The sequence below is a fragment of the Megalops cyprinoides genome, chromosome 1, assembly GCF_013368585.1.
Source record: "Megalops cyprinoides isolate fMegCyp1 chromosome 1, fMegCyp1.pri, whole genome shotgun sequence".
In the NCBI taxonomy this organism is placed as follows: Eukaryota; Metazoa; Chordata; class Actinopteri; order Elopiformes; family Megalopidae; genus Megalops; species Megalops cyprinoides.
Window position 1 is genome coordinate 73,231,027 of NC_050583.1, and position 72,089 is coordinate 73,303,115.

General features: G+C 41.9%; 2 protein-coding genes across 2 annotated transcripts in view; both read right to left on the reverse strand.

Annotated features, from left to right (window-relative positions):
* Window positions 1-509: 509 nt before the first annotated feature.
* On the reverse strand, window positions 510-24,134 carry LOC118776232 (vacuolar protein sorting-associated protein 26A-like). Its single transcript, XM_036526374.1, has 9 exons — window positions 23,884-24,134; window positions 22,453-22,602; window positions 16,920-16,995; window positions 16,000-16,156; window positions 15,603-15,767; window positions 2,460-2,566; window positions 1,847-1,915; window positions 1,545-1,687; window positions 510-1,175 (listed from the first exon to the last, which is right to left on the reverse strand). Exons 1-9 carry the CDS (start codon window positions 23,962-23,964, stop codon window positions 1,059-1,061), a joined length of 1,065 nt encoding a protein of 354 aa, XP_036382267.1. The 5' UTR covers window positions 23,965-24,134; the 3' UTR covers window positions 510-1,058.
* A 44,586-nt stretch (window positions 24,135-68,720) lies between these two features.
* LOC118773866 (mitochondrial pyruvate carrier 1) overlaps window positions 68,721-72,089 on the reverse strand; it is an 11,536-nt gene continuing 8,167 nt past the window's right edge. Inside the window, exon 5 of the mRNA XM_036522932.1 lies at window positions 68,721-69,319. Within this exon, the coding sequence (XP_036378825.1) occupies window positions 69,298-69,319 (22 nt within the window). The 3' untranslated portion in view covers window positions 68,721-69,297. The remainder of the gene's footprint in view (window positions 69,320-72,089) is intronic.

The window sequence follows — 72,089 nt, forward strand, 5'->3', positions numbered from 1 at the left end:
CATTTGGTATATTTTATTTATTCAATTCCATACAGGCACTTACATACAAAAGGAATGGAGATTTTCCCATATATGGTCATAATCGATTAAAAGACTACACTTAACTAAGGAGTGATTGCAGTGCCACAAGCATGCAGTGTAGTAGTGCTCATCTTGATTTGACAGACAAAAATGAACAAAACAAAGAAGTGACAGCTGAGGTTACCATACTGTATGCCCCAGCAACAGACAGTTTGCTGGCTTCATTATTTATTACTGTCAATAAAATCCATCTGATTTTTTGAAGTTGACAGAAATATTCATTTCATAAAGCTCTTAATGGATATTTTCTATTTCATAGTGTTTCACTGATTTCTTCCAATACCTTATGTAACAGCAAAAGATCAAATACAGATTACTTTCTATTATAAGAACAATTTAAAAACTAATACAATGTATAACATGGTATCAAATTTAAGGAAAACACCCACAAACATTTCATAAGTTAGGAGATGATATAAATCTTTTCAAGCAGTAAATTATGAATATGGCACCCAGGGAAAACAAACAATATGCCACTTGTCATGTAGTGTTTCTATGAGCAGGTCCAAAGGCCTATATCATAACTCTCAAGTCATAAATTACCCCACCAACATGCATTGGAACATACTTTGAAATGTGTATAAACCAATTTCCTTTACCTGTTTTTGATCTTCTTGCATAACCAAGTGCAATTATTTTTAATAGGAAAAGAGGCGCAAGAGAGGGGTAAATGTGCAGTATAAAAGAAATGGCAGCTCCTGAATGTTCCAGTGTTTGTATAGCTTCTTTGTGTTTTGTTTTTTTTTGTTTGTTTATTTATTTATATTTTTTTTTACAAGAACAGTCCACAGATGCTAGAAGAATGTTTGGTGTAGTGGATGCAGCAGAATCAGATGGAAGTAAGACGGTGAGACTTTGCAGGACATGGTCATTTTTTGGCCTCTATCTGTTTTAATATATTTGGTTGGTTTCCCCTGTCCACTCTTCCAATTTGCTGCTCTGCAGAGACTCCACCCCACCTCCCTCATCCTGGTTCTTCACATTTCTGGCTGCTCAGCAGAAAGCATCGCCCGAGGCTCAGGAGACTCATAGCGCTGGTGGTGAAAATTGCGTTTCCTCAGTTTCTCTGGGGCCTTTCTCCACAAAACAACCTCCTTCAGGCAGCAAGGAAAAGAAATTTGAACAGACCAATCAGAAATGCATGTCTTCCTTGCATACATTCTTTTAATCAATTTCTTGTCTCACAAATTTCAAATGCAACTCATAAACAATATCATCCATCCTTCCAAGCTGCCACATTGTATTCATGAGTGAATTTCAATGCTCTGGGCCTTGCAGGTCAGCAATACAGAGAGTTAGTTACCTTCAAGTTAGTGCAGTTAGTGAGTTTTTTCAATTTGTAAATATTTCTCACAGTACCGCATGTCTGTGGACTGACTATTGTGTGCTTTTGATGTCCTCTGAGTGGTGCTTTATTCAACCAAGGGTAGAATAGCTGAGGAGTTGTGCTTTTGTGTAGCTACCTGTTGCTTGAAATATCTCCTATCTTCCTCATCCACTAACACCAAGTTGAGGAAGTACCGCACAGAGAATTTCTTGTTGACATCTCTCATGGTAGCAGTGAGGTCATAGCCAGCCAGGAACAGTCGAATAGGAATGGATTCCCCTAAATGAGCAACGAAGAGAATAAGAGTGAGCTAAAGGAGGGTAAAGGTACCAAAGTTCATTCACAGGATATAGTAGGGTTGGACAAGAGCATGTTATTCAGATTTGGCTAAAGGTAGCATTACCACCAATTTATCAACAATCACCCTCTTCTACCCACCTTTAACTGGAGCTCCATCCATGATTTCATACTTTGCAATGGTCTCAGTTTCTGTAGTTGTACTAGGTCCTGAATGAAAAATAAACATTCCCTATTTCTGTTTTCTCCAGCACAACTTATATTTAAACCTCTAATTTCAAAGCGAAACCTATGACAATGCTAAATGAGTTTACAATTAGTATATTCAAATAGGTGCAATTTACAACAAAAGAAGTTCTTACAATTAGTATTTGTAGTAGAACTTTCTCAGATTAGCCAATTGAAAATACACTAGTAACAGGGCAGCAGAGGATACATTTAAATAGATATTAACATGAAACAGCTAGACAACAAAGCATCTTTGTAGAAAGTTCAAACAGACCATATCATTGTCTGTCAGACATCTGAACATTACCTTTCACCACAAATGACAAGCAGTAGCAGAAACCAAGGTTTGTTGCACAAGGTGTTGCACTAGGTTTCTATGGAAAGCAAACTTTCGCAAGGCAAAGTCAACCAAACAGTCTTAATACTTGACGGGTTTCCAAAAAGCATAATGCTCTGTGTACCAAAAAGCCATGAATCCCATGGTGAACTGTCATCTGTAAGTTGGTCTCAATGTCAGATGTCTCACCTATTCCAGTCACCTCTTTCTTGATCAACTGTAGCTCCATATGTTGGATTTTAATTCTTACCAAGAGGAAGTAGATTTTGCCCACAATTACATCTTTCAAGTGGTATCTGAGAAGACAAATAATTGCTTTACTTAACAAACCTGTTCTTTGGGTATTGATGATCATACTTTACATAAATTATTCAAGATCTTTTCCACATGTTGCTCTTTTAAAATTGCTTTATCAAGCATAAAAATAACATTTATGAAACTAACATTTACTTCTATGGATTGACAATTAACCTGATTAACAGGAACTGTAGTCTAAATATTATCAATCTGAACAGAGCATACGCTGTCCAGTCTAAATAGATCATACTGCACTATAGTGCATCAGATGTGTTGGCCACAAGATATAAATGGTCTGTCCTTTTACCAGATAATTGCTTAAGTCATAATGGTCCACCTAGGCTAAGCCTATGGAACCACAGTCAAAGGTGATTTAACAGAATTCGCCTTAACCTGTCCCCCACAAAACTGTTTTACTTAGCTGTGTAAATGTATATAAGGATCCTTGTCTTTCCGATTGCTATTTTTTCAATAAATTAGCTCATTTCAAACCAAGCGTATTCAAGCTAGTTGACTCTAATTCTGGAAACTGCCATTTTCAGAAATTTTACATCTAGCCCACCGGTCTTCGTAGCTGATTACTGATGCTGTGTTTACTTTGAATGCTGAGTTGTGACTAATTACCTGTAACATTGTACATATTGCTCTCAGGGGGTCTCAGGCCTGGGAACAATGTAAAGCTGCTTTGTGACAACTTGTGTTGTAAAAAGCGCTATACAAATAAAACTGAATTGAATTGAACTAAACTGAATATTAGGTAGCAACCTCATTTTAGCAATATTTCTCAGGACCGTTAACTACTGTACCATAAATTACATTAGCAAGCCAAATCATTTTATCTAGCTAGCAATGCACTGGCTAACATTAACTAGCTATTCTTTGTACAAGGTTCTTCTAGGAGTTACACAACTGGAATAACATCTACCATTCAACTTCTATTAAAAGTCAGGTGTAACAAGCACCACTCCCTTCAATGGCTGGGGATAAAACTCATTTTAGTGAATGAACACCAGTCTCTAGCAGTAGCCAGGTATCCCCTTTTACGCTAATGTTGATATTAACTGAAACTTTTGACAGCTGTTCCATTAGATATTAACATTACTGAATCTTACATCTGCATTTGCATTAAATTAGATTAGATTTCCTTTATTGTCATTTTATCATGCACTTACGTACAATCAAGAATGAAATACCGTTTCTTCTATGCCAACAGTACATAAGTTAAGAAACAGAATTACAAGAGAATTAAAACAACATATCTATATATAAAACACGCAGTACACATACACAATGTAGCTCAATGCACATGGTGTACCAAGAAAAGCAGAAAATTAGCATTATATCTGACAATAAAGGAGTGTACTGTAAATTGTCTTTATAAACATTTGGAGGGGCATGTACTCTCAATAAATTATCTTTTAAGTCTATACAAAGAAGTGCCAGGTGCAGCATGAAAAAGATTGCACTAGTGGAGAGAAGTGTCTGTTTCTGTGTCTATGAAGCTGTTTAGAAGCCTTGTGGTCCTGGTGTGGATACTTCTGTAACTCTTCCCCGATGGCAGGAGGGAAAACAGGCTGTGGGAGGGGTGGTCGTTGTCCATGATGATGCTGGAGGCTCTGCGGGTGCAGCGCTGGTTGAAGATCTCCAGCAGGGATGGGAGAGGGGCACCAATGATCTTTCCCGCTGTTCTCACTATCCTGTTCAGCTGTTTCTGTTCGGATGTTGTGCAGTTTCCGAACACTTTCAGCGGTGCCCCTGTAGAAGGTGGCGAGGGTTGGAATGGGCAGGCTGGCCTGCTTGAGCCTCTGGAGGGGATGGAGCTGCTGTTGGGCCTTCTTGACGATGGCCATGGTGTTAGTGGTCGAGGACAGATTGTCCGCCAGGTGCACTCCTAGGAACTTGATGCTACTGACTATCTCCACAACTGCGCCATTTATGGTCAGCAGGGGGTGGTGCACTGTGCGGGTCTTCCTGAAGTTGATGACCATTTCCTTGGTCTTTTCAACATTCAGGGAGAGATTGTGTCTGTTGCACCATGCTGTCAGCTGCTCCACCTCCATCCTGTATGCTGACTCATCACCTTTGCTGATGAGACTCACAATTGTAGTATCATCAGCGAACTTGATGATGTGGTTGTTGCTGAATCGGGCAGTACAGACGTGGGTCAGCAGGGTGAACAGCAGGGGGCTCAGGACGCAGCCCTGGGGTGAGTCTGTGCTCACTGAGATGGTGCTTGATGTGTGGCTGCCAACTCTGACTGCCTTTGTGTCAGGAAGTCCAAGATCCAATTACAGGTCTCAGTACCCACCACCAGCAACCTCAGCTTTTCCACCATTTGCTGTTGTATGATGGTGTTGAAGGCTGAGCTGAAGTCGATGAGTCTCGCGTAGGCATCCCAGTTTTCCACATGGGACAGGGTCAGGTGGAGGGTGGTGGATATTGCATCATCTGTGGACCAGTTGGTTCTATAAGCAAACTGTAGGGGGTCCAGATTTGTGGGGAGGCGGGCCTTAATGTGTTGAAAGACCAGTCGCTCAAAACACTTCATCGCTATCGGAGTGAGAGCCACAGGACAGAAGCGGTTCATGCAGACTGGGTTGGGTTTCTTGGGCACAGGTATGACAGTTGCGCTCTTGAGGCAGGTAGGCACTAGGGGTGTGCGATACTGCAAATTTTTTACCGATACGATACCAAGTAAATACAGGGCCAGTATTGCAGATACCGATACTTTGTACTTAAACACGCAGTTTATGTGCTTTCATGTAGGGGCAAGCAGTGTGTCATCACATGTTAAATCTGAATACATTTATTGACCACTAAATGTGTTTGTGATTTTTGCTTTCCACTGTTAACTAATTATGTGCAAACCCAGAACAGATTTTAAGCAAAGTTAGACAAATAAAAAATATATTTTTATTAACATAAAATCTGCACAAAATAAAAATCAATATTGAAAATATTGGTTTTTGTTCAGAAATAACTATATAATAAAACAATTTTTCCCTTTATTTACACTTCTCTGACTTTTTTCAGAACAAAGTGTGCAAAACTATTACTAGGGAACAAATGTTTAAAAAAGTCAAATTCTTCCTTCCCAGTTAGAGGTTTTGTTTAAAAACAAAAATATAATAACATTGCACTTCTTCTCTGGCTTTTTTCAAAAAATAAACAAAGTTATTAAAGTTACAAAGTTACAAAATTATTACTGGAGAACATGTTGTAAAACTTAAATTCCTCTTTTTCAATTAGCCCTTGTATTCAAAATAAAAATTTCTTCTCTAGTTTTTATAAACAAAGTGCACACAAATGTTTGAGAAAAATAAAGTAAATAAGGTGCAAATATATCTATATGTAAATATATCTCTATATATAAATATATCTAAATGTAGTCTAAATACATCCCAGTGCCCCTTTGACAGTTAACACTAAAGGATTATTATATTCTGCCATTTTCATATTTCAGGTTTAAAATATTTTTTACTTCCAATGAAATAATTCATTTAGATAACACATTGTAATGAGCTGTGTTGTTTGAATGTCTTAACCCTCCTGTTATGTTTGGGGTCAATTTGACCCCATTCAATGTTTAACGTCTCTTACAGTGTTTTCTTATCGGAATTTGCCAATTTTCTATCTGACCTGGTTGTCAATATAGAAAAAGCTGTAATAGTAGGCGACTTTAATGTCCATATGGATAATGAACATGACCCGTTCAGAACAGCATTTTTGTCCATCATCGAATCCATTGGACTCTATCAAGCTGTGGACAAACCCAGACATTACCGCAACCATACTCTTGATTTGGTCCTCACATATGGAGCAGACATTAACCAGGTGGAAATTATGCCACACAATCCTGTGTTATCCGACCACTATCTCATCTCTTTCAATTTACCACTAACGTGCCTCACATACTCGGAGCCTAGATTTTCTTCCAGGCGCACGTTTTGCTCTCTTACAGCAAATGCCTTTATCGACGAGCTCCCTACATCATACTACCTGCACAACGAAATCTCCTCTAGCTTATGTTCAAACCCTAGCTCAACTGAAATTAATCTACTCGCGGACAGAATCGACTCTACTTTGCGTAAAACTCTAGATGCTGTTGCTCCCCTCAAAAGGAAGAAAATCACAGACAAGAAGCTAGCACCTTGGTATAACGACCATACTCGTGCTCTCAAACAAGCCACACGAAAACTCGAAAGAAAATGGCGCTCCACCAAATTACAGGTTTTTCTCCTGGCGCGGAAGGAAAGTCTCCTAAATTACAAGCATGCCCTCACAGCTACCAGATCCAAATATTTCTCTACTCTTATTGAGAGAAACAAGGACAATCCTAGGTACCTGTTTAGCACTATCGCCAGATTAACCAAGAGTCCTGCATCAGTTAACCCTACCATACCAGCAATTTATAGTAGCAATGACTTCATGAACTTCTTTGATAGTAAAATCTTAAAGATAAGAGACACAATACAAAAATTCTCATCAACTTCTGGTTCCTGCCTGGCCAGTCCCGTTCCAGATTATGTAGGCATGTCTATTAGGCCCGCCTCGCGCTTTGACTCTTTTATACCCATTGAATTTGGCGACTTTTCTTCTCTTCTCAATTCATCTAATAACTCTACCAGCCAACTTGACCCCATACCAACTGGCTTCCTAAAACAGCTATTGCCTGCAATTGGCACACCACTATTAAATCTTATCAATGCCTCTCTTATGTCTGGACACATACCTCAGCCCTTCAAAGTAGCAGTTATCAAGCCTATTCTGAAAAAGCCTAATCTTGATCCCAATGACCTGTCAAACTATAGGCCCATCTCGAACCTTCCATTCCTCTCAGAAATTCTGGAAAAAGCAGTATCAAAGCAACTCTGTGCCTTTTTACACTCTAACAACATTTTGGAAGTTTTCCAGTCCGGATTTAGACCTCACCACAGTACGGAAACCGCTCTCCTGAAAGTGCTCAACGACCTTCTACTCTCCTGTGACAATGGCTGTATCTCTCTTCTTGTGCTACTAGACCTAAGTGCAGCCTTTGATACCATCGATCATTGTACCCTCCTTGACCGCCTCGAAAACCTGGTTGGCATAAGTGGACAGGCCCTATCTTGGTTTAGGTCTTATCTATCAGAACGACCTCTGCTTGGACCTCTGCTCTTCTCGTTATACATGTTGCCTCTTGGCGATATCATCCGTAAACATGACATTAATTTCCACTGTTACGCGGATGACACTCAGTTATACATATTAGTCAAACCCGATGTCCCTCTGAATATTTCAAACATGGAGGCCTGCCTAACAGATGTAAAGAATTGGATGGCCCGAAACTTTCTCCTCCTTAACCCAGACAAAACCGAAATATTGGTCATAGCCCAAAATTCAATCAGGAGCAAACTCACTCATTTTAGACTGGACCTTGATGGTGTCTCCCTTGCCCCGAGTGCAGCCATCAAAGACCTTGGTGTTGTTATTGATCCCGAGCTCTCCTTTGAAACTCACATAACTAACACCTCTAGGACTGCCTTCTTCCATCTGAGAAATATTGCTAAAATCAGGAAAATTGTATCAATTAACGACACTGAAAAACTAATCCATGCCTTTGTAACATCCAGATTAGACTACTGTAATGGCCTCTTGTCAGGATGTGCAAACGTCTCATTAAAACCCCTTCAGCTGGTGCAAAATGCAGCTGCTCGAATCTTAACTAAAACTAAATGCTTTGAGCACATCACCCCAGTTCTGGCCTCTCTCCATTGGCTACCTATTAAATACCGGATCATTTTTAAAATACTCTTACTCACATTTAAGGCTTTAAATGGGCTTGCTCCCCCCTATCTTAAGGACCTTCTTCATCCATATCTTCTGCAGAGAGCCCTTCGCTCCCAAAATGCCGGGCTTCTCACCATTCCAAGAGTGGGCAAAACTACTGTAGGCGGTAGAGCCTTTTCCTATCAAGCCCCTCTCCTGTGGAACAGTTTACCCTCTGAGATTCGGGGAACAGACTCTCTCTCCACCTTTAAGTCTAGGCTCAAAACATATCTATATAGTAAATCCTTCAGCTGAGGGACATGGCCTGGTGCTGGCGTGGATCATAGAGTCTCTGGTGGACTAAGTGGTCATTGCTTTCATGGACCCTGTGCCGTGATCTGGTGTTGACTGTCTTAGGGTCGCCCTCATGACTATGCCGGTCCCTTGCCTCCCGTCCCCTAGGTATGCTGCCATAATGTTAGCCTGCCGGGGTCTTTCCTTGTTGCACACCTTTTTCTCTGCCCCTCCTCTCCTGCCTCTCTGTTCTACATCTCTGCCATTCTTATCATCCACTAACCACTGTTTTCTGTTTGCTTCCTATTCCCTGCTCCGGGCTCCTGTCCGGAGCTGTAGCCCAAGCGTCTCATCCCGTGTTACAGTCCTGCTACCTTGCTGCCCTGCCCATCAAAGCCAACTGCATTCCAAGACCCGGACATCCTAGGAGACATTCTTATAATTACTCTACTGTTAACTACTATTGTCTATCAATCGTAAATGTCTTAAAGTACATTGTATAACTTGTCTTTAACTCTATCTGCCCAGTGCTGGCCAGAAGCAGATGGGCCCCCCCATGAGCCCGGTTCTGCTCAAGGTTTCTTCCTGATAGGGAGTTTTTCCTTGCCACTGTTGCCTTAGGCTTGCTCTCAGGGGGTCTCAGGCCTGGGAACAATGTAAAGCTGCTTTGTGACAACTTGTGTTGTAAAAAGCGCTATACAAATAAAAATGAATTGAATTGAATTAAATAAATGCTCAACATCATTTTTTTTGCTTCATATTTAATGACTTTTCCTAATTTAATAGGGACAACTGGGTAAACACAAAATTAACATGATGATATGTTTTTAATGCCCTGTACTCATGTTGTACGCATTGGTGTTGTTTGGGGTCAATTTGACCCCAGGCTGTTTTAGCTGTATACAACATATAAGAAATATCAACATTTTACACACATTTGTTTTGCTTGTTTTGGATGATATTGAGGACACTGCAACATGCAATTTTATAATATAATTTTATAACGTAATATAAGACTTCCCTCTGTTTTAGGGCCATAACCTATCATAATAATGCCTGTAGCAGTGCGAGAACCACGGACAGTTCACATGACATGGGGGAGGGGAAAACATCATTTCCATGAGAACTTTGATATTTCCCGTGCTGTGAGGGAGAGGAACTATTGTTCCCACACCTGTGTCTGCGCATGACAGTAGGGGAGGAGCAAACATATAAAAGCTTGCACAGCATCCTTCAAAACCATTCCTCTTGGTGCTCTGTGTGCTCTCTCTTTATGCTCTCTCTCTCTATTGAAAATGAACTCTAAGCAAAAGTTTTCTGCCAATGAGGTTTTGTCACAGCTGTTTGCCAGTGAGAGTGACATAGAAGAGACTGTATATGACACAGAGGATAACGTTGAGGAGGACGCTGATTGTGAGGCATCCTCCTCTGATGAGAATGAGACTCTAAGTGTTGACCCTCCTGTTTCTCAACCACCAGAAGGCATGTTACCTTCAAAAAACGGAAAGTTATTATGGTCCCTTTCCCCACTTGAATGTCAGGGTAGACTTAGTGCTGCTAATGTTATCAGGATGGTTTCAGGCCCCACCAGATACGCTGTCAGCCATGCCCAAGACATAAAATCAGCTTTTGAGCTCTTGATAATCAATTGAAAAGAATATACTGGAGATGAGGAAACTTGGAGGGGAGGCGTGTGTATGGGGGCAGTTGGAAACACTTGGATGTGACCCGCTTGCAAGCCTATATTGGGTTGCTCATTTTGGCAGGAGTTTACAAGTCAAAAGGCGAAGCAACAGCAAGCCTTTGGAATGCTGACACTGGAAGGGCAATATCTCCAGCAACTATGTCTCTACAGAAATTTCATCTTTTCTCCTGTGTCATACGCTTTGATGATAGAGAAACAAGGCAGGGCCGAAGAGAGCGTGACAAACTCGCAGCAATACGGGATGTATGGGACAAGTGGGTTCAGCGATTACCTTTTCTTTACATTCCAGGCCCCCACATGACTGTGGATGAATGTCTGAGTGCATTTCGTAATAACAAAAAAACTGTACTGTAATATAAAGGCCTTAACATACCAAAAAGATCTTTCTCTTTGATTTTAGGTTAATCAGTGAGATTTTATGGTGATTGTAATGTTTTTCCATAGTCGCATAATAGGTATTCTATATGTATAGGGGTGGGGAGTGGGGGGTTATTTAAAGCCTATTTACATAGTCAACAAAGAAACATAAAGTACCTGACACATAAATTTGGGTAGCAGTTTTAATTTCCACCATTTTCTGGAGGTTTAAATTGCTGGGGTCAAATTGACCCCAAACATAACGGATGTTAGTAAATTTGAACATAACAGGAGGGTTAATATTGTCTATATTTAATCAGTCTGCTAAAGTAACAACTATGATGACTAGCATGACTTTGAAAATTAACATTAACTAAAACTGAAGATCCAATATGACTAAAATAGTAGTTTCACTGCTGTGTAGGAGCTACCTGGATATTCTTTGACTCGCAGAAAAGATTCTGTCAGCGACTTTTGTCTCTGTGCTGGCAGCAGTCTGCCTGGGGGTTTTCTCTCCTCCTCTCGTCTTTTTTGTTGCAACTCGGCGTTCTCTTTTTCGTGATTTTTTATATGTTTGTATAAATTGGTGGTGTTGCCACAGTAACGAACAGCTCTCTTACACACATCGCATTTTGCAATATTTTCATTTTCGCTTGTAAAATAACTCCAAACAGCGCTCGTCTTTCTCCCTGCCATGCTCTCGCTCAGTGCAACTAACTGTTTGGTAGGCGCTGCTGAGTCAAGTAACAGCAAAACAGTAGAGCAGGGAGGGGAAGTGGAGCAGAGTTAGCAAGCGAGACGTGGGAGCTGTGCTTTACACACACGTGTCTACCTTTTGATGAAATGGGAGTAACGTACTGAACGTAGAAGAGAAACTGGAACAAAAGAATCGATCTCATCATGCTAGTGATAGCGTAGTATCTACGCTAGTAGATAGTGATACCAACGTTGGTATTGATATTATCGATATTTGGATCGATCCGCCCACCCCTAGTAGGCACTGCTGTTTGGCTGAGAGAGATGTTAAGATGTCTGTGAAGACATCCTTCAGCTGTTCTGCATAGTCCTTGAGAACGCATCCAGGTATGTTATCTGGACCAGCAGCCTTTCAGGGATTAACATTAGAGAAGGCTCTCTTCACCCTGGCTGAAGACAGTTGTAATACCTGTTCCCTGGGTGCTGGTGTCAATTTCTGTGCTGTGGTGTTATTAGAGGCCTCGAAACATGTGTAAAAATGATTGAGTCTGTCTGGAAGGGAGGGGTCACCATAACATGTCTGAGGGGCGGGCTTGTAGTCTGTTATGGTCTGGAAGCCTTGCCACAAGCAGCATGTGTCCTTATTGTCTGTAAAGTGACTGCTGAGATTCTGTCCATATTTCCTCTTTGCCTCTCTAGTACCCCGGGAGAGATTATTTTTGGCCAGTCTGCATTCTGCAGTGTCTCCGGATCTGAAAGCAACATTTTGGATCTTCAACAGCGAGTGGACTTCCCCCAGTCAACCAGGGTTTCTGGCGCGCATCTTGATGGTTTTCACAGCAGTCACATCCTTGATACACTTGTTATTGTAACCATTGACAGACTCTGTGTATTCCTTCAAGTCAATGCTGTAGTCGTACGAGGCAGCCTCTTTGAACACGTCCTGCTGCGTAGTTTCAAAACAGTCCCTTAGGAGGGGGGGGTGGCACTCTGTGGCTACACTCTGACCTCCCTAAGAACCGGTTTTGCCAGTTTCACCCGTGGTTTGTATGCAGCCGTTAACATAACAGTTAGGTGGCCAGAACTGCGTATGTGGGGGAGGGATGTTGCTTTGTAGGAGCTCTTTATATTAGTGTAAATTAAATCCAGTGCGTTATTTTCCCTTGTTGCAAAATTCACGTGCTGGTAGAACATTGGTAAGACAGACCTGAGACTTGCCTGGCTAAAATCTCCAACAATGATGAAGAATGCGTCGGAGTGGGCCGTCTGTTGCTCACTGATTGCATTGTAGAGTTCGCACATAGCCTCCTTCATATCGGCGCTCAGGGGTATGTAGCCTGCCGTTATAACAATCGCTGTCAATTCCCGTGGCAAGTAGTAGGGTAGGCATTTCACAGTCATGAACTCAACATGTGGGGAACAGAGCTGGGAAGCTACTGTATCTGAGTGTCCTGGCACCACGATTTGTTTACATACACAGCAAGACCGCCTCCCCATAGCTTACCAGCGAGACTACTCTCTCCGCTCTGGGTAGTGTTAGCCCGTCCAGCTGGTTCGCGGTATCCATGTTTCCGTTCAGCCACATCTCGGTATACACATAAACACACCAATCTCTCACATTACACAGTGAAGCTCTCGAAAGTCTGATGTGGTCCATTTTATTGTCCAATGAGCGAACATTGGCTAGCATTACTGTTGGAACTGCCATCTTGTTCAGGTTAGCTGCTAGCCTAGCCTGCACTCCTCCGCGCTTGCCCCACTTCTCTGTCCTGTCACACCGATTTTGATGTTTCCTTACCGGCGGAGTTCCTTGCAAGACCGTGGTGTCCTTGGGGCCTGTCGGGCGTAGCAGACTAAGTTCGCTGAGTACACTCTGCTCTCCCAGCCATCGTTTCTCATAGCAATGGTTCTTGTTCCCGATGTCCAGTATGAATTGACGGTCATATACATATTTCCCATGCATATGGGGATTAATTCCACATGAAAACAAAGACAAAGACGTTGGCGTAGATGTAGACACAGCCGAGTAAAACAAAGGCACTGCTGTTTCAGTTTAGAAGAGGCCGCCGCAAGCGTCGGTCGCGCCGCCATTTCGCCACACCTTTAGGTGAGGGGGCAAGGGATATATGGCTTTCTCAAAATTACAACATGGTATCAGACTCAAGACTATCAAAAGAAGAGGAAAATAAACCCACTTAGTGCCAGAGCTGACTTCTGTCACCCAAAACATGAATATTCTAGAGTGCCAAGAGCAACAAAAGTCAACAAACGTGTGTATGGTGAAACCTTCATTTCTGTGCCATAAAAATTTTGAAAAAAATGTGTCAACACTGTATGGGTGTGACTTGCATAATTTGCATACATGCAAACAATGTATAATATTACAAGGTTGCTAGTGTCTTTTGACAACAGAGAAAATGGCAAGCACCGAGAGTGACAGAGGCATTTTTTTTTTCGCAAGTGGGATAGCAGCAAAAAGGAGGAATTTTATAGATTTGATGATCAAGAGTTGGAGGGGGTTGTAGAGATAATTGTGAGTGAGGATAAAGAGGAAGCAAGAGAGAGAGAAGAAAAGGTGTGAGGAATGAGGAGAGGAGGAGACCAGTAGACAGGGAAACGGGCTAGCTGGAGGACATGGGAGAAGATTGCGAGTCTTTGCTAATAGCCCTCAGCCTGCACATCAGCGTGTTTGGTGTTGTTAAGATCCTACTGATTACTATTTATCCATGTTGCACCACACATCATTAACCTGATGGTCAGTAAAGGTAATTGCAACATGTAGACTATAAGACCACTGCTGCAGCTAGCACCACTTGCCCATCTTAGCCTGTAGAAACCAAACAACTTTCTGGTTATTCAGAGCACCCTGAGGCTCATGAAGAAGCCAAAACTCTGTCTGTTGTACCTCTGACAACCACTGGTTATATTCATTATTCATTTTGACAAATTTATAGAAACAAGCAGTAGTTATATTTATTGTACAAATGAATGTAACATTATACTGCCAACTCTGACAAAGCGTCTTAAACTCACTTGATTTGTAGGCTGAATGTCATTTAATCAAATCTTCACAACCTCAAGTTACCATCAGAGTTTGCCATCATATGAGAATGATATCTTGTAAAAGTGTTAGTTGTTAGCTTTGGAAATGTATACATCTGGTGAAGGCCTAGGTGGTATAGAATTCATATCATGGTATAATGTGAATTTGGGATGGAAAGTGTAACATTAGATACACTATATGGACAAAAGTATTTGGCCACACCTGTTTTTCAGGGTTTGGGCTAGGCTTCCAACTTTGTGGCAACAGTTTGGGGAACATTCCAACATGACTGTGCCCCAGTGCACAAAGCAAGGACTATAAAGACATGGTTTGATGAGTTCGGTGTGGAAGAACTTGACTGGCCCACACAGAGCCCTGACCTCAACCCCATCGAGCACCTTTGGGATGAACTGGAATGGAGATGGAGAGCCAGGCCTTCTCGTCCAACATCAGTGCCTGACCTCATAAATGCTCTACAGAATGAATGGGCACAAATTGCCACAGAAACACTCCAAAATCTTGTGGAAAGCCTTCCAAAAAGAGTGGAAGCTGTTATAGCCACAAAAGGGGGACCAACTCCATATTAAAGTATATGTATTTGAATACAATGTCCCTGTTGGTTTAATGATCAGGCGTCCGAACACTTTTGTCTATATAGTGTATCATGGTATGGTGGGTTTGCTTCTTCAACTAAACAAATAATTTAATTATATAACAAATGCAAACACTTTTACAAATAGCAGTACCACTTGCAGAGGGTCATATTGTGTCTGGGGCTTGCATTCTAATTTCGTCATAATTCCACACATACTTTCTTTTGGGGTGAAAAGAGGTTGCCTTTTCAGCAATTTTAGTTTCTTTGAGTACAGGATCTGTCAAACTGTTAACTTTTGGGCACATTGTAATAGGAGTTCCATGCTGAAAATGTGCCCTTACCCATTTACAACAAAATTGTTTACTAACTTTGACTGTAGACCTTCTGTAAACTACAGTAATCTAACAGCTTTTGCTCCTAATCTTTTATAATTCTTTTATAGTGAACCATTATTCAAGTAGAAGAGCAGTTCAGACCCCTTTTGTATGTCACAAATCACAATAATGCTGGAAAAAATTATTGCTGCAGACAATTACACCTCAGTTATAGTCAATGGCCATAATTTTTAATCTGCAGGAAAGGTAGCATTCTACTTACTTGGACTTGTTGTATTCAAATTCTATGTGCAAGCAGTCCTCGATGCCCACTTCCATTTTGATAGAGTTGTTAACATCGGGGTATGTCGCCAGTTGATGGACTATGAGGTCATACTCTTTCACCAGGTCCGACAGTCTTCTCACTATCGTTACTTTCAGGAAATATCTGTTGAGAAGGAAAGAGGCTCATAGTTTCAAGGAGAGGTGAGTTAGTTTAGGAGACAAGTTGCATGCTCATTTCTAACAGAAAGCTTATTTTTCTATTTCTCAACATATACTGTATATGCATATGCACACAATCACATTTTTCAATTTCTGGCTCTCACATCCAACTTATTCTTTTAATGAACACTCTTAGAACATTCTAATTTTAGGGGTGTGCGGTGTCATGAGCACACCTCAGTCGAACGTTGGCTCCAATGTAGGACTCATAGGGCTTCTCCACCTGCATGAACTCGAAGTCATAGCTGCGGTTCTGTGTCAACTCCCCCGGTAGGGCCAGCTCCTTCACAAGGTTCACAAACTCATGCGTGTTGCTCTTGTCACTGAACAACTCTGCATGGAGACAGGGACACAAGAGGGGAAAACGTCACAAATCACAACACATGCTGTTGATCAAAGTAATTCAGTGCCAGATAAAGACGTTACTTAAGATTGCTTCAAAATACGTTTAAATAGCCACCTAAAACATGGAGTAAGGGGGGCAACTGAAGGTAGGGAAAAACTGTATTTTGCCCCCTTACATTTTCTAAAGTGACTCAGATATTTTTATTCTAATACATTAATCTGAAAAATTACATGTAATCTGTAAACAAAACATTCAGATCCATCTCTTTTATATATAGCAATCAATGGTATGATCCATGGGTGTGTAGTGGAAAGAATGGAATTCACTAGCTACTGAACTGTTGTCAGTGGCAACATTGTTCATAAGGAGTCACGGCACGTACAAAGAAGGAAAGAGGTAAAAAAAAAAAAAGAAAGAAGAAGAGGTAATGAACTTGATGACTAGTTAATCAAATCCACTTTGACTTTCAACCTGATCAATAATGAGCAGAGAAGAATACCAAATTTAAAAAATATTAAGACAAAAAACATACTACGACGCCATAGGTTACATCCTCACCGTGAGTATATTTGTCATATTCAACTATGGTCAGGTTTTTTGCCAGACACAAAAGACCTCCAAAATACATCAACCAAAAGTTACTCATAAGGCTCATCTAAGTTTTACAGAGCATGTCATTCATAGAATTATGAATGTCAAACCATGCAGTGCAGATAAAGTATATCCTTGATCAGTTAAATAGAGACTCACCAATTTGACCCACAAATTCAATCCGGATCCCCTGGTGTTCTAGTCTTTTCCCTGTCTGCTTCACTGCGAGGTTTACCTATAGTACAAAAGCATTACAAACAATAAAAAAGTTTACAATTAGTAAGGGTCAATTTAAATTCTAGGCCCTTTCAGGTCTCTATTACAAATGCTAAAACATTCATGAATGGATATTCATTGTTCAGCCTTTACTCTGGGGACTACTGTAGGTCTCAGACATAAATTTTAGGCTACATGGAAACTGCAATTGTTTCCATTTTTCACATTTCAAATCCAAAAAGCCAAATGATTGTTCTCAAATGAGACTGCATGGCATTTGTATATCAACAAAGCTGAAAAGGGTCACAATGATCATGTGTGAAAAATATCCCATCAATAATGAGATGCGCAAGTGTGTGTACTATACTTGGTTGTTTGTAGGTTCATACCATTGTCAGTCTGCCATGTTCCCATAATGGTTTCAGTAACTGCATTCTGAAACATGACATTTTCATAAAATCACACAATGCTACCTACAGTGTAGATTAATATGATTATATGCATATTTAAGTCTTCAAATGGTCTTTCCGATATTATGGTAATTATCTGAATACCAACAATGTACATAGTAATATAGACTACTAAATATATAATAATTCTAAGTAACACTACCCCTGCTAAAACCACTACTACTACTTTGATTTTTGCTTTTCTTCCAATGATAATAATTCTGATATAAATTGTACATACTAAAATACTGGATACCATGTACTGCAAAATACAGAATGTCCATTTTATGTTTTCCCAACTACTCTCAAAATGCTTCAAATAATTTTTTGCTATTTCCTTGGTTTCTTGATAATTCCCACTTGGGGTCAGGACTTTTCTTTCCTTCGACTCATCACAACAACCACTGTGGAGCAGTACAATGCAGCTTAATAAGTTCTGACTGAACACCACTAAACAAGTCATTTGTGACACAAAATTAGGACAGCTGAAACATGAAAAATGTGTGATGCCCATTTTGCCCCACAAAATAAAATAAAATGATTTTATTCAAAAAATGGTCGTAAAAGCAAGCAATTTAGCAGTTCTCCTCTTCCTCTTCAGTTATGTTGTTTTCAATCTCTCTAATACTTTCAATCAGATAAAATGTATCTGTAATACATTTTAATCCAAAAAAGACAGCATGCAGCACTTTTGTGTATTTCCTACTTATATGTTGTAATGTTAAGCAGAGAACATATGCATTGTCAATGATAATGTGTTTTGTATTTCATCTTCCAACAGAGTAAGACGATCAAAAATATCACTCATCACGTTTGGTTGTCAAATGTACATCTATAGCCAAGATCATCGTTTCATGAATTTATGTGTAAATGCACACAATTAGTAATCATTTAATGAGCAATTGAGATGATTTAGTACTGCAATGGGAAAATGCTTGACAGGCGTCTTCCTGCAGAAACTACATTGTAAGGTGGGAATGGGAGACGCCTGACAACATACGGACTGTGGTACACTAAAATAAGGGACTGTTGCTCAAGTAAGCATTCTTGGGCCATAAAAGACAAGGAATGTGTCCCCGCTCCTCCACACCAAGGATCTGTACGACAGGATGGGTCACCAGGGGGTAGGGAGAGTCAGAGGGCACGGGATCTTGATGATCCCAAATCCCTCAGGGACACTTCCTCCTGACCAGTGGTGAAATCCCAACCTGTAACTATCAACTATTATTTCTGTATATTCTGTTTGGTTCAAGGTACACATGTCTTGTTTGGTCTCATTTTGATCCATACAATGCGAGTAGCATTGGGGTAAGGGGTGATAGTTCTATAACAGTAGAGGGTCTCCTAACCCTTAGTCTAAAAATCCGCTCAGCAAGATGAAAGAATGAACACCAATGCACAGGCCCCAAATAACGGGACAAGAATAAACACCGGCACCAATCAATAGCCAGATAAGGACAAAACCTATTGGGGCTCGGTCCATGACCCCACCTCATGTGCTGACCAACTCCTTATGGTTTGGGTATATAAAGGGAAAGATTTCTGCACTCAGGGAGCCCGTCAGAACGGCCTCCTGCGCATTAAGCGTATAGCCATGTGACTCCGTATAAGGAGCCCGTCAGAACGGCCTCCTGCGCATTAAGCGTATAGCCATGTGACTCCGTATAAGGAGCCCGTCAGAACGGCCTCCTGCACATTAAGTGTATAGCCATGTGACTCCGTATAGGGAGCACCGTTAGCACAGACTCCTGCGCATCAAGCGTATAGCCACGTGACTCCGCATTGGTAAGCTATGTATATTTGCCATCATTTGCACTCTGCCATACTGTTTACTGTAATGCGGGAACTTCTACCTGATTGGAATACTTTTAATAAGGACAATTTGGATTAATAAAAATATTAGCCTTAACCTTTGTTTGTGATTTCTCATTTGGCCATTTCTAACAACGCACATAACAGGATTCGAGGTTTTTCCGTATGTTCTTGCCGTACCGCTCGAAACCCACTGATACTTATGCTCATAGTCAGTCTTAAGTATTGCACTATTCTGATGAGTCTGCAGTCCCTAGGTGGGCCGCCTAACATATATTCTATGACTCAGAGTATAATACGGCAGGGAGTTATATTAAATGTGCGATGTCTGGTACGATATCCTACATCGTGGACTATGTAGCCTGATCACCTACAAGCCAAAGCGAACTAAGAATTCCTGGGATGCTAAGTAGAATTGGGAATTAGGGAACTAAAATGCGGGTTGGCATAAAATGGAATCAGATTTGAGATATTTGATAGGCAGATTTTAACATCACTACTTCCAAAGACGCAAACGCACGCATCTGCCTTCAACAGCCACCACTTCCCTCATTGGTTGTGACTGGCTGTCCTACAACATCACTGACTTGCTTAATGGAGAGATAAATTACTGGAACCTAAAACCCTGTCACCAAAAGGCAGGGTCATACTTATGGCACCTAGATTCTTGCTGGAAGTTCACACTTTTTTTACAATCACATACCTCCCAAAACCCAGATGTTTTTATAATACCTGGACCTTTCTAAGATATTCATACATTTTTACATTTGCTTACCAACAACTCACTTCTCATAACTTCACATCAATTAGTGTTTCACTTAATTTGACTAAGCTTTGCTTAGTTTTGATGAGGTCCACTGCAGTTTTAAAGCAACTGCAGCTACTGGGCATGTTAGTTTAAATGCTTTCCCCTTTCAAGTGGGAGACAAGCAAGACAATGCACTTGTGTCATACACTGTCACACATACCAAATACTTTTGCCTATGAAGTAAAGTGGTTGCTCACTGTAGAATAGGCACTGCTCCACTGACCCCAAGGAACTCACAAGTGCCTGATGAATCAATGAATCACAGCCAGTCCTGGTCTGCAAAAGTCGAGACAATTGCTAATATCAGATGTTTTTTGGTGGGCAACCCAACCCCCCCCCCACTCACTCTCTCTCTCACACACACACACACACACACACACACACACACACACACACACACACACACACACACACACACATACACACACACACAAAACCCCTGATGGATCAGCCCCCTAAAATGAACGGACTGCATCTAGAAGGTAAATCTTTATGCACAACTGAAGAACAGCAAATGTAGAAAAGAAATCTTTAATCAAATGACTGCAGTGATTTTTGCTGCATTCTTATTCTGAGGTGCTAGCCTTGTTCTAAGATCTGTTTGCATTTCACTGTTGAAAGGAAGGAAGTTCTGATAATGGGGGCAGGAAAGTAACGCCTTTAGTTATGCAGGAAATGGAAACAATCATGAACACACATTTAACCATACTGCACATACAACATTCTGCTCACTCTTCAACTGTTCAAGACATCAAGTTCTCTATACTAACCTAATGATTGATCACTTCACTAGACCGTTTCAAGGTATACCATGTTCTCTGCTATTTGATCTGAACAGTATAACCTTCACAAATCATAACTGACATACATTAGCATGAACTGTAAGTAATCACACAATGGAGTAGGGTTTGATTTGAAATTGAATGTGCTCATAATATTATTAAATTAACCCACACAAATGATTTTTTTAAATATCCCTAGTAACAGCTTGGTACAGGATAAGCATGTATAGCTTTCCAAATCGGTCATTAAGACTGGCTTTGATTTGATTGGCTTTGGATGTCACCTTGAATGTCCACACATACATTATAACAACAAAATTCATACTACAAATGATTTTTAATATGTAATTTTAAGTAGTCATTTTGCACCTACCCAGCCATCCTTTATGATCCTTTAAAATGTAATAATCTAATGATACAGTTATAATCCTGGTGTGTCCTGACACATCAACAGCATTAAGTGTGTTGAGAATTACAGCACATTAAATTTTGAGTTTTGAAGAGTATTAAAAAGACCCAAAGAGCACCTCAACACAAGATGCAGTATTTCTCACATAGCTACCTTGGCAAATTGATGATAAACATCTGCTGGAAAAGAAAATATTTCAAAGAAGACACTCACTTCTAAACACAATTCTATTGCTTATATTTCCCAGGTCATTGGTCATACCAAAATACTGGGGTTGCTCTGGAAGTCAAATACATTTTTCAAATTGCAGTGATAACAAGCTTCAAATGCATAACTGACAATCAACTGGGGAGCAAGTTGACCTCAACTACCCTTATTCTGTCAAGATTATACCAACATTCCTTTCTTCCTCTATTATTTTTGAAACCTTTATTATTGTTCATTGTTTGATATTACAGTTACAAATTACAACACATAAGCCAGTATCAGTAGCCTGTAATGCCGCAGATAGATGTGGAAGCTGGTGGCTGGATAGCAACTCACCAGCCAGCCATAATGTGTGCAACTTAGCCTAACGGATTTTTTTCTCTGAGTAAATCTGAGATCACTTAAGTTAATTACATTAGTCAACAAGGTTAGTTGTTGAATTAATAATTTTTTACGACATTTTCCAGCTAGCTGGAAAAAGTTTTATGACTTTTGTCTGTATGTACGGATTTCTTAGTATTGGAGAGTTTTCTTCCCCAAAAGACAAAAAAACTTTTAAATTCCAATTCACAAGAGATTAATGTCTCCTAATTAGGGGGACTGATGCTGGGGTTCTGAATATGGACTGTATGTAGCATCATTGTGTTAATGTCCTATAATCCTGAACAGTTTTGTTATTTTTTATTTACGCCTTTATCTACGAAAGAGAATGTTCAGATTTTGTCATTAATAAATACAGATAATTAGATAAATGATGTGCCAAAATATTACAGTTACAGCTTTAAAAGCAAGACAGTATACAAAAAAGGGGAATGGAATTTTTTGTCTGACTGTCTTGGGCAACTTCTGATTTCCTGAAAAGCAATCCAAATACAGATACAAATACAGATACATTTGTAGATACAGTAGATATATTTACAGACAGTGACTTCTCTGCACATCTCTAGAAAGGACCATAGTTTTATGTTGAGATGCAGAGATTCTGAACAGACCACAAAAAATGACCCACCTTGCCTGAAACTGTCTCACCGTCATAGAACAGGAAGTGCTTTTCCACTTTCCCATCTTCTGTCTTGAACTCTGCCGTCTTCCTGGTATCCGCATCATTCAGGAGGACATCAATGTCACACACAGGACCAAATAATCCCCCAAGAAAGCTCTGAAAAACAGCAGCAACTTGCAGCAACTAACATCAGTAAAAAGGCAAGGCAAAATCCTCTGGCCTCAGACATATCCCTAGAAAGTCTTCTAATAGACATTGTAGATCTCGTTTCCACAGTGAGCATTCATTACAGGCACAATAGGGTGTCATCAGAATTATTAATGTCTTTAATGTGTAGCATTTTTTTTCTTCTTTTTCTTTTTATATGATTACCTTTGGGTAAAGTAAAATATTTGATGTTGCCCAAACAAGTAGTGACACTAATGTAGCTAAGTTTGCTTAGTGACAAACTATGTATGATTAAATATGGTAGTCTGGATAGACATCTGTGTTGCTATAGTCCATGAACACGATGTAGTATCTGGACAGCTATATGCATCAGACGAACAATTAGCGGAAGGGCTGCCCTTCTATTCCACCATTTAGAATATCCCACCTGCATCACACGTTGATCATAATCATTGATAAAATACAATGCATGTGTTTTATTAAAGGAACAACGATACATCTTTTCAGCAACTGATAATCAAGACAATTATCCACTGAAACTAACAACCAGAACAGATTGTGCATGTAAGCAGTGAAGAGCGTACAGGGAAAGCTGTGCTGCACTTTAAATTTACGTGAATACGTCAGTGTAATTATTGGTGTCTACTATTAACCCTTCCAGCCAAATGAAAGAACGGAGCTGAACTGATGCTCGTAAGCAACGGCTGAAGCAGCTGGTTTAATCTCTGAATTTCTGCAGACACTCGCTAGCTCACAACAGAGGCTGTATTAGCTTGCTAGCCAACTAGCCCACCTGCTTGCCCCCAATCTCATAACGTTTAAAGTAGTGCTATAAGTTGCTAATAAAGAGTTACCCTTTGATTCACATCCTGTTGAGAGCTGTCATTTAGCTATCGCTGGTGGTGATGTCAATTAAATTATACAGAGAAATGCTAGGCATGTCATCTGCATAAGTGTGTCTTAAGTAGCTTCGCATAAACCAAAACACCGATCTTGTGGTAGTGCTGTCTGCGCTGTAAAAAGGTACGTGGGCCTCAAAAGTCCGTCCCTCCCACTATAAATAATCACGCTCAGGCCCCAGGACTTCTCAGGGCCTCCTGAAATCTCCACTTAATGAACATGCTGAAAATCACAACAAGACTCGAAGTGGTGGAAAATACTGAAAAAACAAAACCCGTGATAACATTTCACGAATAGCATTCCTATGGCTATACCGTTAGCACTATGATGCACAAGGCTGCCCTTTTCTGTTTTCGGATAAACACTTACCATTTCGGCGGGTTCACACAGGCTATATCGATGTAACTCAAATCCTTCTGACAAATCCTCCCGAAACTCTTCTTTGGTCATGTGACAGCGGAGCAGGAACTCCGAGTCCTAAGTCATATGACTCCGCTCGGCTAATTTGAAAGGACAGTGCTGGGTGTTGTGGCAGTGGTTGGAACAGGTCGGTAAGTACGCATCACAGAAAATGTCGTTACACAACTCAGGATCTGTATTTTGCTTTCCATGTTCATGGGGTTCTGTTGTACAGGTTTCCAGGGGTGGGCTTATCGAGAAGTATCGCGGGACCTTAATTTACCTTATAGGCGCCAAACCAAATCCAAAACTGTATAAGCAGATTTTCTGGGTTCAGCCTCTGTTGAATCAGAAGTACTGTGCGTTTGTCTTGCCACTATATCTTGATTCAAGTTCGACATTTTTTCCCCTTACAAATGGGAAAGTAGGCTCCTCTGTTATTTGTATAATTGAAAAATATTTTGTAAAACAGCATGTTGATCATGAAGAAAATAGACTGCCTAATACAACTTATCTATTTATTTTCTTTTTTATATGTAATGTTACTTTAGATAACAAGATTTTTTATTACGCTATCTGTCTATTTGCATTTCCTAAATAATATTAACGTAATATTAAACGTGGTTAACTCATTTTTTTGTTGGTTTTTAGTGCGAGTTATAGACAGAAGGGAAGCCATCAAGCTTTATCTTTTGCTCCAAATGCTCCAGAGGAGAGACCGGTGAAGAATGTGGGTTCACCCAATAGACCAGAGAAGGAGGCAACTTGGAGCCACTGCGTCTTGATAAGGACAAACACCTGAAGTACACTATATGGACGCCTGACCATTACTTTGTTATGGCATTGTATTCAAATACATATACTTTAATATGGAGTTGGTCCCCCTTTTGCGGCTATAACAGCTTCCACTCTTCTTGGAAGGCTTTCCACAAGATTTTGGAGTGTTTCTGTGGCAATTTGTGCCCATTCATTCTGTAGAGCATTTATGAGGTCAGGCACTGATGTTGGACGAGAAGGCCTGGCTCTCCATCTCCGTTCCAGTTCATCCCAAAGGTGCTCGATGGGGTTGAGGTCAGGGCTCTGTGTGGGCCAGTCAAGTTCTTCCACACCGAACTCATCAAACCATGTCTTTATAGTCCTTGCTTTGTGCACTGGGGCACAGTCATGTTGGAATAGAAAAGGGCCTTCCCCAAACTGTTGCCACAAAGTTGGAAGCATAGCATTGTCCAAAATGTCTTGGTATGCTGAAGCATTAAGACTGTCCTTCACTGGAGATAGGGGGCCTAGCCCAAACCCTGAAAAACAGGTGTGGCCAAATACTTTTGTCCATATAGTGTATGTACATATACTGACCCCTCTGATGCAGGGTAACTTGGATAACTTTGAGCATCTGTGGCCACTCGGTCGGTCCAATTATAGGGTCTTGGAAGGTCAACTCACTGGGCATGTCTTCTCTCCAGGCCTATCGTTCACTTCATGGAGTACCTGCAGGTGTTTGCCATTACAGGTACCGCAGGGCCTTTTCAGGGTGCACTGTGCAGCCTGATGAGCAAGAGCACACTACTAGCACCTCTGGTTCCCCTTGATCCAGGCCACCTTCTCGTCCCTGGAGAACCGTTGGAAGGCGGCACACTGGCTGAGGAAGTGCTCGGCGTTGTCACAGTAGGGGTAGTATGCACTTCTCCTCCCCTGTGGTTTCCCAGCAGGTGGCACTGTGGGCTGTGACTTCTGGGCTGCATTGCTGGTGGCCTGGTTGGCTCCGTGCAGGACGCTGGCTCTCTGCCTGGTGGTCTTTGGTGCAGGCCGCTGCTCCTTCTGTCCAGAAGGGAGGCGCTCTCTCCTTGGCTGGCAGCGGGCCTCTAGCTGGAGCCAGGTTGCAATGTCCAGCAGGGTGTACATCATGGGCTCGGGCCTGAGTCTGCTGATGTACCCTTTGAACCTGCTGAACTGATCTGACAGGAGCTTCTCCAAGAGGCACTCAATGTGTGAACCGCAGGCTAGCTCAGCTTGGCCCTGTCCCCCCAGAGTCTGTAGGAGTCGCACCAGGGCGTGGATGCGGAGGGCGAAGTCGTCGAAGGCCTGCCCATCCCCTGGCTGTATCGGAGGTAAGGCCATGATAGCCTTAAGCTTCCTGGATGCCAGCTGGTGTGGTTGCCCATACCGGTCATCCAGCACCTTCAATGCCTGGATGAAGGGGTCCGGGGCCTTAGAGAAGGTGACTTGGTTGATGTTCAGGTGGTCCAGGAGGATGTGATACTTGTACTGCTCAGTCTCTCCAGGATCGAGCAGGTTGTCAAGGGCCTAGCAGGTTGGACCTTCCACCCTCCTGTAAGACCGTCTTCGTACAGCAGGGGAAGGGTAGCAGGGAAGGGTGGCAACCGGCTGTGGGTAGGGCATCAGGTGCAAAGGCACGCCCATCACTGGTCCCTGTGGCAGATACTGAGTGGGCTGCAGGAGGACTAGGTTCTGGTCAGGGATTGTGGCAGACTGCATGGCAGGGGGAAAACTTGGCTGAGGCTGAGGCTGTGGCAGGCTGTAGGGCACCTGAGGAATCTAGCCCTGTGGGTGCTCCCCCTGGTGGGTTCGGGGCACCTGCAGTGGCGGCAGGGAGTGCTGCCGCGGAGGGGCTCGTTGCCGTGGCAACACATGGCTGGGGTGCCCTCCTGTCCCGGTGGCAGGGGGTACAGGGCAGTGGAGATGGACTCAGAGGAGCGGCTGACTGGTGGCAGCATCAGGGGCAATGGTGGCAGCTGCACACAATGCAGGTGCTCTGTCAGCTCCTAGACAAAGGCCAAGTTTGTTCAGGCAGGGTGCAGGCCATCTGCGGTGTTGGCCACCTTGAACTGCAGCATGAGGACCTGACGCTGAAGGGAGCGGGGTGGCAGAGCGCTGCAGCATGCACTCCATGAGCTCGCTCTATCGCCTCACGGTGTCCAGGAGCTGTTGCACAAGTTTAGCTTGACTGTGGGGGGCCGCTGGTGACTGACTCTGCTGAACTGGGGAACTCCTCTCTGGCGTCCTGAGGGGGGTCATCTCGGCCTGTCCCTCCTGCTGACTGGCATGGACGTCCACGGGTCTGTGGGTGGTTCTCCCACATACTGTACTTCGTAGCTCCTGTGGCGGACCGGACAACGGGTCTCACGGGGAGAGCGGCTTGGGAATGAGGGAGCTGAGCCCAGTTCGCCTGACATTTCCACTGCAACAGCACTGATCCAGCTTGAAGGACCAATCAAACTGAACTAGGTTCAGGCTAAGGTTGCTGCAGTAGCGGATTTAGGTATGGGTGACATGGGCAGCCACCCAAGGCTGCATCTTGCCAGGGGCGGCACAGGACGCAATTAGTAAAATCAGTCACACTACGAAATTCTACCAAATAAACCACAATTCATTCATAATACTGTGAATATATAGTTTCACAGACATATTGTTGCATTTTTTTTGTTTGTGCGAAATCGTTAATAATAATATAAAGCCAGTCTGCACACCACCGAAGTGAATTAGTTTAGTCTTAACTGTTGGTTGACAGTGTTGGGGTATGGGTAATGTATTAATGCTTGAGTGCCAAATCAACACAAATGAATCAGAAAAGGTCTAAGCCATCAGGTGCCCAGTTTAGGAAAAAGAGGAAAGAAGAGGAGAAACGCGCAAAAGATAAAGGTATGCAGCTATGTCATCTCTTTATGAGTATAATATTATGTATGTAATAAAATAGGCTAGTATAACAGTTATGTTTGTTAGTCTATGTTGCTAGTGTGGCAGAGCTGAAGTGAGTAGTTTGTGTGAGCCCTGCGTAAAACCTGTGGGGTAGCGGGTAGCAGGTAGCTGAGCGGTTGCAGCGGTTAAGTCACTCCCTGAGACCTGGTTAACTAGCGTTGTTGCCAACAGGCTGGGGGCAATTTGCCTTTAGCTCAACTGGCAACGACGCTGGCCATAAGGGGTTGGCAGTGAGCAGTGAAAACCTAGGTTTGCAACTCGTTCACTCCCTGACCCACGTAACATCTAGTTAATATACATAACACAGTCTACAGCTGTTACACTTGCTATGCTATTACACATAGGGCGACAATATTCCGTTTTTGTGATTGTATTGACTAGGTCCTGAGCTCAGTAAGGGTAATTTCCAGTGTTGGTGGCTAATTTAAAAGACGCCTATACTATGCTGATATTTTGTATCTTTTGTGATATATTGAGTCTTTTGGGGTGTCTTATGCCTAGAATTGGCCAAGGAGGTTGTATGGTTCATTTGGTTCCTATTCTGAAAGTTTGATAAATTGTGCATAATGACATGTATATTTAATTGTGCAACAAATGTATTTAGGGTGTCAGACTTGTATACTGTATTTCAATGCAAATTCAGGGGCACTTCTAAAATATTTTGGACTCATTGTTCCAAATGTTTGAATAAAAATTACAGTTAGTGCAGAATGGTGCTTTTTTTTTTGTTGGCGGGTGGGGGTCGGGGGGGGAGGGGGCTGAAGGGGGGTTCGCCCAGGGCACCATACAAGCTAGAACCGCCACTGGGTTGCTGTTGCTGTACGGTGGTATGTCGGTCAGGATACAGGCATCAGGTTCCAGGTTCAGAATTTTATTGAGGGATTTTTGTGGCGTGGAGTATGTGTCATATGTGTGGATCCACCTTACAGAGTGTTTGGTTGTATTTGGTTGTGTGTGTGTAAGAGTCCACCTTACAGAGTGTTGTGTGTGTGTGCGTTTTGTGTGTGTGTGGTTTTGTAGGCACAGACACACACAACAATAACAAAATACTCCCCAGGGTCCCCAAGGGTTTGGTCTCCCCAGTTCTTCACCCCACAGGTATTAGTGCAGTACTGAGGTGGGGGAGGTCACCACTACTTTTGTATTGTCCCAAATCCTTGGCCCTGTTGAGGTTATTGGTGGCCAAAGGATACAGACAGATCAGAGGGCAAATGGTAACTTGGGGGCTGTCCTTGGGGGTGTGCCTGTGCCTCAGATTACCTGCGGGGGTCCTGCTGATAAGTGGAGCAGTAGGACTGGGTTTGACAGATACAACTGAGTTGTAAACAAAGTGTCTGTGAGAGGTGGGGGTGGTGTGCACAAACAGGAATGTGGCCCTTTTCTACACCCTCCTGTCCTCCTCAATAATTTTTACATCAGAACTATTTTAACTAACTTTTTAAAGTGTCCATTTTGTACACGAGTAATTTGGAATATTTGTACACTGAAAGCATTGTTGTGGACAGTTATATTTAGTGTATACCCAATGACTTATTTCAACCACAAGATTTTTAAATAGCTTTTTCAATGATCATATATACTGTATATAAGAATTTCTCCATGGTCTTAAAAGAGTGAATGGAAATCCATAAGAATACTTCAAATGAAATGGAAGCTGCTTTTTTAGCTGTGATAATGAATATACAAATATTTATACTGATATTATTTATTTTCATTATCAATGATAAATATGTAATCATACAAGACAAATGTTTACGCCATGATGATTTCAGTGTTTCAGACTTACACCAGCCTAAGGAGGAGTGCAAAGAAAGACTTACAGAGGTGTTATAGTTGTCCTTCATTATATCACATTTTCAGATGCCATGAAAAAATAAATTTGTAACCAAATGATGCATAGATTAAAGTAAATGGCTTAAAATAATGATATAAAGTTGATATTACTAATGAAGATTGAATGGTGTTATTAACCCTAACTTGAAAAAGATATATAAACAGAGATAAAAAGTCAGAACCCAAAATGGAAATTTTACAGGAAAAAAAGTCTGGTGATATTTTTATTGTTCAATAGATTGGCTCCCCAGGAATTCCCATGACAAGAAATTAGTATAAAGTAATCACCTTTTAGCTCTTAGTTTCTTTACATGCCTACCATATGGCAATAAGACAACCTTATCTTAATCTTATCTTAATCACTCTTAATGATGGATCCTAACAACAGCATTATAACAAGAAAGGGCTGTTGGATTTTGTTCTAATTTTAAAAGTAAACGAACCGGACCAAAAGCGCGCTTGGAGAAAAAGCTTTATTCGGTGATGGAATCCGGCAGCATCTCTGCCTGCGAAGCTTTAACTCAGGGAACTGTTACCGTGATCGGCCTTTTATACCATGAAACAAATGGCAACAAACAATAGGTTTTACACTGTTGCAGCATCAACCTATGTTCCCAATGCAAAGCGGGATCCTTTGATGCTGACCGCGTCTTTGTGTGGTGATGGTTGCCCACTCCCGGTTGTATGCTAGACTTGATGGCTGCTGCCTGCCTTAATCAATTGCTCTTGGCTCCAACTGTAGCGTGGCACCAAGGTGTGGAGCTTCCTTTGTAACTATGATAATAAGGCCATCAGGTTAACAGTTCTCTGATTCTGAACCATGTCTGGTCAGAAGTTAGAAGCACTATAATCTTACAGGGCTTAATCTTATATTTAAAGGCATTTGATCTTTTTAATAAGGTCCATGAAGTACAGATTGTGTGAACCAAGATCAGATGATGTATGTGATACATCTACTTAGAGCTATATACAAATTATATGGAGACATGCAGAGAAAAAAATATTCATATCATCTTAAAAAAATGCAGAGGAAAATGTGCACAATTGCACAATATACCCATGAGAAATACACAGCAATGGGCACAAATGAATACTTCTGAAATATAATTAAATATAGTATTTAAGCTTATTTAGTGCAGGAGAATCCAGTAACCTGTATTTAATTTTGAGTGAGACTTTTTATATGGAGCTAGTTTTAACATAACTGATAAAATTTATATGAGTTTGCTATTTACTCAGAAAGTTACAGGATTAGGTTTTCCTCCTGCAATTCCCTGGTGAAATGCAGACTTCTTCCGAGACACTTTTTGTGGGAATAAAAAGGCAGTGTAGTCAAATCCTGGGGTGCCAGTGCTTCCCTCCTCAGACTAATAATAACCCAGGTTACGTCCATCCTTCTTCCATTGGTCTCCAGAGCTCCAGATCTCATTGAATGGCTCCCCCGTCCTGGAGCCATCGCCAGCTTGGTCCGTGGTGCTTCAGAAATAACAAAAGAACAGGGCCAGTTGGGGGGCAGGGTGGGGATTGGGGGGGGGGGGGGGGGTGTTCAAATTACCTAATTAAGACTGAGCACAATGAGCACATTATGTCTAAGGAGAATAACTACTACATTCAGAACAGTAATTGCTTAGTCACTCCAACATACAAGTACATTAAAGAGATGGGTAACACAGAGGTAAATTAGGAAGGTCAGCATCTACTATGGCTCTGCATCTAGTATGCCTCTGCCTTCTTCAGGAAAGAAAAATAAGCAGTAATATGTCAGATTATTATGCTGCCATCATTGCAATTCAGACAATATCTATATTTTGTGTTTCTGCATGAAAAGACTCCCCACTACTGTCAATAGCAGATAGATACACGTGGAGGTAGGTAGAACAAGTGTTTGAGGAATATACACTGATTAAACATCAAGTTGGAATTCAGTTAGCCTAAACAGCACACAGAATGGTATTACATTTTACCACAGGATGAAATTAAAGGGGTCTGCAATCTCACATGTGCAATAATATTTCACAGGGTTCCAGACTAACCTTTCCACTGGTAGCACTGGTGCTACCAACTTTCTCAGTTGGTCGCACCAGCACATGATTTGGTGGCACCCTTTTTTTTTTTGGTACAGCATAGTATTAATCAATGACCTTGCATGTTGATGAATAGTTGTCTTAATTTGCATAGCCTAGTTTTGCATGTAAAGATTGACAGTGACTCGAGACTTGATATTTGCAAAATATTTTAATCTGAACATGAAGCTTCCCTCGTACCGCAACCATGGGTACTTCGTTAGCCATTGTGGTTGAAAGTAGTACTTTTTTCTAGCTAATTCTAGCTTTCAGGAAACAGTGATTTTACATAAGAAATACTTAAGAAATATAGCAAATATAGCATTTTTTTTGGCCCCGGGGGGGGGGGGGGGGGTGTCAACAGCAGAAGTTCAGAAACACTTGTTTACCTTCTCTATTAGTGATGTGCAGTTCGAACAAATCCTTTTGAATGAATCTTTGGGGTGAACCGAGTGTACTGAATCCCTAGTCTAAAAGATTTGTTCCTACCTCTTTGCAAACATGCACGCTGATTAACTGGCATAACAGCTATAACTCTCCCTCCAGTGGATATTAGATATGTGGTCTGTCCACAAAGCAGCCTATCACAAAACTGTATCAGCAGTACGTTCATGACAGCAACTAGCCAATGGCTGAAATGCTAAAACTCTCGAAGCACCTCCCACTGGCCATCTCGGCACAGCTGACGATGTGGGACAATGCAAAAGATCTGGTGACTACGAAGACTCTAAACTCCCCCTACTGACCTGATGAACTGTTGACAAGTACCTCAGTTCACCAGTTCCTTCAGACTCAAAGGACGCGGTGACTACGAAGACTCACTGACTATGCTGACAAGTTCCTCAGTTCAGCAGTTCCTTCGGACTCAAAGGACCCGGTGACTACGAAGATTCACTGACTATGCTGACAAGTTCCTCAGTTCACGTTCCTTCGGACTCCAAAGATTCACTGACTCTGAAGACCTGGTGACTACATGTTGCCAGAATCCCTAGTTCTCAGTATAGCAGGCTTGGACTACATCCGCCATTGACTGTGATGATGCAAAAGGAATCAGAGCGCTTCTGTGACATTATTATAGGAATTAAAATATTATTAAATATTATTTTGCTCATCTACCTGGAATATTATTTTATATTTTTAGCAGTAGCATATTTTAGGTGCACACAATGTATCGCAGTTCTTGTTTATCACAACTGCAATTTTACGTAGGCTACGATTTATTTAATGTTGACATCACATTTCCTTTTAACGTGAATAAAGTCCTTATTAATAAATACTCACAAGTCCACATAGTAGGCTACAAAACAAAACAGAAATGTGATGCATAAGCCTATGCATCACATTTGTAGGGTACTATGTCTACATTAACAACAAATAAAAATGCGTCATCACTGACTAGGCCTACAAGTATATTAAAATGTTTGGGCTCGGTTAGTTCAAAACTTGTAAAACGTTTTTTGCTTATTATTATTAATTATTGTTATTATTGTTATTATTAATTTCATTATTATTATTATTATTATTATTATTATTATTAATTTCATTGACATTTGGTTTCACACGTGCTGTTTTGCCGCAGAGCAGGCTAATAATAGACATGATGTTTGGAACAATGTAGAGTAACTTTTAAAATGCAATAAAACTGTTTACAGATTCGTGTATGCTGCCCGACCGGATATGGAAATGAAGGAATCAGTGAGTCAAAGATTCGAATCATTTTATTGAACTGAACGAAAGGAACCGAATCACTAAAAAGAATCGTGAACACCACTATTCTCTCTGGACTGCATTTTTCCCACCCGCATTCTGCGAAGACCCGCCCCTACTCTGCCTCTGATTGGCTCTGATCCTGATATTCCTACCCTAACCAGAGCCATGTATGGTCTCTACTGCCACTTTTCCACCAACGTGAACTACGTACTAGTTCTGGGCTGGTGCTAGTGCCAGTTTGGAGCTGCTTCAACTTGCAAACCTTCTAAGAACGGGTTTGCTTTTCCAAGGGCTAGAGAGCCACCACAGAGCCACGTCATTACGTTACTGTATACGTCTGTATACTTCTCTGCTTTCCCGCTAGCGCCAAGCTAGGAGTGGTGGTTGGTGAGCTGGAAACAGAGAAAGCCGAAACACTACCTTTAAATCTATCATTACTTTCAACCTGTGACCCTTTATCCTCCTTGATTAACAACAAAACAAATAATTCACAGAATAGTCGACACCAATCGCGTGAATAGAGTAAATGATTATGCTCGTGAAACACCACAGATTGTCTGTAGTTTGTGTGCTTGCGAAAGCTACTATGTGAAATTAATTAACAAGGATGGCATTTATCGATTTAAATTATGTTAAATGCTCATGACACATCACAGCTTTTGTGAGGTCTGTGTTCTAAACGTTATTGTTCATTGCACTCAACCTAACCTAAAAGTTTATTCTCAGTAATTTAAATCGATTTAACTAAATTTAGCTCCGTTATGAAATTTGAATTTTGTAACACAAGAAAGCTATACTGTGACATATTTAAGAGAAAGCTTTGGGATTAGTTGCCACTTAATTATTAAAATTGCCATCCTTGTTAATTAAACAATCTCATGCTGTAGTTTTCGCAATAGCACAAGCTAGCTAGTGCAAGCTACAAACAACAACAATAAAAACAAGAGAACAGTGCTTTAAAAACAAACTTGTCCACTACACTTTATACAATGTTAGCCTTTTGTGAAGCCAAATGTTAAGTGACATTGGTATGTGAGTCAATGGCAAGCTTAGAAAGTAGCATGATAACATTAGCTACTGTTACCAAGGTTGCGGTAGCTGGCTAGCTAGCTGTTGGTCGGCTAACATTACTCAATCAAGCATAGCTACTAATTTCTCACATCAATGATACGAACGTCGAACGTAACACTGATGTGAGAAATTAGTAGCTATGCTTGCTTGGCTAATGTTAGCTGACCAACAGCTAGCTAGCTAGCCATCAATGTCATTCAGCCACATGTCGTTAATTTGTATTATTTTTGTTTTTGCTTCTACTTGGGGAAACCCCGTATTAAACTACATTTCCCGTTTCCCGCAGTATATTATGGAGGACGAAAGCTGTGAAAATCAAAAATAAATAAAGAAATAAACAAATGACTCGAAAAAGAATATACATTTCTTTATGCATGACTCGAAAAAGAATATACATTTCTTTTCACATTTCCTCATGCATTTCTTCTTTTTACATTTCTTCATGCATTTCTTTTAACATTTCTTCAGGTATTTCTTCATCTTTTTACATTTCCTTATGCAATTCTCCTCTTTTTACATTTCTTCAAGCATTTCTTTTTACATTTCTTTATGCTTTTCTTTTTACATTTCCTCATGCGTTTCTTCAGCTTTTTACATTTCTTATGCATTTCATCCTCATTATGCAAATAAGTGTTTCATGGGGTCAACTTTTCACCTATTTGTTGATCGACATCAGAGTGCATAGATCGACTATACCTGCCTTAGTTGCTCCCACACCGGTCGCCAGGCTCACTACAGAAATTCTACCTCCATTCAGGAGATCGCTGGAGAATTGAGGCGCTTAGCTTATCTAGCTCAAAATAATACTGTCCGTCTGGACTGGGGCTGGGTATCCTTTAAAATTTTTCGCTGGCTGGTTGGATTGTGACGTAATGCAGATTAGTCGATGTTTAACGTAGAGACAACGGATTAGTCGATGTCCAACGTAGAGACAACGTTTAGTTACCCCGACGGCCAAAATGACGTTGACCCAGTAATCAACGTTTATCAGGCCACTGTTCCATTATATCCTTGTATAATGGGTGAACGTGGGTCAGCGAGTGAGTTTCGAACCGGAGTTCCCACTGCCAACCCCTTATGGACAGCGTCGCTGCCAGTTGAGCTAAATGCAACAACGCTAGTTAACCATCTTTCAGGGAGTGATGTATTGCATAAGGAAATGTAAAAAGACAAGGAAATGCCTGAAGAAATGTTAAAAGAAATGCATGAAGAAATGTAAAAAGAAGAAATGCATAAGGAAATGTAAAAAGAAATGTATATTCTTTTTCGAGTCATTTATTTATTTATTTTTGATTTTGGCAGCTTTTGTCCTCCATAGTATATGTGCAAACCCGGCATTTTATATTTATTTTTATATACATTACAATGTGTCTTGGGTGATCCGATCACAAGTGGACAGTTCTAAGTACAGATGTGAATGCACCCAAGATGCATTGAGGACGCATTGAGATCTGATCGCTCAGACCACATTCTGAGGTGGTCTGGGCCACATATGCCCACATTCTTTTAGCAGTGTTTACACGGATGTGTCCTGGGCCACATTGAAAGACCGCCTACTCACAGGGATTAAAGTGCTTTGTGTGTGTGAGCAAGAGAGAATGGGTGCGCATCTGACAGTAGCGCAAACTCATAGTGTCCCGTAGTCTATACAGCCGCTGGGCTCACGGTGTCCCAGACAACAATATTTTAATGCTTCAGAAAAGATTAATCACTGTCAGGTCAGCAAAGATTTGTGTATGTAGATAAAGCTTAGTATTGTGTCTTTTCGATGAAGTTACACCTTGGATTTACTGACAGTGATTAATCTTTTCTGAAGCAAAGCTATTTATGGCACTGTCATGCAAAACAAGCTGAAAACACATTATTATACCAACAAAAACACAAAGTTCAAGTATCCCCATGATTCTAAAGACCCGCCTTAAATTAACCCAGTGCCGATTTTCAAAATTAAATACACATGCATGACATTTTTTTTCCTTTAAAAATAAAAGCGTCACTTTGACACACTCCCGCAGTAATCCGCTGATTAACTTCACTGTGGTTCTAGTGTTAAATAGGCTATTGGTGTCTGGAACACCATGAGCCCAGTGGCTGTATGAAACCGTGAAATCTAGAATGTAGGCTATTTGAAAGGTAAACAGACAGTCAATGACCCAAGCGCAAATGTTCATGTAGGCTAAGGGCACGTACACCCTGTCCACTTTTTTTTTTTTTTTTTTTAGAAAAAGCGGTGGCTAGACTGCACAACAACGGTCAGACATTGGTTCAGCGCAGCAACTGATATTATTGTCATTGTTATTATTTTGTCAACCTTTTTTGTTGACAAAAAACAGCCATGGTGAAAATTAAGAAATGATTAAATCATAAATCCTCTTTAAAATATGATTTTAACTTTAGAGGACAAAACCCAGAACCCACTTCCTAGCACGTAATCCATCTCTTCGTCGTGATTGGTCATTTGGTATGTGTACGTGTTTATTTGCATATAGAGTAGGGAAGTGAGATCCGATCACAAGTGGTGTCTCGAGACGCATATGGAGACGCATTCTAATGTCAGGTGTGAAATGACGTACTTAGAGCTGTGCAATTGTGATCAGATCACCCAAGACGCATGTTAATGCCAGGTGTGAACAGGGCCATAGTATGCTTGGCTTCCATTGCCTAGTCAGATTGCACAAGGGCTTGAATGGTGTTATACTCACACACTCTGGTCTGGGAGAGTTGTTAGTTGTTTATGTTTTATTGTGCTGGAAGTCGTTCTGGAGAAGAGCATCTGCTAAATGCATGTGATGTAATGTAATGTGGTTGTATTCCTGTTCAGCTTAGCAATTGTTTTCCTTTTTAGGAGTTTTACAGTTACAACATTTGTAACGCAGCTTTTTTGCCTCATTTACAGCATACTATGTTTACATTGAAATTCAACCACACAGGGCTCAGCTATAGAGCACTTCAGTATTAATACTTAAAACAGCTGATCTGATCATATCAAGCTTGGGTGTGCAATACTAAGGCTGCCTGAGCAAGGCACACATGACTGTTACCTGGCAAGCAAGGTTATACTACATGTGACCACAGAGAGAGTTGAGAGTTGAGCTAGGACTGTGAAAATGAGCTGAACTGCCACTTCCTCTTGTCATCAATGCAAGTGTGCTTGCATGTTCATCTTACAAAGTATGTGTCACTGTTGAGAGAAACATCACTCCCCTGTTTGAAGTTGTTGAAGTTGCTGTTTGAAGGTGTATCTTATTAGTTGCCCTATACGCTGTAGTTGTACAAATCAGTTAGTACTGTGTCCTCAAACAGACCTTGCTCTCAGCTGAGAAGTATTGTCTCATTGTGGAACTGTACACATCCTGTCCCCGTACTGCCGCTATACTAACTGTATGCACTTTTGTACGTCGCTTTGGATAAAAGCGTCCGCTAAATAAATAAATGTAAATGTAAATGTAAACATATCTGAAGAACATAGTTGAGAGAACATTGAGTCTAAGACATGTATTTGAATGAAGGCCTCCTTTATAACCAGCCCTTATTTTAACGTAATAATAATGCATCTGGTGGAAGTTTCATTTCTGCTTTCGCAGCGTTTTTTTCATCTAACCACAAAGGAAATAAGTATCAAGGTCACCTCTTTGAGCTGCATCACAACAAAGTTTACTTTCTGCAATATATGTTTAGTTTTGCTACTTATTTATGGAAAGTTGTTTAAAATATGTTTCAAGTATGTTTCAGTATGTTTCATCCAAAGTCATATTCCAAAACTATCCCTGTATTATCCTTCATTATGATAACAGTATAATATTACATTCACCATATTTGGAGATTGGGAGAAAATTTCAGTTCCATCATTGGTTAGTAGTGGGTCATTTTATATGCTGATATATACAGTAGCTGTTGCTCAGTTTTTTATAACCACTATTGATGCTTTGGATGCTTTATTGTTTGAGATGTTCTCAAACAATAAAGTTGAAATAGTTGAAAGGTAATTGTTCTACGGTGGTAAGACACCATTGTGGAAGACATATTGTAAGGGCCATGTAACCTTTTTTAATTTTCCTTTTTCATTCTACCTTTGGAATTGGTAAACTGAATTGAGAACTGGCATATCTCTTACTAATGACAAATGATATCCCTACAGGAGACTTAAGAATCTCTAGGAGGCACTGATGTGATGGTGATCTGAAGAACCCTGGCCAACGTCAGCCTACTGTACCCCGATTGGACTGACTGGAAGAATATCCAGTCACAACAGCCAAAGTAAAAGCAAAAGGAAAAAAAGAGAGAAACCATCATTACATTCCCCTGTCACTCAAGTTGATATCTCAAATGCAAACATGTTTGGTGATTCCCACTGTATTTGATGTCATATTAAACATCTGAGACCGTTACCATAAAAGACACACACAAACATACAGACACAGACATGCTCAAACATGATGCTCATGCCAAATTGTCATTTAAAATAATCTGTCATGAAAGAATAATTCTAATCTATCTGCAAGAACCTACCCAAAATGAGAAACCAGTAGCAAAGAATTGCCATCATGCATTCTCTTGGGTAACTCCCTTTGCTATCCCTTTCTCCTTCCAACCGCAGTGCAGCTACAACTCCTCCCCCGGAGATGAAAGTAAGTGTCCTTCCCACTGCCTCCATTTGACTACGAGCACACTCAGTAGCTTAGCAAACTTGTACCACTTCCTCTACTGCTCATCCACTTAGAGGCCCCAACTTCTTCCCCAGCAGAGAAGTGCCCAACCTACGCTGAGCTGGATATGAAGGAAAAAAATTCCCCCTCAAGTCCAATGAAAGGATCCTTTAAAGCTCATGTGAACATCACTACTGGCTCTGCTGTGATTGGGGCCTTCGGCTGCAGTCTCTCATCATGCTAACACCAGCTCACCAAGACTCCCATGAGGCAGGAAAGCACAGTCAAGACATGTTGCACATCCAGCCCTCGTCACACGTACACCAGTACAGGACTGACAACCAACTCTTTCCTTATCTGATTGCAAGGCAGTGCTCCTGCGAATATGCAGGAGCACACATGGATGGATCATTCAGTGTAGCTTATAATTATGTGCACATGGCTATGTTGTCAGTGACAACTTGTCACTCCTCAGCCTGCTCATTTCACCACCTAATGACAATTCCATTTTGTCAATGAGTCTTTTGAACAGACAAAAAACATTTACTTTGCCTTTCCACTTTTTACAACACAAGTTGTCACAAAGCAGTTTTACTTTGTTCCCAGGCCTGAGACCCCCTGAGAGCAAGCCTAAGGCAACAGTGGCAAGGAAAAACTCCCTATCAGGAAGAAACCTTGAGCAGAACCCGGCTCAGAGGGAGGGCCCATCTGCTTGTGGCCGGCACTGGGCAGACAGAATTAAAGACAAGATATGCAATGTACTTTAAGACATTTACGATTGATAGACAATAGTAGTTAACAGCAGAGTGATTATAAGAATGTCTCCTAGGATGTCCAGTTCTTGGAACGCAGTTGGCTTTGATGGGCAGGGCAGCAAGGTAGTAGGACTGGAAAACGGGATGAGACGCTTGGGCTACAGCTCTGGACAGGAGTCCAGAGCAGGGATAGGAAGCAAACAGAAAACAGTGGTTAGTGGATGATAAGAATGGCAGAGATGTAGAACAGAGAGGCAGGAGAGGAGGGGCAGTGAAAAAGGTGCCAGTGTACAACAAGGATAAACCCCGGCAGGCTAACATTATGGCAGCATACCTAGTGGACGGGAGGCAAGGGACCGGCATAGTCATGAGGGCGACCCTAAGACAGTCAACACCAGATCACGGCACAGAGTCCATGAAAGCAATGACCACTTAGTCCACCAGAGACTGTATGATCCACGCCAGCATCAGGCCATGTCTCTCAGCTGAAGGATTTACTATATAGATATGTTTTGAGCCTAGACTTAAAGGTGGAGAGTGTCAGAACTCAGGCAGGGGCTCAAGCGCAGACAGTGGAGATGGATGCCAAAAATGGGTTTATTAATCCAAACGGGTAATCCACAGGGAAAAACAAAAGCACATGGACAGAGAAAAGAAAACAACCGGCTAAAACGCCGCAGTCATGACAGTACTCCCCCCACTGGGCGTCCCAGCAGGCAGTCCAAGATGCCGCCGGCGAAAGTCCGCGATGAGGGAAGGATCGAGTATGTCACGGGCTGGGACCCAGCATTGTTCCTTCGGGCCATAACCCTCCCAGTCCACCAGGTGTTGGAGTCCGCGGCCCCGACGCCGAACTCCCAGCAAACGGCGCACAGTGTATGCTTCAGATCTGTCGATCAGGCAGGGGGCGGAGGGGCCCACGGAGCCGGGCAGAGTGGGCTGCGGATGACGAGCTTGACCCTGGAGACATGAAAAGTCGGGTGGATGCAGCGGAGGGAGGACGGGAGCTTGAGCCGGACTGCAGTGGAACTGATCACTCGGGCGATGGGGAAGGGACCGATGAAGCGTGGGGCCAGTTTGCGGGATTCCACCCTGAGGGGAAGATCGCGTGTGGACAGCCACACTCGCTGCCCCCGGACGTAGCGGGGAGCTTTGGAACAGAGCCGGTCAGCGGCCCCAACCTCCTCCTCCTGAGCAGTGGGGGCTGGTAGCCGAGGCAGCACTGGAATGGGGACAGGCCGGTGGAAGAGGACGGCAGGGAGTTGATGGAATACTCCACCCAGGGCAGCAGCCGACTCCAGGAGCTGGGATCTTGCGAGGTGACACACCGCAGCATCATCTCCAGCTGCTGATTAGCCCACTCGCTCTGCCCGTTGGTCTGCGGATGGAAACCTGAGGACAGACTCACAGATGCCCCCAACAACTTGCAGAAAGCCCTCCAAAAGCGTGACGTGAACTGGGCCCCCCTATCCGATACCAAGTCAACAGGCAATCCGTGCAGTCTGAACACGATTGATCATCAACTCAGCTGTTTCTTTTGCCGTGGGCAGCTTTGCCAGCGCAACGAAGCGCACAGATTGGAGAAGCGATCAACCACGGTTAGGATAACCATATTACCTTCAGACGAGGGCAAACTGGTGACGAAGTCCAAGGCAATGTGGGACCAGAGTCACTTGGGGATAGGCAGAGGGCACAGCAGTCCAGCAGGGGAGAGCAGGCGGAGACAAAGCTGCGGACATCCTCTTCCATGGCGGGCCACCAGAAACACTGCTTGATGAGGGCCTTGGTGCGTCTAACCCCTGGGTGGCAGGCCAGCTTGGAGGAGTGTCCCCACTGCAGGACCTGGGAACGAACAGACTCTGGAACAAACAGATGATTAACTGGACATGAACTGGGGCAGGCGTCGCCCTGCTGAGAAGAGCATACTAAAGACTCGATGTCCCATAATGCCCCAGCCAGCAAGCAGCAAGCGGGCAATATGGTGCTGGACTCAGGCGCCTCCTCAGGTGGGGAGGACTGGCGAGAAAGGGCATCGGGCTTGCCGTTCTTGGAACCTGGGCGGTAGGAGAGAACAAAGTCGAATCTGGCAAAGAACAGTGGCCAGCGAGCCTGGTGAGGATTAAGGCGTTTCGCCGTACACAGATATTCCAGGTTCTTGTGATCGGTCCACACCAGAAACGGGGTATTCACCCCCTCCAGCCAGTGCCTCCACTCCAAAGCCAAAGCCAGCTTAACGGCCAGCAGCTCCCGGTCCCCGATGTCATAGTTGCGCTCCGAGGCGGAAAGCCAGCGCGAGAAAAAGGCACAAGGATGGAGTTCGTTATCTTGTGCGGACACTTGAGAGAGCGCGGCCCCCACTCCCACTTCCGAGGCATCCACTTCGATGACAAACTGCCGGGCAGGATCAAGCTGGGCGGGCACAGGCACAGTGGTGAAGCGCCTCTTGAGCGCCTGGAATGCCTCCGTGGCAACCGGGGGCCAGGAAAAGCCTCTGGAGGGGGAAGTCAGAGAGGTGAGCGGAGAGGCAACCGAGCTGTAATCGCGAATGAACCGTCGATAAAAGTTTGCAAAACCCAGGAATCATTGGAGCTCACGACGAGAAGTTGGCGTTAGCCACTCACCTTGCAACAATCCATCCGGACCCCTCTGGCTGTGACAACACACCCCAGGAAAGAAATCGAGTCCCGATGAAACTCACTCTTCTCTGCCTTAACGAACAGGTGGTTCTCCAGCAGCTTCTGCAGCACTTGGTGGACATGAAGGCAATGTTCAGCAGGCGAGTGGGAGAAGATGAGGATGCCATCCAGGTACACGTACACAAACTCGCCGAGCATATCAGGGAGAACATCGTTTACCAGGGCTTGGAAAACGGAAGGAGCATTGGTAAGACTGAAGGGCATGACCAGGTATTCATAGTGACCCGTCAAGGAGGCGGTGCGGGACTTGCTAAAAACTCCCTTCAGGTCCAGGCATTCAGGGGGCACTCTAGACAGGTCAGGAAACTCATCAGCGATGGCGGAAGCTGCAGAGACGGGGACCGGAGCGTCTTTGAGACATTGAGATGCACAGAATGGACTCCACTCCGATATTCTGTTCTCCACCCAGTCAATCCATGGGTTGTGCTTGCAGAGCCAGGGGAGTCCCAGTACTAACGGTGCTTGGGGTGTCTCCATGATGTGCAGCACGATGTCCTCACGGTGGTTGCCAGACAGCAGAAGATTCACCGCCGGAGTGACGTGCGTTATTTTGACGAGCGGCCTCCCGGTGATGGCAACTGCCTCTAGGGGGGTCTGGAGCGGGACCCATGGCAACCCAAGCTGCAGGACCAGGCTCGCATCGATGAAGTTCCCGTCCGCACCGGAGTCAATAAGAACAGCAACCACCTGTGGCTGGCCATGAACAAAGAGTGACGCTGACAGCAGTGGGCGAGTGATTGGGGAGTTTGGAAGAGGCGTTGCGCTCACCTGTATCTCCCCGGCTACGGGTGAGCGCTGGCTATTACTGGGCACTTAGTGACGAAGTGCCCTGGGTTTCCCTGGGTTGCCGCAATACAAGCAGGACCGGGTCTGGATCCACCTTTGTCGACATCCAACTCTTTTTCTCTTTCCCTCCCTCTACCTCCCAGGTCAATGAAAGAATCTCTGCATGCCTGGCTGACATCTCCAAATGGATGTCAACCCACCATCTAAAGCTGAACCTCAGTAAAACGGAACTGCTCTTCATCCCAGCCGGGCCTTCCCCCCTGCATGATCTCTCCATCACCATCGATGGCACCACAATACCATCCTCTCAGTCAGCAAAGAGCTTGGGCGTCATCCTCGACAGCAACCTGGACTTCAAGGAGTACATTGCTCGCACGTCACGGGCCTGCCGATTCCTCCTCCACAACATCAGGAGGATTCGTCCATTCCTGACAACATACGCGATGCAGCTCCTTATTCAGGCCACAGTTCTCCCTCGGCCTCCCAGTCTGTACCACCCAGCCTCTCCAGCTCATCCAGAATGCAGCTGCCCGACTAATCTTCAACCTCCCCGAATTCTCCCATGTTACTCCCCTGCTGAAATCCCTCCACTGGCTTCCTGTCGCTGCCAGGATCAGATTCAAGACCCTGAACCTCGCCTTCTCTGCAATCAACAGGACAGCCCCTACCTACCTCCAAGAACTCATCCAGTCTTACACACCAGCCCGACCCCTGCGCTCAGCACCAACTGGACGCCTCGCTCCTTGCATGGTCAAGGCAGGAGGTGCTCGTTCTGCCAGACATTGGCATTTCACTTACATCGCTCCCCAGTGGTGGAACGAACTCCCTGTCTCACTACGGACAGCTTCTTCACCCCATTCCTTCAGGGGCCTCTTCAGACTCTACCTGGACTGACCCAGCACACAATTGCTGCCCCCCCCCAATCAGTGCTGTCGTAAATTGCTGTGCTTTTTAAATTGTGCTTTTTAAATTGTTTCTTGTTGCCGCCTTTACCCTGACGCTCATTGCGCCGTTTGAAGTTGCTGAAGTTTGCCGTTTGAAAGTGTATCGTATTAGTTGCCCTATAGGCTGTAATTGTACAAATTTGATAGTACTGTGTCCTCAAACAGACCTTGCTCTTAGCTGAGGACTGTCTCATTGTGGAACTATACACATCCTGTCCCTGTACTGTCACTATACTTGCTGTATGCACTTTTGTAAGTCGCTTTGGATAAAAGCGTCTGCTAAATAAATAAATGTAAATGTAAATGTAAATGTTCTGCCAGAGAGGCGTGTGCGGTCGATCTGCATGGGTTCCGGAACAGAGGGCATCGTTGCAGCAGACATGGAAGGCCTCTGAAACTTCCCAGCTGATCCCCGAGACTCTGCTCTCTCTCTCCGACGAGCAGACAGGCGGTGGTCAATGCGGATGGCGAGGTTGACCAGGGCGTTGAACCCAGCCGGCAGATCCCGGGTGACGAGCTCATCTTTAATCTCCTCAGCGTACAGTTCTGGAGGTGGCAGATGGGGCTCCCTTCCTGGCTGAGCGGCAAAAGGTTGCGGAGCAGGTGCAGGGAGGTCTGCTGGGACGTCTTGTGCAAGCTGGAGCTGCTGCAGTTGAGCGGAGAGAGGGTCTTGCTAATCCGGACTGAAAAACTTACTTGTTAGAGTGTAAAAAGGCACAGAGTTGCTTTGATACTGCTTTTTCCAGAATTTTTGACAGGAATGGAAGGTTCGAGATGGGCCTATAGTTTGACAGGTCATTGGGATCAAGATTGGGCTTTTTCAGAATAGGCTTGATAACTGCTACTTTGAAGGGCTGAGGTACGTGTCCAGACATAAGGGAGGCATTGATAAGATTTAATAGCGGTGTGCCAATTGCAGGCAGTAGCTGTTTTAGGAAGCCAGTTGGTATGGGGTCAAGTTGGCTGGTAGATTTATTAGATGAATTGATAAAAGAAGAAAAGTCGCTAAATTCAATGGGTATAAAAGAGTCAAAGTGTGAGGCGGGCCTAATAGACATACCTACATAATCTGGAATGGGACTGGCCAGGCAGGAGGCAGAAGTCGATGAGAATTTTTGTATTATGTCTCTTATCTTTAAGATTTTACTATCAAAGAAGTTCATGAAATCATTGCTACTATAAATTGCTGGTATGGTAGGGTTAACTGATGCAGGACTCTTGGTTAATCTGGCAATAGTGCTAAACAGGTACCTAGGATTGTCCTTATTTCTCTCAATAAGGGTAGAGAAATATTTGGATCTGGTAGCTGTGAGGGCATGCTTGTAAGTTAGGAGACTTTCCTTCCACGCCAGGAGAAAAACCTGTAATTTGGTGGAGCGCCATTTTCTTTTTCGAGTTTTCACGTAGCTTGTTTGAGAGCACGAGTATAGTCATTATACCAAGGTGCTAGCTTCATGTCTGTGATTTTCTTCCTTTTGAGGGGAGCAATGGCATCCAGAGTTTTATGCAAAGTAGAGTCAATACTGTCCACGAGTAGGTTAATTTCAGTTGAGCTCGGGTTTGAACATAAACTAAAGGAAATTTCATTGTGCAGGTAGTATGACATAGGGAGCTTGTCGATAAAGGCATTAGCTGTAAGAGAGCAAAACGTGTGCCCAGAAGATCTAGGCTCCGAGTATGTGAAGCACGTTAGTGGTAAATTGAAAGAGATGAGATAGTGGTCGGATAACACAGGATTGTGTGGCATAATTTCTACCTGGTTGATATCTGCTCCATGTGTGAGGACCAAATCTAGAGTATAGTTGCGGTAGTGTGTGGGTTTATCCACAGCTTGATAGAGTCCAATGGGTTTGATGATGGACAAAAATGAGCAACAAAGTCATTAGGTTTAAACCATGTTTCAGTCAGGCAAAAGTATCAAATTAGTGATCAGTAATCAATTCGTTTATTAATATAGCTTTAGGTTGTAGCGATCTGATATTTATTAACCCAATCTTAAGGACCATTTGTCTACAGGTACTACTTTCAGGTTTGTCAAACTTATTTTTCAGCACAAATGCCCCTACTGGATATTTTTAAGAAGTTTGGGACCGAGGGTCGTGGAACAGACACTGTCTCTATGGGATTTTTAAGCAGTGGTTCCAAGGAAAAAGCAGACATCTGTGTAGGACAGAAAGTCTGCTGCCTGGCCTTGGCCCTGATAAGTCAAGGTTTAGAGGAATTCAGACTATGATCCATGTTTCTAGAGATGATAGCTGTACCCTCCCTCAAGGGGTGGATGCCATCTCGTTTAAAAAGACCAGGCCTCCCCCAAAATTTGTGCCAATTACCTATAAAACCCACATTGTTAGAGGGGCACCACTTAGACAACCAATGATTAAGTGACGTTAATCTGCTATAGATCTCGTCACCGCGCCGCATGGGGATGGGGCCAGAGAAAATGACTGATTCCGACATTTGTTTAGCATTCCTGCACACCGATTTAATAGTTAACTTTGTTACTTCCGAAGCTCTGGCTCCAGGAATACAACTGACTATGGTCGTTGGTGTCTCTACGTTCACGTTTCTAAGAATAGAATCGCCAATAATCAGGGCTCTTTTAACAGGCTTCTCAGCAGGTGTGTTACTGAGGGGGGGGGGGGGGGGACTGTTGGAAACGTGAACCGAGGGTTGGTGGTGCACCGGGGACTTGCGCTTGCGTCTATTTTCCAAAACCGTAACCCACTCGCCTTGCTGCGAAGGCTCTGCCGGGGTTGAACTAGGGGAAAGGCTAATTGACGCATCCGGTACTGAAAAAGATTCGATCAACTTTTCACTTGCTTTTATCTCGTATAAGGTGCGGATGCGTGCTTCTAATTCTGCTACCTTCTCTGTCAATCTAGCGTTTAGCTCGCATTTAACACAGGTAAAGTTGGTAGTAATGGCGGAGAAGGAATAACTAAACATGTTGCACACAGAGCAGGGGAGACAGCGAGAGGGAGGAGAGCTAAGGATGGGAGAGACACAGCTGCGAGAAGCCATCGTACATAACTAGCTGGCTACTTACGTCTTTAGTCTTTGTGAGGGTGTTGGAATCGGCAAGTACTCCGGGTTTGGGTCCTGGCTGGGTCTTAGCCGATCGGCGTCTTGCGTCTGGCGTTCGGGGAACGAGCAACAGGAAGTGCGGAGCACGAAACAGGTGAGGAGCAGCAGGTAGCGAGCGAGAGCGTTGACATTTTACATATTGGCAATTTTTTTGTTAATTTTTTGGTATATTTTTCCAGTTTGAGGGTTTCATTCACTCCAAGTAACCATTGAGATATATAAATGTTGTTTTTGTTTTTCTAACTGATAAGAATGCGGTGGTGTCTGATCACTGGAAGAAGTAGGAGCTTTGATCTTTGTTCAGGGGTCTCCAACCTTTTTTCATCTGAGAGCTACTTTGAAAAAAATGAAAGTGGCGGAGAGCCACTCATGCCTTATATTACTCACACTAATTCACATAACATATCAAAACACTCACATTAAGCAGCTGAATTAAGCTACTTTTTGTATATACATGTATCAAATGTTAATATCCAAAGCTCACATTTTGGATCAAAAGCATCTGAAATTCACATCAGTAGCATGTCAAATGTATGATCTGTTTCCATATGTTTCAAATTTAAATGTGTCAAGCTCACTGTAGCGAGAGTGGTCACCCCACCTGGCCTCGAGCCCCAAGTCTACAGGATACCAAACTGCAGCTTTGACCGAGCCTCATTAATATGGAAGTCAGAGCGCATACTCAACCGCACTGTCACATTCATATAATATATCAAAACATCTTAAATTCAGATCAAAGTCATAGAAAAGATTACTTTAAAAATTACTACGTGTTTATGACGTGAGATATCAGACAAATTTGGTGATCATTGGACGCTATTTTGGAACATTGAGCCACGTTAAGCCTTTTCCTTATAATGGGCGTCAATGGAGAGGAACACGCTTGTATAACGTCCATACTCATAGGATTTCGGTTTTGATTTTTGACAGGTGAAAGTGTTTATGACAAGACATGTCCGAGAGAAATTTGGTAATAAATTGATGGCTGTTTTGAAACATTAAGCCACGTTAAGCCTTTTCATGTTAAGAGCTTTAGAATGTCCCTGAAGTGGCGCTGAACGTTGCATCTTTTACCGACTGAAACACTGGTACCGCAGATGAGGCACACATACTTGTCCTTCACATTCGTGGAGAAAAAAAAAAACTTGCGTTCCCATTCCTCATGGAAATAGCATTTATTATAACTGAGTGTGTAACAGATATCCAGCAGAAAGTATGTTGCCTGTGTGGTTGTCTTGGGTTTGCTGAGTGAATTTTTGGCAAGTTTCAGTCGCATGAGAAATTCTTGTCTGTAAATCCCATGTATTACCTGTATTAAATTTTTAACCATATTAACCATATTATGTTATTGAGTGAAAATTACATACACGTGTCCTCAAGTTTAGTGTCTTAATAATGTTAGATACAATTTTTTCACTTGTCAGTTTTAGGGCCTTAATTTTGTACAGCAAACAAATGCAATTGTAAAGCGCAATTGAGTAGCTAAATTCTTACAGCAAAAAAATGGCACTGTGAGAAATGCCTTGCTTGTGCCAAATTGGTCATTTCATTCTCCAAAATCATAGTGCTTGCACTGTATTGGAGGAGAGCAGTGTTGATTTCATTGACAAATATTATGACAAAAATAGTTGTCAACAACTTGTTTTTTGATGATGATGAAGACTATAACATGACGAAATGCTTTAATGGGATGATGACAATGACTGACTGATTTAGCATTATTAATTATGAGAATATGACAAGAGTAAAATGGCTTGGAAAATGAATACTCTCAACATGGGAAAAATGTGTTAACTTGCTTTTCCAAATGAGCTCTCTTTGGGTATGCAAATATAAGAATCTGTTCCGATGAAACGCATGCACGAAACTGCAGAAAATTAACTATTGAATACATGAGTCATTGGCTGAAAACCCCCAGGTGAACTCAATTCTTGAAATAATTAATCAGCCACTGTTAATCAGCCAATGAACCATAGCCCACCTTGGTATTACACAATTTAAAAAAACCACAATGTCCTTTTTGGTTTAGCTAGTTGGCTAGCTATCATTCATTCTGATCTGATCTTTGTCTCACATATGACCTAAGCATCTTGCATGACTTGCATGACTTCATTTCCATGACAATCAGTGTACCACTGTCTATGAGGCTGTTCATGAAAAATAACCTGAAGTCATGTTTGCATATGTTAGCCACTGAAATTAGCATGCTGCTAGCTAATTTTTGTTAGCTAGGTACATGCCTGTAAAGGGGTGCTAAGGGACCCAGGAGACTGGTGATTGAGAAATACTGCTATACCTCATTTACTTTGATTACTCTGAGTACTACAAATACACAAATATTAGTTGTTATTATATTTCATGGTGCAAGTAAATTGCTTATTTGGATTATTACTGCAAGCAGGATAAGGACCTTTACCCAGAACACTGTGTGCAAATACATTTACATTTACATTTATTCATTTAGCAGACGCAGTTCTTTACAATGTTATCCATTTATACAGCTGGATATTTACTGAGGAAATTGTGGGTTAAGTACCTTGCCCAAGGGCACAGCAGCAGCAGTGTCCCAGCAGCAGTGTCCCAGCAGCAGCGTCCCAGCAGCAGCAGTGTCCCAGCGGGGATCGAACCGGCAACCTTTTGGTTACGAGTCCTGCTCCTTAACCACTATGCTACACTGCCGTCCCGTCGTTGTGTTGCTGCTTGGACTTCTCTCACAAGCAAGTCCATTTCCTCTTTTCTGAACCCAAGAAATTTGATCAAACAATGCCTCTTAAAATGTGAGAGAAAAAATTGGTCATGCTCTGCCCCGTCAAGGCATCCAGCCCCCACCACATCCACAGGTACCTAATACTGTCATGTGACCCAACCTATTTAGTAATAGTCCCACCCTTGTGCGAGGATAATACATAAGGCTAGCACCATCAATTACTAATTTTTTTTAATCCCCACCCCAAACTGTTTTGCACCCAGTTAATTGTGGCATTAATTTTGCCTAATTAGAACACCTGGAAATGACGCTAGGAAGGGAGGTTTAGTAGGTAATTATGAAGTGTCTCGGCACAGGCTACCCTGCCACCAATTGATGCCTACCCAAAACAAAGACAGGGAATTCCTAGCTAGCGTGAACTACGGACAAGGTCTAGGGGATCCAATATACTACTACGCTACCTAAGGGTTGTCCGTAACTTACCCTGTGGTGTGCAAAGAATGTGAACTTGTCAAAACTTCTCATGAGCACATAGCCTATTCGCAGGATTGAGCGGGGCAAGTTATCTGCTGCCAACGGAACTCTTCCTCTTTGTCCTCTCTCCTCGTCCAGGTAACTTCCCGTCAATTTAAAAGACCCCAGCCACACCTCTCAATCAGCTAGCCCCCTGGAGCCTTCAACGTCAGTATGTAATAGGCTGTCCCTAACCAGCTCCCTAACAGAAGCAATGACCATTTTGGGTTTGATGCCATTACATAGCCTAGTTGAATATATCCGCAGTTTTGATTTAGCGGTGGTGAGGACTGTTGTGCCAAAGGGAAGAATTTCCTGTTGTGAATGAGGTGTCAAAGCAGGTTATGGCATCTGCATTTCCAAGATGGAAACAGCTTGGGTTTGTCAACAATTCTAATATCTGGGTTATGCCAAATTTACAATGATAAATAGGATGTGACATTTTGAAGAAATGCAGGGCATTCCAACTGTCTTAAAAGAATGTATAATAAATGGCAAATCATTCCATAGTAATGGGGTGCAGTTTAGTTGTTCTGTTTGCATCCAGTGTTCAGTCCTGATTAATACTTGCAAGTAGATTCTAAAGTTTATGGGAGATACATTAAAGAAGGAAATCTGGTGTGGATAGGCTGCTTTGTTTGTTGAGTTTTAGAAGAGATTTTGATGCAGGGTGTTTCATTTTTCCAACAGAGTTTAAAGCCACATCCACCTTGGAAAACCAGTGAAGTCTGGGAAAGATAGGCTACTGCATGATGGTTGCAGCAGGGGAGATGAAGGACACCTAGACTGAACTCTCCATTGTGTCAGATGCACCCCAGGGTGATTCTTATGCTTGGCTGAGGATTGAACTTGGAACAGCAGCAACATGGTCCCCTCATTTAAATAATGTCAGTCTGCTCCTCTTTAAACTTTATCCAGACTTGGCTAGTGCAAGGCTGTGTACTACAGGTCACTACAGGAAAACTGTAATATCTAGAATGTGTGTTACAAACAGTTGACTACATCCTGTTAACAATGTGTTTTAACTTAAGTCTTAGATTGCATAAATGAGTTCCTAGCCAGCCATATTATTTTAAAGTAGTTTTGACTCTGAATCTAGTTGTAACCTACCTAATTTTTTTACCTTTATTCTTGCTTTGCTACCTCTCATTGCAAGACCTATTGGCTGATCAAAGGTGGTGGCAGTGGTTCACAATAATAACCTTCACCTGAAGTACATTACACATTATTTCAGCTATGTGTGCCATTAGAGAAATAAACATTCTTTTTCAGCTTTCCAGCTGTTTTATCACCAAGTTTAACAGAGGCTGAGGTGAGTGAACTCTGAGAGATTGAGCAAAATGAGTACTCCAAGGGATTTAAATACTGTGGCATTTCATTTAAATGGGCTAGAGTATTCCAGTCAAATTGATATAGAGTCAGTACTTTAGATTATGACCAATTGACCAAGTGTTTATCTCCTAATTTACTACTATACTCATTTATGAACTTTAAATTTGGTGGCCAGGACATGTTAGAGATAAAGTACACCCAACCTGATGTACCAGCAATTTTATTTTGTGTGGTTGTGTATGCTTTAATTTTTGTAATTAATGAAAGACGAGCTAAGGATTTTAAACAGTTTATCTCATAAGATACACATAGACAAGGGTGTTACCACCAATGCCACAAATCAATGTGGTGTGCAAAATAGCAGAGGTTTCTGTAAGCACCAGCCACCAGCCAAACAGTGAGTTTCAGAATGACAGTGACCTACAAGTCACAGATTTCACAGAGAAATCTGGTCCAGAGCTGCAATTCTGTATCAGAATCTAGACAAACATTTTTAAGGAGGCTTGCCTCCATCTTGTTTAGACTTCCACCCTATCTGTCTCCCAAAATCAGAGGCCCACCTAGAATTTTCTGTGCCCATTTCAGATTAAAGAAGAATCCATGGCCCAGTAGTGGAACCTGTAGTATATGTTGTCCAAGAGGAAGGCAGGTACTGCAGGTATCTTATGAGGGGGAAGGAATCTCCTTCACTCTTAAGAAGTTTATCCATGAACAGGCAAACCTGAAGATTAACTAAAGCTACCTTGTTGCTATGTCATGCATTTGTCCATTCTTGTTGCTCTCTAATGAATTGGTGGAGTGAGAAGTAAATGATATGCTATGATCTTTGAATATCCTTAAAATGATTAGTACAGCATTATCCACAACATTGGAATCCGTAACAAAAATTCTAATTCAACCAGATCAACATGTTTCAGCTAAGGCAGACATTCATCAAGCAATATTTTGTAACACACCCCATATGTTACATTCCATGTAAGTATTGTATTGGTGGGTGTGCTCCGATGTTTGTTCTGTCTGTCTCTCTCCTTGCCCCTGCCTCTGTCTATCTGTTCTTCAGGTTCCTGGTTTGACTGCTCCTGTCATTTCTTGTCCAATTGGTCATCCACTGAACACCCACCCATCACCCGGCTCATCATCTAATCATCATCCTCCACCTAGTCTTTAAAGTTTTTTGTTCCCTTTCTCTCTCCACCCCCTGGCCTCCATTTTGACATCCTCTTGTTTGACTGTTTTTGTTTCCCCCTGTACCTTGTGCTTGTCGAATTTATGTCCCCATTTTGACCCAAGGATTCAGGGAAAATAAGGATCACAACCGTAGGACAAATGGTTCAAAAGTTAAAAGCAGAAATGTACCTTGAAATTTGGCCTGTTGGTGGCGCTACTTGATGCCTAGCACTTTTGGTGCTTGGCCCCTAATAATAATAATAATAATAAAGTGGTGCTGACTGGGCAATGCTAACGTGGCATTTTGCCATATTTGTGGCTAAAGGGGCTCTAAAAAATGGAATCTCAACAAAATAATTTGTCATACCACATCGGTCATCACACAGGTCAACAAGGACTGCAATTATCAGTGAGGGATCAGGCTGGGTTCGAAAAGTATACTATTGGAACAAACCATCCTCAAAAAGTGCTACAAGATATCCACACTGAGGGCACTCCTCATAGTGGCCTTTCATGTACAGCATCCACAAAGGAACAAAGAAAAAGAGGACAGAAATGGACAAGGGATGAGTATAAAGGCATAATAGAAGCATTCTATGTTGCCACGTTGTATCCCACCAAGAGCTCAACGACATTAGCCTCTTATAACATTTGGCAAACAAGACATCCAACTGAATGACTTAACCTTGACGCCAACAAACTTGCAAATATCAGATGAACAAAAGATTAACAGACATGGAACTTCTGGAAACCATCCAACAAAACATCAGACAAACTATGGATAACAACAGCAATACAGAAACAAATACAAGGAAATTTGAATCACTTACAGCTACAGAAAAGGATCCAAATGTAGAGAGAAATACCAGCAATGATCCTGCCCTCAATGAACAATATGAGGCAACCTTACAAGAAGGAAGCAAGAAAATAGATGAGATTAAAGAAAACATTGAGCAAAAATGGGAAGCTCTAAAAAATACCAATGAGAGAAACACCAAGGATACCAAAAATACAGAAAGACCAATACACCAACGTCATCATCAGTTAGGCCAATAAAGCCATACAAAAGATCAAGGCAGGATTACAAGAACCATTATCTTTCTTTAACAGAATGAAATCAGCTTGTCCACGCCTCAGCATTGGCAGTTGTAGAGTCTATAGGAATAACACCACAACAAAGTAAGAAAACTAAGAACCAACCTGGAAAGAAAGGATTGAGAGAGAGATAAAAATGCATGGAGATTTGTCTGTTCCATGTGAAATAGGACATTAAGAAACTATTATTTCGAAAACTAATTATCAAGAAAAAGGAAGACCTACTCACTGCTAAAGAAATGCTAAAGGGTCAATAACGTGATGCTAATTTTTTATGTCCATATGGTTTAGTTAAATTTAAAAGGCTTAAAATTTGAAAATAAATTTACAAATTATTTGCATACATTCTTTTTTTTTTGAGGACCTAGTCTAAAATTTCTGATTTTAATCAATTCTGAGAGAATATTTGGAGGATGGCAAAAATGTCAATGTGGTGTAACCGTAAAAACTTTGTACCAAATAAACTTAAACTTGCTTAAAAAACGTGAAACACCCCATCAACTAGTTTGGCATAATCTTACATTAGAATTATTTAAACTATTTAATGTTCGTAGTGAAAGACAGGAAGGTTTATTTGCACAGCTGGCCGTGGGAACATCAGCGTGGAGCAGAAGTTCAACAAATATAAGATTTCGTTCTTTTTTTATACAGTTACAGTAGGTACATTTACATATGAGTTACAATGACCAGAGGGAGTGCTGTTTTTGATTGGTTTTGTGGAGCTGTGAATTGCTAAACAGCTCCCTCTCTAATTGGGTCTCTCCTGAACCTCGTTGCCTAATTGGCTCTGGATGGTTCAAACTTCGGATGTGAAGTCCATATATGGTCATGGGGAACCCCCGTGTTCCGCAGACTGTTACCATCAAGAGGCGACGTTTTGCTCCAGTCAGATGTAGCTATCGCTTTGTATTCTAATACACATCAGTTGTCTCCAGCGTTTGTATTCTAATACACATCGCTTGTCTCCAGATCAAATGCCATGCCGTTCCACAGAACTGTCTCCTAACAGTCCCTCCTGTTTGACCCAACATACATCGAATGATGAGGTCAACCTTACGATTAACCTTTAACAGAATGAAAAGGGGATTTACAAAGGTAGAGGCAGTATAGGTTGACCAGTGATTGTTTGTAGTAAAATAGCTTTTACGTACTGTAGATCCCAGGCCTGAGACCCCCCTCAGAGCAAGCTTATAGGTGACAGTGGCAAGGAGAAACTTCCTGACCAACAGGAAGAAACCTTGAGCAGAACCCGGCTCAGAGGGGAAGCCCATCTGCTTCTGGCCAGCATTGGGCAGACTAAGAGTGGAATAGTCCAATGTAAAAACTGTGACCAACTGTGCATAGGTAGGGGTTCTATTACATGAACGGGGAAAAACAAACAAAACAGTGATGCAAGGAAGAACAAGAAAGGAGAAGGAATCCTTCTGAATATGTTGACATTAATCATATACACAGCCTAATGCTGAGTATAGGCACCTCTACTTATAGTGTAAAATAGAAGAAGAAACATTGTTGGTGTGGTAGATGGTCACGTTCCACACTTGGGGGATTTTCTGAATCTTCTGAAGCAAATGTCAGGTGTTTTCAGCACAGGTGTTTGATGTCAGCAGCAGCAGCAGATGTCAGCCAGGTGTCAGATGCCCTTCAGTGCAGATGTCTTCAGGCGATGGACACGGCTTGGCATGAGAGTGGTGGATCCAGACCGGAAAACCTGCAACTCGAAGGACAGACCCAGAGGTTACTAACACTTGGTATGGTCCTTGCCATCGGGGTTTACTCCTGCTCATGTTGTTCACCTTCCTGTTGTTTGTCCTTCAGATCCTGTAATGACAAAGCATAAGTGCTTGCATTTTCAATCCAAGTCCGTTTTTCTGCTCTGGTAGTCATTCTGTAATTTGACAATGTCCAATTCAGTCGGGCCCGACACTTTAGTAGTCATTATTTGGTAGATGGGTAGTGAGTCATTTACAACCTTGAGGCATTTATGAGATTTTGAACCATCCCCCCATTTTTTATCGGGGTGCCTGATGAAGACAGGAAACCCTGAGAAGACCAGTTAAGCATGAAATCATGAACAATATTCACCATCACCCTCAAAAGGTAAGAGATGGGCTGGACTCACAGCAGGGGAGTGAATGAGTGTGATATGTGGAGCCAATAAGATGGCTTCCCATTGAGTACACACCAGCAGAGAGTGGTGCCACCGAGACCAGCGGAGCAGAGACTGCCACTGCCGCAGCAGCAGCAGTCCTCACCCCCCACAAGCAGGGAGAAAGACCTGAGACCACAGGGCCCAGCCAAGAACAATATGCAACAGGGTGTTGCACACCTCCATGGGGCCGGGCAAGAACACCTGCAGTGTGGCCCTGTCCAACAACTGACTACAGAATGAACGGCAGGTCAGAGCAAGGCATCCCCAAAGCAGGGGCAGAAGCAAGGGCCACCTCCATAGTAGCAAACGCAACACCACATCCAGGCGACCAGTCAACTTGCCCCAGTGGGCAACACTGGCCCCCCACTGACTGGCGCAGCAGTATCAGAAAAGTCAGGAATATGGCTCCTGCAAAAATTGAAAAGACCCAGAATCCCCTGGACACTATGCACAGCACAGGGGTGTGGAGCAGTTGCAACAGCAGCTCCCACACCAACAGGGAGCCGTCTCAACCCTTCAGAAACTTCAGCAAAGCCCAAGTACCGAACAGTCTCCCGAGCAATTTGAGCTTTCTTTGGACTTGGTTTCATACCATACCTTTTCAATGCTTCCAATAAGGGCTTGCAGAGCCTGAAAATGAGAGTCAGAGTCAGAAGAGGCCAGCAGAATGTCATCAACATATTGGAGGCACTGTGTCCCTCCATATTGAGACCATGAAACTGTTGAAAAGAACCTATTATTATTGTGATTGTTTAAAATTTTTTAGCATGGCGATAAGCTGTTCTCTGTTCAGGTGTGAGTAAGGAAGGCTGCACCTTTGGTGTCGGGGCGGGACATTTAGCTGCCCAGTGTCCCTGACCCCCACAGCATCAACATACACTCTGATCCCCTTGCTGGTGGTCAGAATCGTGCCTACCTTTGTAACAATCACGATCATAATGTCCTGCATTCCCACATGAACCTATTTTAGATTTGGGAGTGTTGACAGACATAGGATGTGAAGCAGAGGTGTTTTGCGTTTCTGTTCTTTTATGGGAGACGCCCATGCTACAATATCATTAAAACTACCTGGGTTAATGCCGATCGCTACCACCTTTTGAATATGCATGCCTGCGTCTGCCAACAGTTGTTGAGAAAAAACAGCAACATCTCTATTGGGGTTAGGCAAACCACTGCGTTTCGAATGCTTCATATTTTCTGTCAGCATATTCTGCAAATGGCAAGTTGCCCTGTACCACTGCCATAAATAAGGGCAATTTCGGCGCGCCTTTGCCCAATGCAGTTTTTACAGCCGTGCAAAAATTAGCGATGGAAGTTTAAAGCTCCGCGCGGGTTGCATTCCAGTTTGAAGTGGGGCACTTAGCTCACACAATTGAAAACATATCTAAAGGATGCAACGACAGAGCCTACTTCATTGCAATTCATATAACTGTTGCCAAAACTGTAAATTATTGTAGCCTAATGCCTTTTAATCCTGCAGGGATCCACGCAAGCGCGGCGCTCTGATCAGAGACTTTACATTTTTCTTCTAAATCACATATCTTTGTCTTTAATTTTGACAAGTCTTTACCTTGGGTTTTGTAAACGGTTTTGCAGTTTATCACATTTTCCTATTAGCTTTCTGTGTTCCGTTAACAGGATAACAGTACCATATGCCATTATTAGGGGCCAAGCACCAAAGGTACTAGGCACCTATTGTAATTGTTAGAATTTTTCACTATTATTCTTTCTGCTCTGGGAGTCTATGGCAGCCCATAGAACCCCTTGGTGGATTTTTATTAAATTTGGCACATTGATAGAGGACAGTTCAAAACTATCCAGGCCTCAAATTTGGGGTCAATCCATCCATCTCTGTAGCGCCACCAACAGGCCAAACTTCAAGGTACATTTTTGCTTATAACTTTTGAACCATTTGTCCTAGAGTTGTGATCTTTTCCCCCCTGAATCCTTGGGTCATGACGATTCAAATGAACCCATTGGCGTTAAAGTCCGCCATATTGGATTTTCTGCCATTTTTAATTTTTCGAAAAACCTACTTTTGCGAACTAGTCCTAGACCATTGACTCTATCACCACCAAATTTGGTCCGTATCATCTACAAAGGATTCTGACCAAAAGTTATTCAAAGAATTTTGCTAGGGCAAACGATACGGCCGCTGTCGTCCAATGAAATTCCATGGTGAACACACCAAAACAGGAAGTGAGTCATATCTCAGCAATGCTTTGTTGAAGTGATGCCAAACTTGGTACACTTTGTTGGTATTAGCAACACTGGGTATGTACCAAGATTCATGAAATTTGGCCACTTAGGGGCGCTATACCATTAAAAATCATTAAAATACCCATTACTCTGGCAGAAAAGCAGATATCTCAACTAAATTTCTTGTGCTTCATCAAAGTTAAGGATCCTATCTGGAAACCTCCACATCAGCCATTTTGTGTTTCATCCGTCTTTGATTTTGTCAAAAACACATTTAACCACCTCCTCTTAGAGTTATGGCACAATTAGGTTTTGTGTATTACCTCTTTGGACCATTGTCTTTAACAGTTGTTAAAGGATAGTTGCCAGGTTGAACAATCTGGCCTGAGTGTACCCACAAATTCACCCGTGAAGTCGCCATAAAGGCAGAGTGGCCATATCTCTGCAATGCTTTTGTTCATTGGCATAAAAGTCGATACACATGCTTACAATTAGGCCTGGGTGCCACACAGCAACTTTAGTGAACTTTGGCCACTTTGGGGTGCTATACTGAAAAACAGGTTTAAACACCCATGTGTCCATGTGCTTAGATTTTAATGACATTTTGTTCTAATGGACATCACAAGGCACAGACCACACAAAGAAAAGCAGATATTGCGACCAATTTTTTGTAGGTCATTACATCATTACATATCAGATCCTAACTGGAAAAATGAACACATAGTTCAGTGTCCAAATGGCATGGCTGCTAAGATACAATCAGTTTGTAGGACTTAAAGTAGGCACATCTCCTGCACCTTTTGACCTATTGCCACTAATACTAATACACTAAATACTGTTGTAGAAACACTTGGACTTTCCATATTGGCCTGAATGTTAGACAGAGAATTTTTTTCTACTTCAGAAATTACATCTGAAAAGTGGGGTTGTCTTACATGGGAGGACTAGACTTTTTAATGTCATTATACATTAAGAACAGCAGATGGAGCCATTTAACTGAGATTGTTGAGTGGTATTAGAAATCCCAGTAGACTAGTTTATTTTTATTTTTATTTAAATGTGGTAATTTCATCTAACAGATGTAGATGTATTTTATTAAATTGATTTCAGATTGAGATTTCCTTTATTGTCATTTTATCATGCACTTGCGTACAATCAAGAATGAAATGCGATTTTTCCTATATCAGCTGTGTGTATAAATTACAAAGAGACTTAAAACAGCATATATCCATAAATAATACACTCAGTTTTGTAAACATTTGGAGGGGAATAGCAGCATGACTCTATGGTGGTATGTCTTTATGGTATAGTTGGAGGAGAATAGCAGCATGTACTGTCAATAAATGATTTTTTTTTTGTCTGTACAAAAAGTGCTAGGTGCAGCATGAAATGGATTGCACTAGTGGAGAATAGTGTCTGTCTGGTCCTATGGGGGGATTAATGGTTCAGTGAGGGGGGAGCAAGAGTGGTCATGATCTTCACAGCCTGGGGTATGTTTAGAAGCCTGGTGGTATCAAATGAAATGATTTCTTTAAATAAATAAGATTTGATCTTCAGAAGTCTTTTGCCAATATTCAATATTATATTCAGCTAATATGGTATGTTCTCTGCCATTTTTCCCATGATTTTGGATTTTTTCAGGTACTCAAAAATTACACTCCTCCAACAGCGTTGGCACTTCTCATTGCAATGTCCCAAGAAGGCACACTGCATTTTATGACACTGCTTATGTTTAAGCTTGACATATATGTAGTGGGGGGCAGTGTGGTGGTGCAAATGGGTAGCAGTACTGCCTAACAGTATGGAGGTTTCAAGTTCGGGGTGCGTCTGCATTCAGTTTGTACCTTGTCCCTGTATTCATGTGGCTTTCCTCTGGGTATTCTGGTTTTTCTACCACAGTCCAAACACATTCAGGTAATGTCAATTGGACATGCTATATTGCCCATAGGTGTGAGTGTAAGAGTGCGTGTCAATGTGTCTGTTCAGCCTGTGATGGATTGGTGTCTTGGTCAAGGGTTGTTCTCATTAGTTGTCTACCTGGTGGCCCTGAGGTGTTTGGCCCCTTAATTGTTGCTTGCAGCCATATTTCTTTTTCTTTTTCCTGCAAATACATAGTAATACTACCGGCATATCCATGGGGGTGTTTGACTTTTTTCCTTTCAGTTGTCATGTTATTATTATTATTATTATTATTATTATTATCATCATCATCATTTTTTTTTTGCGCAATTCCGACAATTCTTTACCCTGGGTTTGTAAGTGGTCATGCATTTTATCACACTTCTCGATTAGCTTTCTATGCTCTGTTACCAAAATAACAGTACCACTTGCAGTTCTATCCTTCTTCTGTGGATTCGTTTGGATTCCAACCATGTCTCAACATTTCACTTTCCTGCTTCACATACTTTTCCAACAAATACATGGTAATGCTGCCCGCATAACCACGAGGGGTTTTGGATGTTTAAGTTGCCGACATTTTACCGCAGTTTATATAATTTTTTCATTAATTAAATGTAGGCCTATGTTAATTTTACCTATAAATTTACATTATTGGCCAAAACACAACATTCAAACAACAACATAAAAACAAATCACAATGACGTGATCTTCCTCCTAAGTAAAAGTTACCTAGCTTCTCAACGACCCGTAAGCACAGCGGCAACTGCATAAACGCAATCACTGAGGCGGCCACCGGTCCAAACACAAAAAGACAAACATAAACCTCACAATAATCCTGCTTCGCTTGGAGGAACGATGACCACACTGATGGTTCTGGTTGCTCTTTTTTATTCAAGGGTAGTGACGCGATACCGCCTGTATAAGTTAACATGAAACAGAAAGGTCTGTGACATGCAGCTTTCATACACTCTGGACATCAGCCTCTCCTCAATTCTGCAAATGCAGACTGAAATTTTACACTTAACCTGCATGTGGCCTAGAACATGCTAGGTCTAAGCGAAATTAAATACATGAAATTTATTGCAACTTAAGATGCAACCAGAATAAACACTTCATAACGGCAGATAAACACTGAGCACAACATACACTACATGGACAAGAGTATTTGGCCACACCTGTTTTTCAGGGTTTGGGCTAGGCCCTTTATCTCCAGTGAAGGGTAATCTTAATGCTTCAGCATACCAAGACATTTTGGACAATGCTATGCTTCCAACTTTGTGGCAACAGTTTGGGGAAGGCCCTTTTCTATTCCAACATGACTATGCCCCAGTGCACAAAGCAAGGATTATAAAGACATGGTTTGATGAGTTCGGTGTGGAAGAACTTGACTGGCCCGCACAGAGCCCTGCCCTGAACAGAGATGGAGAGCCAGGCCTTCTCGTCCAACATCAGTGCCTGACCTCATAAATGCTCTACAGAATGAATGGACACATATTGCCACAGAAACACTCCAAAATCTTGTGGAAAGCCTTCCAAGAAGAGTGGAAGCTGTTATAGCTGCAAAAGGGGGACCAACTCCATATTAAAGTATATGTATTTGAATATAATGTCATTACAATGTAATGGTCAGGTGTCCAAATACTTTTGTCCATATAGTGTACTTAGAGGTAAGTAGAGGTATCTGCTAATAAAGCTAATTATATTATTCCGCACTACCCTGTGTGGACCACTTTCATGAAGAAACTCTGCAACAGATATCTATTATGGTCAGCCAACAAGGACATAGCATGCATGGGTAACCAGAGTTTTCTTCCACTACATGACTATATAAATCTAAATCAAAGAATTTGTCAAAACAACATCATGTTGTCTGTGACAATCAAAAGATATGAAAGATTACATTTAGAATATTTCATTGATTGATTTCATTGGTACAAAAGAAAGTTCCTGTGTTGCTTAGTGTAATTGTGCCCAAAACGTATGGATTGCTCCGCAGTCTGATCACCCCTGCTAAACCAGGAGATACAGATTATATACATTGTGGATGAACTACAAGGCATTTCTTTCCAGAGCCCCTCATGATAGCAGAAAGGTTTCACTTCCACAAACGAAACCAAGGGGACCGGGGGTCTGTTGCGCAACATGTGTCGGCATTGAGCATTGTGAATTTGCTGCACATTTGGATGCTTAGATTGGTTTGTGGACTAAGCAGTGAGGAAGTACAGAAGCACCTTTTGTCTGAAGAGAACCTTATGTTTCAGCAAGCGGTGAATTATGCCATGTCGGCAGAGACAGTGGCACGAGATGCACAGCAGCTGAGTGGTTCGCTCAAGGTTAACACTGCTATTTCTCCAAAACTTAAATGCTGACGATGTGGAAAAATGAATCATATTGATGCTAGATAACTTTTGGTACAAAGATAAACACTGCCATAATTGTGGAAGGAAGAGACAAATTGGATGAATTTGTAAGAGTAGACGAAACCCAGAAAACAAGGAAAAAAGTTCTTTACAACATGTGCCTTTGCAGCCTGCAAATATTGTTCTGAAAACATTCACTGGTCAGCCGCTTGCACCAGGAGTCATTGAAGTACAAGTCAGCCTAAATAAAGACATGGATGGCCCATAATTTCCTCCTCCTCAACTCGGACAAAACAGAAATATTGGTCATCGGCCCAAAGTCTATCAAGAGCAAACTCACCAATATTACATTAAATCTTGATGGTGTCTCACTGGTCTCAAGTGCAAGCATCAAAGACCTTGGTGTCACGATTGATCCTGAGTTCTCTTTTGACACCCATATAAAATACACCTCCAGGACTGCTTTCTTCCATCTGTGGAATATTGCCAAAATCAGGAAAATTCTATCAATACACGATGCTGAAAAAGCTAATCCACGCTTTTGTTACATCCAGATTGGACTACTGTAATGCCCTCTTGTCAGGATATGCATATGCCTCCCTAAAGCCCCTTCAGCTGGTTCAAAATGCAGCTGCTTGTATTCTAACCAGAACAAAGTGCTTTGACAGTCAGTCAGAACAAAGTGCTTTGACAAACAGTCCTGCTACCTCGCTGCCCTGCCCATCAAGCCAACTGCATGCCAAGAACCGGACATTATAGGATCGATTTCATAATTACTATGTCGTTAATTACTGCTGTCTATCTAACCCAAATGTCTTAAAGCACATTGTACAACTTTAAGACTCTCTCTAATTCTATCTGCCCAGTGCTGGCCAGAAGCAGATGGGCTCCCCCTCTGAACTGGGTTCTGCTCAAGGTTTCTTCCTGTTAACTGGGGAGTTTTTCCTTGCCACCATTGCCTTTGACTTGCTCTCAGGGGGTCTCAGGCCTGGGGTCAATGTAAAGCTGCTTTGTGACAACTTGTGTTGTAAAAAGCACTATACAAATAAAATTGAATTGAATTGAATTAAATAAACTTTTAAATTACCTATATATGTAGTGAGACTGGAGGCACCACCATTATATTTTTTCCTATTCTAAAGCTATTCTTAAACCCAACCAGCGCTATGAAGTGCCTTATGCCCTCCAACTTAAGGTAAAGGAAGAACTAACAAGCTCAGAGTAATCTCACCAGTTGATCATACCGACTGGGCCACGTCCGTGGTTCCAGTCAGTAAGAAAAACAACAAAGTGAGACTTTGTAGTGATTTCAAGGTCACAATCAAGCCAGCGCTCTGTGTGGATAAGTACCCCATTCCATGTGTTGAAGACCTTTTTGCTTCTTTAGCTGGCGGGCAATGCTTCATTAAGATTGACTTGTCACATGCCTACCTACAGATGGATGTCAAAGAGGAGTCAAAGAAATTCCTGACTATCTCCACACAGAAAGGGTTTTTTACCTTTCAGTAAAGCGTCTGCACCAGCAATATTACAGAAGGCTATGGACCAAGTTCTCATCAGAATTCCTTTCACTCACTATACCTGGATGACATCCTCGTAGTTGGTCCAGATGATGACACCCATCTAAAAACCCTGGATGCTGCCCTGGGTAGGCTAGAGGAGTGTGGCCTGCATGTGAAACAGAATAAGTGCCTCTTCTTCCTGGGAATGATCAATTATTATGGGCGGTTCATTCCTAACCTTGCCATTATCTTGAACCCACTGAACTCACTGCTGCACAAGGGCAGGAAATGGAGTGGACTTCAGCTTGTGAGACTCAGTTTCAGAAAGCAAAGGAGCTTCTGGTATCACATAAGGTGCTTACCCACTACAATACCAAACTTCCCCTTCACCTGGCTTGCAATGCACCACCTAATGGGATAGGTGGAGTGCTCTCACACATAATGCCTGATGGTGAAGAAAAACCCATTGCCTCTAGAACAATCAGCAAGGCAGAACAGAATTATGCCCAGATTGAGAGGGAAGCATTGCCAATAATTTTTGAAGTTCGTAAATTCCACCAATACCTCTATGGTAACAAGTTTGCAATGCCCACAGACCATCGCCTGCTGACCTCCATCCTAATGCCAGAGAGAAGTATCCCATCAATGGCAGCAGCCAGAATACAACATTGGGCACTTCTACAATCAGCATGATTACAAAATTGAATACCAGAAAACAGCATTACATGCCAATACAGATGGACTTTCATAGTTGCCACTTCCCCACACTCATGGAAATAATGAGGACACATTTTGCTGCATTCCAAGTCCAATGGTGTCAAGCACATGTGTTCATCACACTACCATCCTACTGTGAATGGATTGGCAGAATGCTTTGTGCAGACATTCAAACATGCCCTTAAATCTTCAACAGGCACAGCACTTGTGCAACAGTGGTTTGACACATTCTATTAACCTACCGTAACACCCACCCATCCCCCACACACACCACAACCAAGGAGCCACCTGCTATGTTGTTCCTGAAGCTCAGGTTGCACTGTTGGACATCCTTAAGCCTAGTGTAGCAGAGACTGTGAACCAATCACATGATTTACAGCAGCAGTGCCAGCAGACATGCTCTAAAGCAAGACACTTTGATGTGGGCGAGTCTGCCCTTGTGTGTGACTACCGAAAGGGGGTGAAGTGGACACAAGGTGTTGTAATGGCACACACTGGACCAGTCCAAGCTCTACATTGCTTCCTGCAAGTAGCCTTCCAGTGCTATCTCAACTAAGTGCAGGCAGTACTACAACTCACCCTGAATAGAATGGAACTCCAGTTCTCTTGCTGACTGAGCTGCCTGCCACACAGCATTCCACTGAACTACCACATACTGGAGATACCCAAGTGTCAGAGACTGGTAGATGTGATCCTTTGAGAATAACCAAAGCACCTGAGCATTATCAAGCCTAGCTTGGGACTGGAGTTTTGCATGGCATAAAACACCGTATTTAGTTCTAAGGATTCCACATGCAAATAAAATACCATATGGAAAGAATTGCCCATGCTTTCTGACTGTAAAAGAAATTTTGGTCTGATGTTTAACATCATATTTAGGCTGGAAGGAGATGTTATGTACTCAGTAAGCAATGACGGTTGTCATTACTCTCAGTACTATCAGCAAACAGTAGTCAGTGCGATGAGTTTTTGGCATGACCTGTTGTCAATAACAAACATCATATTTTAGATTTCCAAACATTTCTTTTGAAAATAGTGAAATGTGCCACTAAGACTAAATAAAGAAAGAAAGTGGCAAACTAACACAAAACCTTCCAGACCCTCCAAACATTTTTTTGTAAGCATATACTCCAATGCATGATAAAACATCTATACCAAACAACTAAACAAAACAGGTGGTAATCATTAGCAACATAAGCAGGTTTAACCACAATTATTAACTGAAACAGAAACACCTGTGTAGAGGGAATAAAAGTGGGTGAGGACCAGCCATACTGAAAAGGTGAGGTTGCAGAACAGATTGCTAATCTTACACCATGACAAGGGTGAGCATGGAAACACGACACAAGGTGGTCATCCTGCATCAGCAAGGTCTATTACTGGCAGAAATTTCGAGGCAGACAGGTGTTTCCAGATGTGCTATCCAAGCTCTTATGAAGAAGCACAAAGAAACAGGCAAGGTTGAGGACCAGAAACGCAATGGTCGGCCAAGGAAACTTAGTTCAGCAGATGAAAGACACATCAAATTGATGTCCCTCTGCAATCAGAAGCTGTCAAGCAGTACCATCAGCTCAGAGCTGGCAGCAACCACAGGGACCCTGGTACACCCATCTACAGTCCGGGGAAGTCTGGTCAGAAGGGAAGACTTGCAGCCAAAAAGCCATTCCTCAGATGTGGAAACAAAGCCAAACGACTCATCTATGCACAAAAACACAAGACCAAGGATGCAGCACAATGGCAGCAGGGGCTCTGGTCCAATGAGTCCAAATTTGAAATATTTGGCTCTAGAAGGAGGCAGTTCGTTCGTCGAAGGGCTGGAGAACGCTACAAGGATGAGTGTCTGCAGGCAACAGTAAAAAGCATGGTGGAGGTTCCTTGCAGGTTTGGGGCTGCATTGCTGCAAATGGAGTTGGGGATTTAGTCAGAATTAGTGGCCTCCTCAATGCTGAGAAATATAAGCAGATTCTTATCCATCATGCAATACCATTAGGGAGGTGTCTGATTGGTCCTAAATTCATTCTGCAGCATGACAATGACCCCAAACATACAGCCAGAGTGATAAAAAACTATCTTCACCAAAAAGATGAACAAGGAGTCCTGCAACAGATGGTGTGGCCCCACAAAGCCCTGATCTCAACATCATCGAGTCAGTCTGGGATTACATGAAGAGACAGAAAGAATTGAAACAGCCAAAATCCATAGAAGAACTGTGACAAGTTCTCCAAGATGCTTGGAAAAACCTACCTGCCGAGTACCTTACAAAACTGTGCAGAAGTATATATATACCATGGACATCACCATGGATACTGACATCCTTTGATTGGCATCCTCCAGTTATTTTTATAACTGACTGATTACTGCAAGAAGTTGTTTTTAAACAGTTGTAGTTATAACCCAGGGCTGGCCCAAGCCTTTATGTTTTACACTGTAACAATATTTGATTGCATTCACCCAATTAGATGCTTTTGAAAATACACAGGCTTCATTGTTCTGATGAAAAGAACTGTAGCTACTTACACATATACTGTGCAGAAGGGGGTGATAAACCAATAATACACGCAAGCCCAAGGCAGATCAAGCAAATTCAGATTCATAGAGAATGGCTTTAATCAATGCCATGGGCTTCAACATAGGTCTAGATCAACAAGATTTTTCCAGTCTGTAAACAAAATTACCGCAGATTTAAGCTTTTCATACACCACACTGAGGCAAATCCAGACAATGCATGGCCTGAAATGGTTAAAACAAATCAGTAATGAAAAGTTACACTTCTGTCTCAAGCCACGGTATCAGTTTATTTCTTTTGTATGATTTTTAAAATGAATAAAGTCACTGAAATTACATTACTTCATTGTCATTTAGGCTATGCACTTGCGTCAGTGCTGAACAGTGCTAAGATCACAAATGTGCACATAGATTGACATGCAAGTGCAAAGCAATACGTACAATGTATTCCAAACATAATGATAACACATACTACACACATGCAAATAAACTTCCACATGCCCGGGTTACATAAAAAAAAGACAGGCAAGAGGATGCGAGCAGAGTGGGATGTTACGAAAGTGGGGTGGACAGCCAAGAATCCTGAAGAAGCTGAGCACAGTAAAATATCACACATGTATTAGCTATGAAAGAAGAAAAATAATATGATTGTGATTTCAAAGGTGTTTAAGATATAGTTGTATGGTTTTCATCTGAAACCACAGTATGCTTTCTTGTTGCCTTTGTGGAACTTCTAAAAACAGACTTAAGCATTGAAATACAATATGGTATACACAGAAAATCCAACTCAGTAGTTAGGAAAGACATTTTGAAATGAAAGCTAATAGAATGACAAAAAAGGTAAGGTAAGGTTAGGTCACCAGCTCTGCTCCTTCCACTCATCACACTGCTGCCCTTGACTTGTGGATGGTTATCAGGCACTATACTCAGAATTTGTGGTTTGCTATGTATAACATGAAACATTATGAAACTTTACTTTGATGAGGATAATTCTTCCCAGTCAGTTTGCCCAGAGCACATCATCTTCCTGACTGCTGATGATATGGAATCTGATCTGAAGTTTTGTTAGCTTTCAAAACCTTTAAAAAATACACAACCTGCTCTCCGATTTATTGCTGGTTCCAAAACCATATTTATGTATCATAGTATCATGCTTGCCAATTTTAGCAAATTAAAAAGTCTCTCCCCAACATGCTGAAAATGTAAGTCTATGCATTGTTCCCCCCCCCCCCCCCCCCCCCAAGTCCTCCTCCTTGATAGCATTACAAAAAAAACACGTTTTAGACATTTAAAAAACTTTTTAGATACCTTTATTACTACCTTATTTTGATAATAAATTCAAACTCTTGATGACCTTTATTTCAAATACAAAATAAAGTGACTAAACCTGCATGATCCTCCTTGTTCTCCTTATGTGAGAAAATGACAACACTGTGTATTGTAACATTTAAAGGGTTGTTTGAACATTACATGGAAGCTAACAGTTTTAATACATTGCACAAATATTTTAAATTAGTACTATAGATAATACATACAACAGAATATATAGGTGACAATGATGATAGATAACAACCAATTTAATAGGATGGCAGAAGGTGATTCAGGGAAATACTGTGCAATATTAACACTATCAATCTGGGTAATTCATTCTCAGTTTACCGAACACACTAGTACTACTCATAAGTAGTTATACATTATTGGACTTATCCATATGCAATGCAGGATCATTTGATTGCCATGTCACTATCCCAAAGAAAACTCCACACCTTCAAGTTTTAACATAGGTATATTTGATTCTATCATCGAATATTGGCCAAATAATAACAGTCAAGATATTAATAGCATTTTGGGCATTTAATGTAGAAAGTAAATAGGCTATATAAAAATCAGAGGTGCCAACTCATTTTGTTCTCTGAAGTTCCAAGTCCACATGGTTATGCTTGCTTTTTTTCCATTCTGAAAAAGAAATTATTCACAAAATTAGTGTTGGGCAGATTTTGTACTCCAGTTACACAGAAACAGTCTCTCACATTATTATTGTCTTTCTAGTTACAACCGTCATAGTTATCATTAGCGATTTAAGTCTTGAGAGGTTTTTAGTACAGATGGAAACTGTATTTGCTTGAGGCAAGTATTGTTTAGCTCAGGCACGTGCCTGCTTTGGATTACTGGCCAGTTCGGCAAATGAGATTTTTGCGCGCTTCATTGCTTAAAACAGTGTGTGAAAAAATGAAGTTGCCTCCCGCTCACAAAGGCATATAGGAACACAGTATGTCATCTTATTTTCTATAAACGTGTGTTTTCTTTCTTTCAATTATTTATTCATGTATGCGTGTAAGAATGTGTATTTGTGTGTAGGGCTCTGTATGGTTTCATGTATGCAAAACCTTATCTTTTTAATAATTTCACCTCAAACAGTGAAAATGTATGGGGGAGGGGGTTGTTCAATTTCTGGTTTTATTCATTTTACCCTTTTCTTGTTGCCTTTTTTACCTATTCATTAAACAATGTATTTTTGAACCTCTCTGTGTATGAAACAAAACCTTTTTATGTGGGGAAATACTGCTTGCTTTTTCACATATATACATATGCATACCTGTAGACAGACATACACAGGGGTAAACAAAATAACAGAAACACCAAATGGAAAAAGTATTTTAACCTGTATTTTGATGTGACTAAATCACAATTAAAACATGTGTATACATATTATTGTCAATGCTAACTGATACTGTTGATTTTCAATAGGAGAAACATTGTTTAACATTTCTAAAGCAACATGAGAGTTCAAAATCACAGAAACAGAAATGACAAATGTATGGAATGACAGCATGACAGCATATAGCATGCATCAGGAAAGAGGAACATAAAAGTCATAGTTCACCAACGGTGAATATAAATGAATATTTATATATTGTTTGGTGTTTCTATTATTTTGTGTATCTCCTGTATATACACATTGTGTATTATTGTAGACTTAAATCTACAACATCAAGTAGAAAGCATCAAAAGCAACAGAAGCAAGTATCCTTGAGGATAGATGGAGATGGAGGACTGAGGACTGAATGGGACTATCATGGTTACAGGGGGACCTTCAATGGCAGGATGACCCTCTAGTTTCAGTATGGACACAGCTTTGGAGCAGCACAGCATGTTTCATATTCAACTGGGGACATTCAGAAAGAACTTCTGTTAATGTAGGCTGACTTTTGCGAAGGGCTGCGCAGCTCCATTAAGGTCCTTTGATGTGAAAACAAGCCAAAAATCAAATCATACTACTATTTCCTCCTTTACAATCTTTTGTAATGTAAAATTTCTGAAATATTTCACATGCACAAACACAGGTCTTGCATAAATCCATCACTTTAAAACTTTACTTTTGACATGGAAGACTCTAGCCAATTGCAGTTTCAACTGGGCTGTTAAAATTTCAATAGTGTAACCCATTTATTTTAGTATAATTTCAGGTTTCCTTCTACTGTTTTTGAAAAATTTCTACAACTTACAGGCTGGCTGATTTGATGGAACTTGGCAGGGCTATGTCATTTATTGTTTTGTATTTTTCATGCTCAATCTTAAGTGTTAAGCGTAGAGGGATATGTTTTGATTGGCTTTAGAAGCTTTTGGACCTTTTCAGCTCCTGGCAAACAAACTGTAAGGAGTGCATTTCACTCCTTATCAATAACTAAATGACAAAGAGCACAGGCCTCATGATTTGGTGACAATCTTGAATGAGCTGATGAAGCTTACGAATCGAAAACTGTCTATCAGTGGAAAATATTATGAGGGCATAAATCATATTTGCTTGATGAGCAGTCAAGAATAATCATGTTGCATTATGAGGAAAGGTTTCAGAGATTTATTAACTTATACTGCAGGATTTAACAATGAAACAGTCCATGTCTGTAGAAAATTACCACTTGGTATCATCAAACAGACAATGACTTGCAAGCAAAATTACACATTATTCTTCATACATTGCTTTGTTGGGTTACAGTTAGGTGCAGTGTTTCTCAATCCTACTCCTGGAGCCCCCCTGTCCTGCATATCTGTCTATCTTTGCTCCAAACACACCTGACTGAAATGACTAACATGCTCTTGATTAAATCAGGTGTGCTCAGCTAATCAAAAGTGCCACTGAGGAGTTCAGTCAGGTAGGTAGAGCAGGGAAAGATGGAAAACGTGCAGAGCAGGGGGGCCCCAGGAGCAGGATTGAGAATCAGTGGGTTAGAGTAATTTGTTAACTTTGTCCCAATTCCTTTGCCAAGCCATAATTTGGTAAAGAAAAACCTTTCAAACAGGTTCTCCCTCCTTAGTAACACACCTACTAAGAAACCTGTTAAGAGCCCTGATAATTGGTGATTATATTTTGAGAAACGTGAATGTAGAGACACCAGCGACCATAGTTAATTACATTCCTGGGGCCAGAGCATCCGACATAGAAGCAAATCTGAAAGTGCTGGCAAAAGGTAAAGGTAAAAGTAAATTCTGGAAAATTATTATTCATGTTGGCGCTAACAATGTCCCTATGAGACAATCAGAAATCAGAAATCGGTGTGTTAACTCGCAAAACATATGTCGGAGACAGTAACTTTCTCCGGTCCCATCCCTATGCGGTGCGGTGATGAGATCTACAGCAGATTAACGTCACTAAATCGTTGGCTGTCAATAACATAGCCTTCACAGCCAATAATGTAGGCTTCATAGACAATTGGCACACATTTTG

Bases quoted from the DNA above. Each gene is read 5' to 3' on its own strand.
- LOC118776232 (XM_036526374.1), bottom strand. From the start codon at position 23,964: ATGACCAAAGAAGAGTTTCGGGAGGATTTGTCAGAAGGATTTGAGTTA. The intron at 16,996-22,452 runs GTGGGTCATTTT...TTTGTACTATAG, and splicing joins GTGAGACAGTTTCAGGCAAG to GTAAACCTCGCAGTGAAGCA. The intron at 16,157-16,919 runs GTGAGTCTCTAT...GTCTCCATGCAG, and splicing joins TGAATTTGTGGGTCAAATTG to AGTTGTTCAGTGACAAGAGC.